The sequence below is a fragment of the Salvelinus sp. IW2-2015 genome, linkage group LG14 (genome assembly GCF_002910315.2).
Source record: "Salvelinus sp. IW2-2015 linkage group LG14, ASM291031v2, whole genome shotgun sequence".
Taxonomy (NCBI): Eukaryota; Metazoa; Chordata; class Actinopteri; order Salmoniformes; family Salmonidae; genus Salvelinus; species Salvelinus sp. IW2-2015.
The window spans coordinates 22,700,141-22,772,229 of record NC_036854.1 but is presented as its reverse complement, the minus strand read 5'-3'; the positions used below and the strand labels follow the sequence as shown (position 1 = coordinate 22,772,229).

The 72,089-nt window shown below is 40.4% G+C and overlaps 2 protein-coding genes across 4 annotated transcripts; both read right to left on the bottom strand.

Annotated features, from left to right (window-relative positions):
* Positions 1–23,575: 23,575 nt before the first annotated feature.
* On the bottom strand, positions 23,576–26,814 carry LOC111973395 (H2.0-like homeobox protein). 3 transcript variants are annotated; one of them, XM_024000743.2, is made up of 4 exons: positions 26,244–26,814; positions 25,444–25,620; positions 24,971–25,155; positions 23,576–24,134 (listed from the first exon to the last, which is right to left on the bottom strand). In XM_024000743.2, the coding sequence occupies exons 1-4, from the start codon at positions 26,677–26,679 to the stop codon at positions 23,826–23,828; spliced, it is 1,107 nt and encodes a 368-aa protein (XP_023856511.1). In that variant the 5' UTR covers positions 26,680–26,814; the 3' UTR covers positions 23,576–23,825. The 3 variants fall into 3 exon arrangements, with proteins under 3 accessions (XP_023856511.1, XP_023856512.1, XP_023856513.1); XM_024000744.2 differs by lacking the exon at positions 25,444–25,620 and having other exon boundaries at positions 24,971–25,173; positions 26,244–26,808; XM_024000745.2 differs by lacking the exon at positions 25,444–25,620 and having other exon boundaries at positions 26,244–26,808.
* Positions 26,815–46,727: 19,913 nt separating this feature from the next.
* On the bottom strand, positions 46,728–65,276 carry LOC111972505 (solute carrier family 35 member F6). Its single transcript, XM_023999503.2, has 6 exons — positions 65,090–65,276; positions 59,076–59,148; positions 58,246–58,417; positions 57,328–57,543; positions 48,831–48,941; positions 46,728–47,761 (listed from the first exon to the last, which is right to left on the bottom strand). The coding sequence occupies exons 1-6, from the start codon at positions 65,164–65,166 to the stop codon at positions 47,286–47,288; spliced, it is 1,125 nt and encodes a 374-aa protein (XP_023855271.1). The 5' UTR covers positions 65,167–65,276; the 3' UTR covers positions 46,728–47,285.
* Between the last annotated feature and the right edge of the window lie 6,813 nt (positions 65,277–72,089).

Genomic DNA, 72,089 nt, shown 5'->3' with positions numbered 1-72,089 from the left:
CTCAAATTTAGGACAGAACATCCTAGCCCAATGTCATAAATCACACCACACACACACACACACACACACACACACACACACACACACACCACCACACACACACCCACACACCACCCCAACACACACACCACACACACACCACACACACACACACACACACACACACACACACACACACACACACACACACACACACACACACACACACACACACACACACACACACACACACACACACACACACACGCACAGCACACACACAGACAAATTCACACATACATGCACAGTCGCGCCCGCACACCACACGCACACACACACACACAAACATACCCAAACACACACATTCATTTATCAAGGCTTTGATGGATCAAACATACCTCTGGTGCAGAGACCCATACCTCCAGAGCGTAGACACTTCCCACTGGAGCAACTGAATAAAATGCACCATTGAGATGAACAAATTCAATGCATCTAAAATGTAACTCTCCCGAAAACTTCCTAGCTCAAAGTAGCTGTCTGACTTGCTTGAAACACTGCAGAAATGATTTCTTCTTGAGCCAGTATGACTTGCTTTTTCCCTTTTTCCTTTAAGGAACAGTTTGTATTGTTTTGAGACACTGTATTCAGTACAGTCTCAGACACTGTATTCAGTACAGTATAGATGGAACAAATTTAACATGATTAGAAAAAGAACTCCGACCTGTTACACCTCAAAATCAAATATGATATCTACATTATTGATGAAATTAGGTAATAAAAAAATAGCGAAGTGTCTGTCCTCCCTAGGATGCTGCACTTAGATCAACTTTGAATCCTGCCAGGTATGTAAATGACAAGGTAAACTAATTTCAAACAAATGCTGTATGTCAAAACACAACTCAAATACAACTCAGTCTTTGGCTTTGGCCATTTCTGTCTTCGACCGTCTCCAGTTTTCCAGGCACTTGGTGAATCATGATGTTGCTTTTTGTCTTTCAATGGCGAACCTCTGGCTGCTAATACTGAGACGTGGAGTTATAGGAGACGTCAGCCTATCCACCAACCTCACAGATAATGCCTCAAAGAGCTCGAGCCTTCACCGTTTTTAAGTCATCATACTAATCCCTCAACCAATGTGTTTGAAGGCAGAAACTCCACGCTTTTTCCCAAAGGCAATTTGTTTTACACAGTTACTTTTTCAAAAAGGTTAAATATGAGGAAATCTGTGTGGTTGATTTGTTTTATGGGCTAGTCCCGTTCTGGATTGCCAGAAAGAACTTACAGGACAGGTTTTAAGGGAGGGCGGGAGGCTGACATTACACATGGGCCAGATGGACTTTCTCCTATACTGGTAATAAAAGTTCTTAGGACAGATCACAAATCAAGGCCTTGCAGTATTATGGGATTGTTATTGTTATTTTATGTTTGCAAATACTTGTGTAATTTACAACTTTTCAAGGATCATTCGAGAATCAACCCACCCTGACGTTTTATATGTGTGTGCTTAACAGGTAATACTTGGCTGATAAACTGTCCAGAGCTGTGAGGATATATTCAGAGCTGTGAGGATATATTCCATGGAAACATGGTCAACCAGAAGACAAACCAACTTTCTACAGTTTTGAATTAAGACCTAGGATTATAAAACTGCACCTACTTTATAAATATAGGCTCTTTGTTTTATGGGAAAGGGCATTTTATTTATTTAGTCGAACTGTTCTGGTGTAAAATATCCTCCTATATGGAAAGAAACAAAAGGCAGCAGGTAGCAGGCGAGGATAGGGGAAAATGAAAAGTGAAATTCAAGATGGTGCTGGGCTTAAACGGAAAAACAGTTGATCTCCAGGGGTCAGTCGTCTTTCTGGAGAAGGAAAGTGGACCCCGTGGTGGAGAGAGCTTCTGGTGTTCTGAGCCGGCTGCCGGGGTCACTGTCTATGAAGTTGTATCCCTGACACAAGCCTCAGATAAAGGGCATTCAATGGTCACAATGTTCTCAACCTCCTTGACGTAATGTTATTAATGTCATGACGCCATCCCACTGGGCACACACTGGTTGAATTAACATTGCTTCCACGTCATTTCAATGAAATTCCATTGAACCAACGAGGAATAGACGTTGAATTGACGTCTGTGACCAGTGGGATGAGCGGACAATTGAAAATGAAAACAACAGATGATATCATGAAGTTGTTTCGATATCTGAATTTTGGAGTAAGCTCTAGAATCAGAAATTGGTGTTGATTTACGCACACATTTTTCTCCGTAGCTGCTGCTCACATTCCCTGACCCTTCACGTTTCACTCTTTACTCACCCTCTTCTGAACCATGATGTTGTATGTCCACTGCCTCATATTTCTGAACAGCTGAAATAAAGACCCTGCTGCGATTTGAACAAACATTCCCAAAATTAGATATCCTGTTATGAAGGCTACAACATTCTTTGTTGTAATGAATTTTGCAGTTGCACAAGCAGGACCAACCTGGACTCAGATTTAAAGGTATAGTATAGAAATCTGCCTGTCACAATTTAGTATATGTTACATTTCGTATGGTAGGTATTAATTTGTGGATGTCCATCATCCATTTCGTATGATATGTTACAAATTACAATTCGTATGATATGAACAGTTATTTGTACAATATGTTACAAATTTGTAATACGAATGATACATTACGAATTCCAATTTGTTGTAGCTAATGCTAGCAAGGTGGCTATATGACTAACGCTAATGTTATCTATGCTAGGGGTTAGGGGTTAAGGTTAAAGTTAGGCTTAAGGTTAAGAGTTAGGTTAAAGGGTTAAGGCTAGTGTTAGGGGAGGGTTAYCTAACATGCTAAGTAGTTTCAAAGTAGCTAAAGAGTACTAAGTAGTTGCAAATTTGCTAATAACCTAAAATGCTAAAGTTCATGATGAGATTCGAACACGCTACTTTTGGATTGCTAGATGTTTGTATTGTACACCCACCCACCTTTCGTTTTTGCCTGAAGTAGACTTCAGTCTTATTTAAAACCTGTTTGGGATAGGGGGCAGCATTTTCACTTTTCCATGAAATGCGTGCCCAGAGTAAACTGCCTGCTACTCTGTCCCAGATGCTAATATATGCATATTATTAGTAGCATTGGATAAAAAAACACTCTGAAGTTTCTAAAACTGTTTGAATGATGTCTGTGAGTATAACAGAACTCATATGGCAGGCGAAAACCTGAGAAAAATCCAACCAGGAAGTGGGAAATCTGAGGTTTGTAGTTTTTCAAAGCTTGGCCTACCGAATACACAGTGTCTATGGGGTTAAGTTGCACTTCCCAAGGCTTCCACTAGATGTCAACCATCTTTAGAAACTGGTTTCAGGCTTCTGCTATAAAGGAGAGGGGAATGGGAACTGAATGAGTCATGGGTCTGGCAGAGTGTCTCAGGCTCGTGACGCGCGCTCCAGACAGAGTTAGCTCTCGTTCCAGTGCTTTGCTACAGACAATGGAATTCTCCGGTTGGAACATTATTGATGATTTATGTTAAAAACATCCTAAAGATTGATTCCATACATCGTTTGATATGTTTCTACGACCTGTAACGGAACTTTTCGAGTTTTTGTCTGGACGTAGTGCTCATGAAGTTGGATTACTGGGCTGAACACACTAACAACTAGTGGCTATTTGGACATAAATTATTGACTTTATGGAACTTTATGGAACAAATCAGTCATTTATTGTCGAACTGCGATTCCTGGGAGTGCATTCTGATGAAGATCATCAAAGGTAAGTGAATATTTATCATGTTATTTCTAACTTCTGTTGACTCCAACATGGCGGATATTTCTTTGGCTGGATTGGGCTCTGAGCGCCGTACTCAGATTATGTTTTTTCCGTAAAGTTTTTTTGAAATCTGACACAGCGGTTGCATTAAGGAGAAGTCTATCTTTAATTCTGTGAACAACACTTGTATCTTTTATCAATGTTTATTATGAGTATTTCTGGGATTTCTGTGGCTCTCTGCAAAATCACCGGATGTTTTGGAATCAAAACATTACTGCATGTAACGCGCCAATGTAAACTGAGATTTTTAGATATAAATATGAACATTATCGAACAAAACATACATATATTGTGTAACATGATGTCTTATGAGTGTCATCTGATGAAGATCATCAAAGGTTAGTGATTCATTTTATCTATATTTCTGCTTTTTGTGACTCCTATCTGTGGCTGGAAAAATGGCTGTGTTTTTCTGTGACTAGGTACTGACCTAACAAAACTGTTTGGTGTGCTTTCGTCGTAAAGCCTTTTTGAAATTGGACACTGTGGCTGGATTTACAACAATGTTATCTTTAAAATGGTGTAAAATACTTGTATGTTTGAGGAGTTTTAATTATGAGATTTCTGTTGTTTGAATTTGGCACCCTGCACTTTCACTGGCTGTTGTCAAGTCGATCCCGTTAACGGGATCTCAGCCATAAGAAGTTTTAAAGAAGGTGATGGAGGATGATGTAAAGAATTGGCACCAGCTGCTACCCTACCTGATGTTCTTGATCCGAGAAGTGCCCCAAGCTTCAACATGATTCTCTCCCTTCGAACTCCTGTACGGGAGACGACCCCAAGGACTGCTGGATGTGGCTAAAGAATCCTGGGAACAGCAACCATCGCCCCACGAACCTTGGTGGAACACGTGGGAGACATGAGAGATAGGATGGTAACCCTGTGGCCCCTGGTACGGGAACACATGTTGTAGGCCCAGGAGGCCCAAGCGAGGGTGTACAACAGAGGGGGACAACGAAGGGACTTTCAGCCCGGAGACAAAGTGTTGGCGTTGGTCCCGACCTCAGAATGGTAGTTTTTGGCCCGATGGAACAGTCCATACAAAGTCATTGAGAAGGTGGGTGACGATAACTATAGGGTAAGACTGCCGGGACGTAGGCATCTGACCCAGATTTACCATGTGAATCTGGTAAAGAAATGGAATGCACGTGATGTACTCTACTCTATTTGCCCGAAGCAGGCTACCGAACCGGCGGAGGTGCCAATGGGGGAGCAGCTGAGCCAAGCCCAGAAGCAGGAGCTGATGGAGTTGGTCGGCCGAAACCAGGATGTGTTCTCCAGTGAACCAGGACACAGTGATCTGGTACAGCACCGCATCATCACCAAACCCGGGAAAAGGTAAAGTTGAAACCCTACCAGAAGCAAGGAGAGAGGCTGTCAGTACCGAGGTAAAAACGATGTTGGAAGCTGATATAATCGAAGCTGATATAATCGAGTTGAATAGTGAGTTGTGCAGCCCCATAGTGTTGGTGCCGAAACCAGACGGCACCAACCAATTCTGTAATGATTTTAGAAAGGTAAATGAAGTCTCAAGTTCGACGCCTACCCCATGCCCCAAATTGTTGAATTAATCGAACGGCTAGGGACCGCCCGATTTATCAGTACGCTCGACCTGACAAAGGGTTATTGGCAGGTGCCCTTAGCTCCCGAGGCATGGGAGAAAACTGCTTTCGCCAACCCGGATGGTCTGTACCGTTACAAGAAACTGCCCTTTGTACTGCACGGGGCCCCGTCCACCTTCCAGAGGTTGATGGACCGGGTTCTCCGACCCCATCGGTTGTACGCATCGGCATACATCGACGATATTGTGATCCATGGGAATGAGTGGGAAACCCATCTAAACCAGGTGAACACGGTAGTGCAGGCCTTACGGGAGGCGGGGCTAACAGCAAACCACAAAAAATGTCGGCTTGGCCTGCGGGAGGCTGAGTACCTGGTGTACATGATCGGAAGGGGATGTGTCAAACCCCAGTTGAAGAAAGTGGAAGATTGGCCCCGCCCCCTCAGCAAGAAGCAGGTACGCACGTTTGTGGGGTTGACTAGTTTCAACCGGAGAGTTATTCCCCACTTTGCCTCCCTAGCCAGTCCCCTGACAGATCTGACCAGGAGCCATCTGCCCGACCAGGTGAAGTGGACCGAGGAGACAGACAAAGCGTTCCAGGACCCAAAGGGAGCACTGTGTTCTGGACCCATGCTGGTGATACCAGACTTCTCCACAGCTCAAGAAGGTGGGGAACACCCAGGCATGTACATTAGCCGGAAGCTGTTGCCGCGAGAACAAAGATATTCCACGGTGGAGAAAGAATGTCTAGCGATCAAGTGGGCGATAGAAATGCTGAAGTATTACTTGTTGGGACGGCACTTTACCATCGTAACGAACCATGCACCACTGGTTTGGATGTAACGGAATAAGGACAGTAATGCCCGGGTCACCCACTGGTTCCTGTCCTTACAGCCCTTTGCTTTCTCTGTCATCCGCAGATCAGGTGCAGCCCATGGAAATGCTGATGCACTCTCCAGGAGGGATGCTCTAGGGAGCTGGGGATCGCCCCTCTCTCCCGGTCGGAGCGAGCGCGCGCGCGGGGGGTGGTTTGTGGCAGACGGCAGGGAGAGGTGAGGGGAGTGATTATTGAGGGGAGATGTCTGGCAGCTCGTTGGCTCCAGCCCTGGGCCTTATATGGACTTCCTACCCCAACGAGGCAAGGCTGTCGTTTGTTAAGCCTGGGAGTGCTTGGGGATAAAGGAGGAAGCAGCTTGCACAAAGGGGCTGAGTAGGAGAGAGCCAAGTGCGTGTGATGGAGAGTGGAAGAAGAGAGAGCAATACCTGTGAGATTAACCGTTGTGACCTGGACTGTTGGACTACCTCCCTTGTGTACCGGACCGGATTGGCTGAGGACCCGAGTGTGAGGATTACCCCCGGAAAATGTAACGTACAAAGAGAACGGCTTGTGGACTGTGAGGTGATTGGTGACTTCCCCCTTCTTTCCCTGTATACCAAATCCCGAATAAACTCCCCATTTGCATTCTATTTGTGCTACTGGTGCATGTTTTGTTATTGAAATTGGTGACATGGAAGACCCACATCCTTGAGCCTGCTAAAATATGAGATTCATCAAAGTAGCCACCCTTTGCCTTGATGACAGCTTTGCACACTCTTGGCATTCTCTCAGCCAGCTTCATGATGTAGTCACTTGGATTGCATTTCAATTAACAGGTGTGCCTTGTTAAAAGTACATTTTGGGAATTTCTTTCCTTCTTAATGCATTTGAGCCAGTCAGTTGTGTTGTGACACGGTAGGGGTGGTATACAGAAGATAGCCCTTTTGGTAAAAGACCAAGTCCATATTATGGCAAGAACAGCTCAAATAAGCAAAGAGAAACAACAGTCCATCTTTACTTTTAGACATGAAGGTCAGTCCATCCAGGAAAATAGCAAGAACTTTTAAAGTTTCTACAAATGCAGTTGTAAAAACCAAGTGTRATGATGAAATTGGCTCTCATGAGGACCGCCACAGGAAAGGAAGACCTAGAGTTACATCTGCTGTTGAGGATAAAGTTCATTAAAGTTAACTTTTACTTGGTACTCATCCCGGATCCGGGAGCACCCCCCACAGTAAAAAAGCTGACTAGCATAGCCTAGCATAGCGTCACAAGTAAATACTAGCATCTAAATATCATTAAATCACAAGTCCAAGACACCAGATGAAAGATACAGATCTTGTGAATCCAGCCATCATTTCTGATTTTTAAAATGTTTTACAGGGAAGACACAATATGTAAATATATTAGCTAACCACGATAGCAAAAGACACAACTTTTTTTTCTCCACCATTTTTTTCCTGCATGGGCAGCTATCACAATTTCGACTAAATAAAGATATATATAGCCACTAACCAAGAAACAACTTCATAAGATGACAGTCTGATAACATATTTATGGTATAGCATATGTTTTTTTAGAATAAATGTGCATTTTTCAGGTATAAATCATAGTTTACCATTGCAGCCATTATCACAAAACTCACCAAAGCGACTAAAATAACTACAGAGAGCAACGTGTATTACCTAATTAATCATCATAAAACATTTCTGAAAAATACACAGCATACAGCAAATGAAAGACCAACATCTTGTGAATCCAGCCATCATTTCTGATTTTTAAAATGTTTTACAGGGAAGACACAATATGTAAATCTATTAGCTAACCACGTTAGCAAAAGACACCACTTTTTTTACTCCACCAGTTTTTTACTCCATCAGTAGCTATCACTAATTCAACTAAATAAAGATATATATAGCCACTAACCAAGAAACAACTTCATAAGATGACAGTCTGATAACATATTTATGGTATAGCATATGTTTTTTTAGAAAAATGTGCATTTTTCAGGTATAAATCGAAGTTTACCATTGCAGCCATTATCACAAAACTCACCAAAGCGACTAAAATAACTACAGAGAGCAACGTGTATTACCTAATTAATCATCATAAAACATTTCTTAAAAATACACAGCGTACAGCAATTGAAATACACAGATCTTGTGAATCCAGACAATATTTCAGATTTTCTAAGTGTTTTACAGCGAAAACACAATATATCGTTATATTAGCATACCACATGAGCTAACATCACCCCAGCATTGATTCAAGGCAAAAAGCGCGATAACGTTATCACCACCAAAATATATTAATTTTTTCACTAACCTTCTCAGAATTCTTCAGATGACAGTCCTGTAACATCATATTACACAATGCATATAGAGTTTGTTCGAAAATGTGCATATTTAGCGGCACAAATCGTACTTATACAATGAAAATAGTGTCCAACTACTCAAGCAATCGGTCCMGCGCCATCTTGGAAAGACTCCTATTTTTATATAAAACTATTCATAAACTTGACTAAAAAAATACAGGTTGGACAGAAATTGAAAGACAAATTAGTTCTTAATGCAATCGCTGAATTACATTTTTWAAATTAACTTTACTGCGCAATACAGCGTGCGCTGAAGCAAGGCTACACTGAAATTAATGGCAGCTTATGCATTTAACATTTTTCAACAGAACAACGATTTATCAGCATAAATAGTMCTTACTTTTAGATGAACTCGCATCAGAATCTTGGGAAAGGTGTCTTTTGTCCAGAACCATCGTCTTTTGGTCGAAAGATGTACTCTTGTCCTGTCGAAATCGCTGCTGACGTTCGGCATGTACCGGAAAGGTGTCCAAATCTTGAGAGCGCGTCACAAAGGAATGCCAGAAAATCGCAATAAACTGATATGAATTGCTATAAGTCGGTTTAAATTAACTACCTTATGATGTCTTTAACAACTATAACGAATAAAAACATGACCGGAGATATAGAACTGGCTAAACCAAAGCTTGGAAGGAGGCCAGTCCGACGTCCATCCTGCGTCAGGCGCACGGTCGAAAAGAAAGGTACTTCCGCCCCAAGGTCTTATATAAGGTCCCAGATTGCGCAATCGACTCCATTCAAATTGTCACCACTTACTGACATCTAGAGGAAGGCGTATGCAGTGTTTGTAGCCCCACAGCGTACACAGGGACTTATAAACTGACCTCAGAACAGGGAGGGAGATTTCTGAATTCTCACTCCCTGGCAGGAAATGTGCTGCAGAAGGAGTTCTGTTTCACTCAGAGACATAATTCAAACGGTTTTAGAAACTAGAGAGTGTTTTCTATCCAATAGTAATAATAATATGCATATTGTACGAGCAAGAATTGAGTACGAGGCAGTTTAATTTGGAAACGTCAAGAAAAATATTGTGCTAACAGCTCCCCCTATTGATTAACTGCACCTCAGAATTTGCATGCCAAATAAATGCTTCACAGAGTTCAAGTAACAGACACATCTCAACATCAACTGTTCAGAGGAGACTGCGTGAATCAGGCCTTCATGATCAAATTGCTGCAAAGAACGACTATTAAAGGACACCAATAAGAAGAAGTGACTTGCTTGTGCCAAGAAACACGAGTAATGGACATTAGACCGGTGGAAATCTGTGCTTTGTTCTGATGAGTCCAAATTTGAGATTTTTGATTCCAACCACCGTGTTTTGTGAGACGCAGAGCAGGTGAATGGATGATCTCCGCATGTGTAGTTCCTACCGTGAAGCATGGATGAGGAGGTGTGATGGAGCTTTGCTGGTGACACTGTTGGAGATTTCTTTAGAATTCAAGGCACAATTAACCAGCATGGCTACCACAGCATTCTGCAGTGATACTCTATCCCATCTCGTTTGCACTTAGTGGGACTATCATTTGTTTTGCAACAGGACAATGACCCAAAACACACCTCCAGGCTGTATAAGGGTTATTTGACTTACGAGATTGTGGAAACTCCTTCAAGACTGTTGGAAAAGCATTCCTCATGAAGCTGGTTGAGAGAATGCCAAGAGTGTGCAAAGCTGTCATCAAGGCAAAGTCTGGCTACTTTGAAGAATCTAAAATGTAAAATATATTTTGATTAGTTTAACACTTTTTGGTTACTACATGATTCCATATAAAAAATAAAGAAAAACCCTTGAACGAGTAGGTGTGTCCAAACTTTTGACTGGTACTGTATGTATTATATATGTATGTATGATGTATGTTCTCCCTACTTGAGTTTTGCATTGGGGCAAAAATCTATCTGCGTTTTAACCACACACAGACCCTACTAACAGCTATTTCACTTCTCAAAGACCACGCAAGTACCGCAGGATTAGGCTACCTAGCTTTTCCACTTTTGGGCAGATGAAAATTATATTAAATCGCTATCTTGACTGACTGTTTGTGTCGTGCTTATGTTTGGCGACACTGTTACAACAGACAGCAAAGTTTGTACAAACATGTTGATCATGTCTTTTGTGTACAACATGGTAATCATCTGCATGTAGCCTAACTCCCCTCATAAAAAAAATACCATGAAATCACGCTTAGCCTATGCGTACCCCTTTCCTGTAGTCAAATGACCAAATCACCCTCTATTGGCCTCATGAGTGGAATTGTTTTAATATTTTTCATAATTTTATAATTAATAAATATACAAATAAAATAAAAGCAGAAAATCTGATGTTTCTATGTCAAATGGTTTTGTTATATTTCAATCTTCTGTGATGTATATAAAGTGTAATATTGAGATGCAAACTAAAAATTGAATATATTTCAACTCTATATCTCACAGGGTACATGTCTTCTTCTTTTTAAGCCCATAACCATGTGTGTGAGGTGTATAGTTTTGTTTCAAAGTAGATATGTTTAAGACTACCAAGAAACACTTTGCACAGTTCATAAAAATGAGACACTTTAGTTCATATTCAATATTCAATTTCATAAACACCTTTGCTTTACAATACACATTTTAGATGTGTGGAACATGTTGTATGATATTGATATTTGCAATATATTTCCCTTATACATTTGCAAAATTATGAAGATGAACACTATTTCATTACTTGACGTTGTCCGTTCCTTTATTTTCATGGATAATGAGAGATTTGTGTTTATATAAATGATATATTGTCATTCAGACTCCTTTACAAATGGTGCATAGTTTGGCCAACTTTATAGGCCTACACCTAAACAGAATGCCGACTTAGGCTACATTTGATTCATTTGCATTCCATGTACCATGAAGGCCAAGCTGATATAGAACATACACTTGTCTTATAGGAATGTGTGGAGAAACAGACATTATATGCAACATTTATATATGTGAAATGTATTGCCTTATTGCTGTAATCAATTAAATATATCTGTAATCAAAACAAGGCAATTATCTACCAACTTTATTGTCTGTCGGACAGCTTAAAAGAGAAGCATTAGAGGTCCATAAATGGAGTAGAGCTTGATTCTTAAATCTGAGCCCGGATACATAAAATATACTCATCCGTTTCGTCGCTGATATCTGGAGCCAGCAAATGTATAGAAACTATACCTTTCCCTTCTTCTCTGCAGAAACTATACCTTTCCCTTGTTCTCTGCAGAAACTATACATTTCCCTTCTTCTCTGCACTTTCTTTGGAGCGACAGATTTCTTCTGACTAACATTCTTTAGAGGAAAGGGCTTAGCGGAATTACGTGAACATGCTCAGGGAAAGGTCTTATAAGCCAAGAGATGTACAAATTCTCATTTATCAAGAGCTTATGATTCTGATATGCAACAAACGGTCTTTGTGAAGTACTGAGGCTTGACAGGTTGGCATCGTTATTCTGTCTCGGTGATGCATGCTATTAGTGTTGCGCTTAGGACATAGCATGTTTTCACTTTTAATCACCATAGCCAACTCTTGACTCTGCTTTAGAAACTGTTTATGGATAGAAAAGGTCTCACTAAGAGAAAGACAAATAGGCCTCGAAATTATACAAATTGGAAGACAAAGCATATCATACAAAAACGTAAGCCACAAATTTGTAACATTTCATACAAAATGGAGGGATATAAAAAAAAATGACCAAATTATATGAACTGAGTCTAGTTTGCAATATTATACAACTATTGCAGATACATACAGTGCCTTAATAAAGTTTCCTTACCCCTTGACACCATATTTTGTTATGTTACAGCCTGAATTCAAAATTCATTACATTAAAGAAAAATCTCAGCCATCTACACACAATAGCCCATAATGACAAAGTGAAAACACATTTTTGGTAATGTTTGCAAATGTATTAAAAATGAAAATGAAATATCTCATTCACACGCCTGAGTCAATACTTTGGAGAAGCACCTTTGGAATCAATTGTAGCTGTGAGTCTTTCTGGGTAAGTTTCAGCAGGCCATTCAGGAACATTCACTGTCTTCTTCACTGTCTTCTTGGTAAGCAACTCCTGCTTATTATGAAGAAAAAATACATCTGTTTAACTTTGTAAACTAAAGGTGTGTTTAGAATTATTTTTGTTGTATTAATGCTATTTAATCTCTCCTCAGACTAATATTATTCTGTTTGTCCTGTGGGTACCTTTGCCACTGTTCCACCCCTTGTGTATTGCGCTGTCATCGTGTATATCTATTTGAACTTGTGTTTTAGGTTATTGTCCTGCTGAAAGGTCAATTCATCAACCAATGTCTGGTGGAAAGCAGACAACCAGATTTTCCTCTAGAATGTTGCCCATGCTTAGCTCTATTACGTTTATTTTTTATCCTGAAAAACTCCCCAGTGCTTAACAATTACAATCATGCCCATAACATGATGCAGCCACCACTATGCTTGGAAATATGGAGAGTGGTACTCAGTGATGCGTTGTGTTGGTTTGCCCCAAGCATAATGTTTTGTAAAAGTTCCTTTCTTTGCAATATTTGTAGCAGTTATTGCAAACAGGATGGATGTTTTTGATTTTTTTTTCTGTGCAGGTTTCCTTTTCACTCTGTCAACTAGGTTACTATTGTGGAGTAACTACAATGCTGTTGATCCATACTCAGTTTTCTTCTATCACAGTACACAACARTTCCTGTTGAACGCGGAACGCGGGAGAGCTCGGACTGTTGTTTTGGAAAGTTTATTGTTTTGGAATATTCTGAAAGTTTCTTGAAAGTTACTTAGTAGCTACAGTAGCTACCTTTTGAGTTTGGATCCCGCGACGCGGTTGGCATCAGTTGATGGGACTGCTACTATCTCTCCAGGGATCCTGCCCACCAAGGCCAGGTCTGAGGAGCTGTTTGGCGTAGCAAATAGCCTAGCTGTTAGCTAGCTGCCTTTCAAGCTAGCAGGGTTTTCCTGAGGGCTTGAACACAGTCTGTGATGCGGTTAGCCATTGTGGCTGGGACTGTGGATTGTCCCAGGCTTGTGGCTGTCTAGATCCCTGCTGTTTGTTGTTGTTTTCAATCTTCCCTGCGACCTGCCCTGTCTGGAACTGCGAGGAGTAACATGTTGCTACCATGACAAAGACCAAAGCTGGTGGGAGTACCGTTGAGTACAGTGGTGTCTATCTATCACAGGTGAAGGATGTTGTTACAAGAACAAGAAAATAGCTTCAAGTTTTTTGTTGAAATACTGGTGGAGTCAACTAATAAAAGAATGGACGACCTGAAGAGAGGTCCAGGACCAGAAGAACAGTTTGCAGTTCTCCCAGGGTCAGCTCGATGAGTTTAAACAGGAGAACGGCAAGATGATAGCAATCTGTAAGTCATTGAGAGAGGACATCAGTTCTGTATGTGAATCCATGATAAGAATGATAAAGATATCAGATTATCACGAGGGACAATCAAGGCGGAACAACATGGTTGTGGTCGGAATTGCAGAATCTCCAAAAGAGACCTGAATGGAGTCTGAGGACAAAGTGAGGGAAATTATCTCGGAGAAACTGAAGATGGACCACAGGAGTATTTTTCCATAGAACTGGAAAACCCACCACCGGCACAGATGACAGGCCCAGGCCAATAGTGGTCAAGTTCCTGAGGTTCAAGGACAGGGTAGCTGTTCTGGAAAGAGCCAAGAACTTGAAAGGAACATCAACTCAGCAAAAAAAGAAACGTCCTCTCACTGTCAACTGCGTTTCTTTTCAGCAAACTTAACATGTGTAAAAGTTTGTATGAATATAACAAGATTCAACAACTGAGACATAAAATGAACAAGTTCCACAGACATGTGACTAACAGAAATTGAATAATGTGTCCCTGAACAAAGGGGGGGCTGCATTAAGTACTGCAGTGCATCTCCTCCTCATGGACTGCACCAGATTTGCCAGTTCTTGCTGTGAGATGTTACCCAACTCTTCCACCAAGGCACCTGCAAGTTGCCAGACATTTCTGGGGGGAATGGCCCTAGCCCTCACCCTCCCGATCCAACAGGTCCCAGACGTGCTCAATGGGATTGAGATCCGGGCTCTTCGCTGGCCATGGCAGAAGACTGACATTCCTGTCTTGCAGGAAATCACACACAGAACGAGCAGGTTGGCTGGTGGAATTGTCATGCTGGGAGGATGAACCTGCAGGAAGGGTACCACATGAGGGAGGAGGATGTCTTCCCTGTAACGCACAGCATTGAGATTGCCTGCAATGACAACAAGCTCATTCCGATGATGCTGTGACACACCGCCCCAGACCATGACGGACCCTCCACCTTCAAATCGATCCCGCTCCAGAGTACAGGCCTCAGTGTAACGCTCATTCCTTCAACGATAAATGCGAATCCGAACATCACCCCTGGTGAGACAAAACCACGTCTCGTCAGTGAAGAGCACTTTTTGCCAGTCCTGTCTGGTCCAGCGACGGTGGGTTTGTGCCCATAGGCGACGTTGTTGCCGGTGATATCTGGTGAGGACCTGGCTTACAACAGGCCTACAAGCCCTTAGTCCAGCCTCTCTCAGCCTATTGCGGACAGTCTGAGCACTGATGGAGGGATTGTGCGTTCCTGGTTTTATTCGGGCAGTTGTTGTTGCCATCCTGTACCTGTCCCGCAGGTGTGATGTTCAGATGCACCGATCCTGTGCAGGTGTTATTACACATGGTCTGCCACTGCGAGGACGATCAGCTGTCCGTCCTGTCTCCCTGTAGCGCTGTCTTAGGCATCTCACAGTACGGACATTGCAATTTATTGCCCTGGGCACATCTGCAGTCGTCATGCCTCCTTGCAGCATGCCTCAGGCACATTCACACAGATGAGCAGGGACCCTGGGCATCTTTCTTTTGGTGTTTTTCATATTCAGTAGAAAGTCCTCTTTAGTGTCCTAAGTTTTCTTAACTGTGACKTTCATTGCCTACCGTCTGTAAGCTGTTAGTGTCTTAACGACCGTTCCACAGGTGCATGTTCATTAATTATTTATGGTTCATTGAACAAACATGGGGAACAGTGTTTAACTCTTTACAATGAAGATCTGAGAAGTCATTTGGATTTTTACGAATTATCTTTGAAAGACAGGGTCCTGAAAAAAGGACGTTTCTTTTTTTGCTGAGTTGATATGTTCCTCAATGAGGACTATCCTGAAGATGTGTGCCAGAAGAGGAAAGAACTTATTCCAGCCATGAAAGCTGCCAGAGCGCATGGGGGCATTGTTTACATCCACTATGACAGGCTCATTGTCCACCCTCCCTCCCAAATGCCTGGAAGGGATGAGAGAGCCAAGCCTATGAGTTGGTAGCTTCAACCCTGCAGCACACACAAATACTTACATACACCAACAGATTAATGTATATTTTTTCTCTTCCTTTATTTTCTCTTTTCCATATTATGTCTATCTCTGTTAAGCTACCCAGGAAGGGCTGAAAAAAGCCCATTTTAATATATGTAGCCTGAGAAATGAGGTTAATGAAATCAATAACTTGCTAACATCAGATAACAGTAATATATAATACATTTCTGAGAATCACTTAGATAATTAATTTGATGATACAGCAGTAGCAATACAAGGATATAACATCTTTAGAAGAAACAGGAATGCTTATGGGGGAGGTGTTGCTGTATAAATTCAGAGCCATATCCCTGTTATGCTTAGAAAATATCTTATGTGAAGTGTTATTGAAGTGTTGTGTTTGCAGGTTCACCTGGCACATTTAAAGCCTTTTATTTTGGGGTGTTGCTATAGGCCACCAAGTTCTAACAGTCAGTATCTAAATAATATGTGTGAAATGCTTGATAATGTGTGTTATGTAAACAGAGAAGTCTACATTCTTGGAGACCTGAATATTGACAGGTTTTCAACAGGCTGTCCACTCAAGAGGAAGCTTCTCACTGTAACCAGTGCCTGTAATCTGGTTCAGGTTATTAATCAACCTACCAGGGTGTTTACAAATGATACAGGAACAAGATCATCCACATGTACTGATCACATTTCCACTTATACTGTTGAACTTCGCTCTAAAGCTATATTCATACCCAGTGGATGTGGTGATCACAATATAATGGCTATATCAAGGAAAGCCAAAGTTCCAAAATGGTGTATAAGAGTGCATATTATTTTGCTGTGGATGGTGTTAAAAATATGTGTTGGTCTGATGTGATTAATAAGGAGCAGACGCTGCACTTGATACATTTATAAAAMTTCTTCTTCCAATTATTGATAAACATGTACCTGTTAACCTCACTAGGGTATGTGAGCCAACATCCAGTGAAATTGCAGAGCGCCAAATTCAAATACAGAAATACTCATTATAAAAATTCTGAAAACATACAAGTATTTTACATAGGTTAAAAGATTAACATCTTGTTAATCCAACCACGGTGTCAGATTTCAAAAAGGCTTTAAGGCGATAGCATACCTTACGATTATTTGAGAACCTCGCCCAGCAGACAAATCATTACAAACAGTAACCAGCCAAGTAGAAGAGTTACACAAGTCAGAAATAGAGATAGAATTAATCACTTACCTTCGATGATCTTCATATGGTTGCACTCAGAAGACATTCATTTACTCAATAAATGTTCCTTTTGTTCGATAAAGTCTCTCTTTATATCCAAAAACCTCTGTTTTGTTCGCGCGTTTTCTTCAGTAATCCACAGGCTCAAACGCAGTCACAACAGGCAGACAAAAAATCCTAATTGTATCCGTAAAGTTCATAGAAACATGTCAAACGATGTTTATATTCAATCCTCAGGTTGTTTTTAGCCTAAKTAATTGATAATATTTCAACCGGACAATAACGTCAATATAAAAAGTTAACAAGAAAGGCACTCTCTCGGTCGCGAGCATGAAAAAGCTCTGTGACACTGCAGGGTCCACTCATTCAGACTGCTCTTACTCCCTCATTTTTCAGAATACAAGCCTGAAACTATTTCTAGACTGTTGACATCTAGTGGAAGGCATAGGAACTGCAACTTGAGTCCTAAGTCAATGGAGATACTGTAATGGAATTGAATAGAAACTACAACAACAAAAGATATCCTACTTCTTGGATGGATTTTTCTCAGGTTTTCTCCTGCCAAATCAGTTCTGTTATACTCACAGACACAATTTTAACAGTTTTGGAAACTTTAGAGTGTTTTTTCTCCGGATCTATCAGTTATATGCATATCCAATCTTCTGGGCCTGAGTAGCAGGCAGTTTAATTTGGGCACGCTTTTCATCCAAAATTCCATATGCTGCCTCCTACCCTAGAGAGGTTAAGAAACTGACTGTTAGAACTGTGAAGGCTCCATGGATTGATGAGGAATTGAAAAACTGTATAGTTGAAAGAGATGGGGCAAAAGGAGTGGCTAATAAGTCTGGCTGCACATCTGACTGGCAGACTTACTGCAAATTGAGAAATGATGTGACCAAACTTATCAAAAAGAAGAATAAACTGTTTTATTAAGCCAAGAATTATATAAAGAATGATGGAAAAAAACTTTGGAGTACTTTCAATTAAATTATGGGCAGAAAGAAAAATTCAACTCCATCTTTCATTGAATAAGATGACTTATTCATCACAAAACCATTTGATGTTGCCAAATATTTGAATGATTACTTCATTGGGAAAATGGGCAAACTAAGGTAGGAAATGCCAACAACAAACAGTGAGCCATCATAGTCTTGCATAAAAAAACAAATAATGAAAGAAAAGCATTGCAAGTTTGAATTTTGTTAAGTTAGTGTAGGAGAGTTGGAAAAATTATTGTCAATAATGACAATCATCCTGGCATTGACAACTGAGATGGAAAGCTACTGAGGATTGTAGCTGACTCAATAGCCACTCCTAACTGTCATATCTTTAATCTGAGCCTACTGTAGAGGAAAGTCTTGGTCCCTCAGGCCTGGAGGGAATCCAAAGTCAATCTGCTACCCAAGAGTGGTAAGGCGGCCTTTACTGGTTCTAACAGCAGACCTGTCAGATTGCTGCCAACTCTTAGCAAACTATTGAAAAAGATTGTGTTCAACCAAATACAATGTTATTTCTCTGTAAACTAATTAACAACTGACTTTCAGCGTGCTTATAGAGAAGGGCACTCAACATGTACTGCACTGACACAAATGACTGATGATTGGTTGAAATAAATTGATAATAAGAAGATTAGATTTCAGTGCAGCCTTTGACATTATTGACCATAACCTGTTGTTGAGAAAATGTTATGGCTTTGCAACATCTGCCATATCGTGGATTCAGAGCTATCTATCTAATAGAACTCAAAGGGTTTTCTTTAATGGAAGCTTCTATAATGTCAAACATGTAAAGTGTGGTGTACCGCAGGGCGATTCTTTAGCCCCTCTACTCTTTTTCTATTTTTACCAATGACCTGCCACTGGCATCAAACAAAGCATGTGTCCATGTACACTGATGATTCAACCATATACACATCAGCAACCACAGCTAATTAAGTCAATGAAACCCTTAAAGAGTTGCAGTCTGTTTTGGAATGGGTGACCAGTAACAAACTGGTCTTGAACATCTTTTAACCTGTCTAGGACTGGGGTTCCGCTAGCGGAAATTGCAGGGCGCCAAATAAAAAACAACAGAAATCTCATAAATCAAATTTCTCAAACATACAAGTATTAGGCACCATTTTAAAGATAATATTCTCGTTAATCCAGCCACAGTATCTGATTTCAAAAATGTTTTACAGTGAAAGCTCCACAAACGATTATGTTAGGTCACCACCAAGTCACAGATAAACCCAGCCATTTTTCCCGCCAAAGAGAGGAGTCACAAAAAGCACAAATAGAGATCAAATGAATCACTAACCTTTGATGATCTTCATCGGATGACACTCATAGGACTTCATGTTACACAATACATGTATGTTTTGTTCGGTAAAGTTCATATTTATATCCAAAAATCTTATTTTACATTGGCGTGTTAGATTCAGTAGTTCCAAAACATGCAGTGATATTGCAGAGAGCCACATGAATTCACAGAAATACTCATAATAAATGTTGATGAAAATAGAGCTTTTATACATGAAACTTTAGATACACTTCTCCTTATTGCAACCGCTGTGTGAGATTTTTTTTTAAACGTTACGGAAAAAGCATAATCTGAGAACGGCACTCAGAGCACAAACCAGCCAGAGAAATATCCGCAATGTTGGGTAGTCAACATTATTCATATTATTCATATATAAATATTCACTTACCTTTGATGATCTTCATCAGAATGCACTCCCAGGAATCGCAGTTCCACAATAAATGTTTGTTTTGTTCGATAATGTCCATCATTTATGTCCATTTATGTCCAATAGCTTCTTTTGTTAGGGCGTTTGGTAAACAATCCAAAAGCTCGATCTGGTCTATTCAGACGAAACGTTCAAAAAGTTATATTACAGGTCGAAGAAACTTGTCAAACTAAGTATAGAATCAATCTTTAGGATGTTTTTATCATAAAAGTTCAATACTGTTACAACCGGAGAATTCTATTGTCTGTAGAATTGCACTGGAACGAGAGCAACCTCTCGAGTGAAAGCGCATGACTGAGAACGAGGCTGTAGGCAGACCCCTTAGTAAAACAGCTCCTATCCAGCCCCCCTTCACGGTAGAAGCCTGAAACCACGTTCTAAAGACAGTTGACATCTAGTGGAAGCCTTAGGAAGTGCAAAATAACCCATATCCCACTGTGTATTCGATAGGGGTGAGTTCAAAAACTACAAACCTCAGATTTCCCACTTCCTGTTTGGATTTTTTCTCAGGTTTTTGCCTGCCATATGAGTTCTGTTATACTCACAGACATCATTCAAACAGTTTTAGAAACTTCAGAGTGTTTTCTATCCAAATATACTAATTATATGCATATATTAGCATCTGGGACTGAGTAGGAGGCAGTTCACTCTGGACATGCTATTCATCCAAAAGTGAAAATGCTGCCCCCTATTTGGTACACATTATTCTCTAAGTTCTAGACCTGAGCTGCATCTGGCAATGATTTGTGTGGCCGTTGAACAAGTTGAGGAAAGTAAATTACTTGGTGTTACCTTAGATTGTAAACTGTCATGGTCAAAACATATAGATTAAATGGTTGTACAGATGGGGAGAGGTCTGTCCATAATAAAGAGATGCTCTGCTTTTTTGACACCACACTCGAAAAATCAGGCTCTACTTTTGTCAGGCTCTACTTTTGTCTCATCTTGATTATTGTCCAGTCATGTGGTTGAGTGCTGCAAAGAAAGACCCAGTTAAGCTGCATCTGGCCCAGAACAGAGAGGCACGTCTTTCTCTTCATCGTAATCAGAGGTCTAATATAAATACTACACATGCCATTCTCGATTGGCTAAGAGTTGAGGAGAGACAGGCTGCAATCTTTCTTCTTTTTATAAGAAACATTAATGTGTTGAAAATTCCAAATTGTTTGCATAGCCAACCTACACATAGCTCTGCAACACACACTTACACAACCAGACATGCCATAAGGGGTAATTTCACAGTCCCCAAATCCAGAACAAATTCAAAAAAGCGTACAGTATTATATAGGGCCATTATTGCATGGAACTCCCATCTCATATTGCTGAAATGAACAGCAAACCTGGTTTCAAAAAACAGATAAAGCAACACCTCACGGCACAACGCCTATCCCCTTATTTGACCTAGATAGTGTGTGTGTATGTATTGATATGTAGGCTACGTGTGCACTTTTTTAAATTAATGTAGTTCTGTCCTTGAGCTGTTATTGTTGATTAATGTTCTGTGTTATGTCATGTTTCATGTTTTGTGTGGACCCCAGGATGAGTAGCTGCTGCTTTCGCAACAACTAATGGGAATCCTAATAACATACCAAAAATACCAATACAGCCATTAAACTCTATAACTGTTTTAAAGTCACCATTTGCCTCATGGTGAAATCCCTGAGCAGTTTCCTTCCTCTCCAGTAACTGAGTTAGGGAGGACACCTTTATCTTTGTAATGACTGGGTCTATTGATACCCCATCCAAAGTGCAATTAATAACTTTACCATGCTCAAAGGGATATTCAGTAGGTACCTTTCTTTTTGAGGCTTTGGAAAACCTTCTTGGTCTTTGAGGTTGGATCTGTGTTTGAAATGTACTGCGCGACTGAGGGACATTACAGATAATTGTATGTGTGGGGTACAGAGATGAGGTAGTCATTCAAAAATCATGTTAAACACTATTATTGCACACAGAGTCAGTCTATCCAACTTATTATGTGACTTGTTAAGCAAGTTTTTACTCCTGAACTTATTTAGGCTTGCCATAACAAAAGGGTTTCGATATTTATTGACTCAAGCCATTTCAGCTTTTTTTTTTTTTTTTGCAAAAAAATCTAAAAACATCATTCTACTTTGACATTGTGGGTTATTGTGTGTAGGCCAGTGACAAAAATATCTCAATTTAATCAATTTCAAATTCAGGCTGTTGACAACAAAAGGTGAAAAAACTCAAGAGGTGTGAATACTTCCTGAAGGCACTGCATGCTTCTGTTCACACTTTCATTGGGACTGGACAAAGTGAGGTAATAAGCCCTATACCAACTTTGTATGGTCCATAATACGGTCTACAATATTGGCTGTCAGTAAGGGTATAGACTACAGGCCTACTTTACTACATGGAGTTTAACATAACCTGCTATAAATAATATAGGCATGTTTTTAAATGTAATTAAAAGTTGTTATTATGCCATTACTGTGTGGATTACAACGAACTCAGCAAGTAGTGACTGCTAAATAAGGCGTATCTAATTCTTCATTAGTTCAGCTGACTAACTTCAATGGTCTGTTACTCACTGGCTGCGTTTACACAGGTAGCTTATATATTCTATATGTTTCACTAATTGGACTTTTGACCAATCATATCAGCTCTGAAAAAGATCTGATGTGGAGAGGTCTGATGTGATTGGTCAAAATACCAATTAGTGGGAAAATTATTAGAATTGGGCTGTCTGTGTAAACCATTTTTTTTGCCATCAGCTTATTTTAGACGCTTTCATTTACCTCAGAATGATTTAATCAATGTAACAGGACATGGTAACCTACTGAAAATAAAATTAACTAAGGCAAACTGCTCCTTGAAAACGCATCGATAGGCTACCATTTTTTTTAAACGATTTGCGTAACTTGCATTCGTAAATGCAAACGGTTAGATGGTGTTGGAATTGTGAGACAGTATGACTAACTTATTTGAAAACCCTTGATAAGTTTTATCTATTTACACCAAATTGTTGAGATAAGTTATTACAGGCTCCACCATGTTTTCACATTCCATTTCGGCTTGAGTGTACCCATAATTAGCTTGTATGCTTATTCCCAAAAATATAAATATTACTTTATGAATTACATAATTGCAATATATAATGATAGACTAGGTAGGCTTTATGGATTATTTTAAGCATGAAACATAAACATATATTCCACCCCTCTGATCACTTAACACGGTGAAATAAGGCCTACGTGGCAGCGAAGTCCAAGACTTCAAATATTATTTTATTGGCATGTAAGATGTGAGGAATTAAATAGTAAACCTATATCATCATCATGACCATCATCTTACTTTGTACATACTGTAGGAAAGAAATGTACAATCCTAAATGTATAGCCTATGACGAAAATAAAATTGTATTATCCACTTCAGATAACTGTTTAGGGGGTGAATATTAGCCTATAGGCTAGTCAAGACCATGTCAGTTGTGAAGTTCTCTCTCCTTCAGTGATGTTTTCAGTATTCGATTAGACCCGAAAGAGGAAGTAATAATGGGCCCAATAATGCAATTAAAAGATAATAATAATATTATTAATAATAATATATATAACATATGACATTTAATCGAAAATCAAAAGAAATAAATGTTTTATTTACAATATTTTCAGTGCAAATAATTATTGAAAAATATAAAATACAACAATATTTATTAACGCTTCCAGAGTAAATTACATTAACATTGTGTCATTTTCTGGGATTTCAGAACGCGGAACACCTGTTTCAGATTAAAATTCACAACAGAATATTTCCTTAATTTGAGGAAAAAGTCATGCACATGGCCTAATACTGACTGACAGAGCTGAAAGATGGAAGGAGTCGAAAGTAAAAATAATAATAACCCATAGCCTCTGCAGTAAGGCATCCTACTGGCCCTCCACTTTAAAACAAACTTCACTCTGTATATCAATTTATCAAAATAATATTTATATTAAATTATTAATGTTACATTTTTTTCAAAATACGTTTGACTTTGCACTCATATTTACATTTATGATGATGCCACAGTTTCTGTGAGTGCACCGACTGAAGTTGCCTCTTCCGTACTCACAGGGGTGGCCCCGGTCATGATCACACTAGTCTTGTTATGCTCAGAAATGTCCACGTCACTCTTGTCCTCCTGTCCTTCCTCGAATTCGGACTCGCAGCTCGCTTCACTCTCACACTCGGACACTTCCGGCTCTTTGGGCTCGGCCTCTGTCAGTGACTTGTCCAGAGTCTCCTTCTCCTTGTCCTTCTGTGCCTGGGCTTCTTTCGAATGCCTCCACTTCATCCGCCTGTTCTGGAACCACACTTTGACCTGACGAGAAAGTGCAAAAGCTCGTTTAGATGTCGACAGCATGATCCTGATGCCTAGGCCACTCGCTAACAGGTTGACAATGAATTTTGCTCCATAGAAATATGACCCAGAGACCTAATTGATAGCATAAAAGGACAGTCTCTACATAACACAACAAAACCGTATTGATACGGAAATCATAGCCTACATTTCATAATGAATAACTTGACAGTAGCCTAGGTAGGCTACAATAAAGTTAATGCAGAATAAAACAACAGTGTGGGTAAAGGTGGGCATACTTTGCGTAAATGTGGGCCTATAGCCAACAAAAACAAATTGCTATTAACACATCAGCTGGGCTATAGGCTAGTATTATGTGTATTCCTTAACCCAATGGAGTTACGTAAGATTATGACCTTTCTCCATTTGCAATAATTCGTTGTAATCGACTTTCATTTCCCTAAAAGTTCTCGATTGCGCAATTCTACAGTTGCCTACTAGGATATATTACCGGGTGTGTCCTCTGAGTGGCGGCTTCCTGTCTTAACAACACCAGGGCTCTATTCAATCCGTATCGCGAAAGTTCAGCGTTACAGCATTCTTGAAATTTTAAGACAATTTAGCGGAGACTGCATTCACGGTAAACGCTCCATATGTCAGCTCAGTGCAAATTACTTTTAGGGTATATTTCTATCGCGCAATCTTTAACGCTTCAGCTAAACTTATTGAATATATATATTACACTATTAGGCATATGTCTTTCCATCTCAAGAAGAAAGGATTCTTAAAATATAGTCCATAATACAATGTCCATAAAATTGGGTCCTATAGGCTACAACATGATGCAAGTAACGTACCTGTGCATCTGTTAGGCCAAGCATTGCAGCCAGTTGTTTTCTGTCGGGTTTGGTGACGTATTTCTGTATTTCGAATCGTTTCTCAAGTCCTTTTCTTTGCAGGTTGGAGAAGACCGCTCGCGACCAGGACCTCTTCCTTTTGTATGTCTGTGGTATCGTGTCTTTTGTGAGGACAGCATACGGACCTGTATAAATAAAGGGACATAAAGGTTGAGCAATGTTATTTATTCGTTCAAATTTCAAAGTGCACTGGTAAATTATAGTTGGATATCCTAGAAAATTGGTGTCACGTCATCAAACATGTCAAATTATATTCACTTGAAAAACACGATCAACAGAAGATAGGCCTATGGTTTAAAAACACTGAGCAAAGTCTGAATAATAACAGCTATGTACAAATATTGTTTGAGTCCTTAAATGCCATGTGTGCGGAAAAAGTCCCTATGTAGCCTATGTGCTGACGGCTACACTACCTGGGAAGGTGTCCTGAAACTGATGCTGCCCTGAATGCCTGGCGCCGTTTAGTGAGCTCATCATGGAGGACGTGTCGCTCATCGCTGGGTCTATGGATGCGAAGTACTGGTTCGCCGAGGGCTGCACGGGCATGTGGATCCCTGACTGACGATTCGAGCTAACAATGGACGTGAGATCTGTCACAGGGCGAGAGATAAATAAGTAAGAAATTACCGCAACGTATGATATACGAGCATTTGTCAATGGTAAAACTTTCCACCTAAAAATGACTTTGGTGTGCGAGTCTGAATGTTTAAACCTTTATTTAACTAGGCAAGTCATTTAAGAACAAATTCTTATTCACAATGACGGCTTAGGACCAGTGGATTAAATGCCCTGATCAGGGGCTGAACGACAGATGTTTACCTTGTCAGCGGGGGGATTCAATCTAGCAACCTTTCGGTTAGTGGACCAACACTCTAACCACTAGGCTATCTGCCGCCCCAAGCTAAATAATACCTAGTTTTATAGTGAGGCAACTGTGGCAGTTTGGATGTTCATATAGAGGTTTTGTGTGCGTAAATAATAAAATGCATGATGTAGCCACTGTGGTTTAGGTGTCTTCGAGGTCAGTAATTTATAAACGTAGCCTTTAATTAAGTCAATACAGCCGCATTATAAAAATAAAAAGTGCCTTTACAACATGATGGCATTCTTGAATGCTTTCTATGGCAGTAAGATAATCTTGATGTAGGCCTATAAATGGTTATTTTAGAAAATTCATTTTGACAACGTAATGAAAGTTCATTTAAAAGGTTACCTCTTAAAGACAATATGTCTTTTGTTTTTGGGTCGAAGTCTGTTGACAAAATCCGATCGATTCCGAACTTGAGGTCCTTGCTTGATGGTGGAGGAGCTTGTTGGGAATTAAAACTCGTTCTAGATACAGACGTTACGTGTATTCCGTGCCTGTGATATGGAGACCCGGGGTTCAGTCTCCCACCATAGACCGACTGTTCTGGCCCCACCGGGAAAGGACGCAACGGAGATCCAGAGGTGTGGACCTGAGAACGGTGTCCCATATGAGCCATGAGGGCCGAGGATTCCGGGATGTTCTCGGCATCCCCAACCTGCAAAATGTCAGCAATGCAAAATGAGGGCTTCTTCATTGTATCCACAGCGAAACCACCCGCGCAATACGCAGACCAAAGACTAAAATTTGATGCGTAAAACGGATTGAGTCCTGCCGTATACATCCTGAACTCGTAATGTTGCCCCTCGGTTGATCACAAACGATGATACAACAATAAATTCGGCATGTAACGTTGAGTTAACTGTAGTCAGAAAGGCTGCCGTCTTTGTGTAAGTGCAAGAAATCTCTCACACAACTCTGACATGTTAGTCTTTGGTCTAAGTACTTCAACGTTGAAGTTTTTCCTCTGACACGGATTGGTTGCTTTCTAGCCAATAGAAGTATGGTTTCGACACCCAAACACGCCCTTGTGATGGAAATGTGCAGAGTTAAGTGGAGCTAATGACCATATATTGAATATCTTCATAAACACTTTCAACGGCAGTCACAGACAACAACATCATCTCCGTCACTATCTTGTTCATCATGGATGGCATGCAGCAACGACAACAATAAATGCAAGGGCAAACGTCTTCTGCAAGATGAACATGTAAACATGTCGAATAATGTAATTACGTCTATCCTTGCACTCGGCTTGCATTCAGCTTTATTTGTTTCTAAATACTTTTTTTTTTAATGTTGATACAAAAATTATTAGGCTGTACAAGTGGAATCACATTTTCATATTTTCTGTTTGTCGCTCAAATGGCAAAACAACTGCCAATTAAACGATTTAGGCTACAAAAGGTAAAGACGGACAATGTTGAAGATTGCATTTGACAAAGATTTCATATTTTTGTGCCATGTTTAATTTCTGACAATATCATCAATCGAACATCATACATTTAGGTTACAAGCTAATACAAGTGAAGTACCACGATCTACATGGTATATGCAGCGCCGAGTGCAGGAAACTATAGTTTCTATTAGATTCAGATGACTCTGTTTTTTATGGGCTGAGATTCGTGCGAAATGAGCAGATATGCCTGTTAGATTTGTCTCAAAATAGAACTTGTTTAACTATTTTAGGATACAGCAGCAATCCTTATTTCTTCCTTAGTAGAGGGGGAAACTTTATAATTACTGTTAGAACTTCCTTTTTTCAATATTTGTGCAACTTTATCTCGACCTGCAAGTTGCATGGTGACGCAAATCCGTCCCTATGCTCATAATAAACAGAGGAAATCTATTCCCCTCTTAAACGAAAACAAAATTAACTTCAGAGGCAATACTTCACCGGGTAACGAACATAATGGGGGGCTGATTATTATAACAATGACAAATATGTAAGGGTAAATTGTATTTTTTAAGTATTATTGTAAGCAGGATTACTATACTTTTTTGTCATTTTATATGGATAATAATATAAAAATAATCATAATCACAATCATAATCAGCATAATTATAATAATACAAGTACAATCATATCCATATTGATAATAATGAATAAAGACATGCTTTACTTTTTATAATAATATCAAATCGTTTACTCATGGAATATTGTTGTTGTTTTTTAATCAAACCGAATCTCTAACATGCTTACATTCTCATACACTCCTCTAAAATTGAGAAAGTAGTGTGCGTGTGTGTGTTTGTTTGCCTGCGTGCCTGCATGCGTGCATGTCTGACATGGAGACGAGTTTGTATCGTGCAGGTACACGTTCCCAAATTCCCACGCCACGGATATAGGCCCATGCACTGTTTAACATTGTCATTACTGCATTCATTAGACTTGATTCATTGCCGGCAGGGTCTATGACCCTGACTGCCTGCTATCGTGGTGTTTTCGGATGACACTTTTCCGGGTTCAAATTAGAAGTTAAATGTAGGCTAACGTTTGCCCCCGATCATGCAGTCAAAACAATCCAGGGAAAAGGATGTAGCAGAGGCACAAAGGGTTAGCACGCCTAAGTTATTTCAGGTGCCGATGAGCCTTCAGAGGGAAGCATTAAAACATGCACACTAAAACATGTCAAGGCACTGGAGTCTTGACACTCAAGAACGTCAGTACGTCAGTAAAATAGTGCCATTTAATTTAGGAAATTATTTAATAGTGAGTGAATGTCAGGTTTGTCCAGTTGAAAATGAAAGTATGACCCATGTGACAAAGGTCTACAGTTATTGTTTCAGCTCTGATAAAATTGTTTATTTGCCTTTAGTTTTCAATTATATCAATGCAGGTTGGTGTTTAAACACCAATACCATTGTAATAGCTACACATAGTCCATTTAAAAGTGCTTTGTATTATACTTTATCCTGGAAATGTTGATTGAGGCTATCAGAACTTCCTAAGGCAACTGTATAAGCACGTTGAAAAAGAAAATGTCAAACCAATGTCAAACCAACAGTGGCAGATAAAAAAAWATATATATAAGTTTGACAGCTACAGCTGACTTCAAGCCCATTGTTGTCAGTTGATTTCTCAGTGTGTATTTCTCAGGAAGCCTTATCCTAGCTCAGGAAGGCTGATTGAGCGCCTCATCTAACAACTCTCTCGGATCAGATTTTGGGAGTCAATTAAATCATTTCCATTACGACACTGAGAATTATTACTCTACTCTGGTAAAACATCGACCCAGGCCAAGATGACTATTTCTGGCAATGTTTGTCTCAGGAAGGAACTGTTGTAGATTTAATGGGACCTGGGCCATTGTACACGGCCTTCTGTTTGGCATAGTGCCATTATTTTCAAAGCAAAAAATAAATAAATGTTAAGGGAGTTATCCAACTTCAATTGAAAACAGGATTGTCCCGTTTGTAACCCCAAATGTGGCTTTTATTATATGTATTCATATTTTAATCAGTTCTGTTTAATAGGCCCCCATGTTATGAGGGAAATGGGCTCTCCATCACGTGAAAAGGTCTAGATGTTTTTGAGGATTGTTTCAGGGTGTCTGTCCGCCCACTGGTTCAACAAACATCAATTGTCTGTGTTATGTCTGTGTTGGTCCATATGAGTATTCCCATGACCTCTTTGACAGAGGGTTGGGACACCAGGCTAGCACATAAAATATATCCCTATAGGCCTCAGTAGGCCACATTAGGACACGGACCATATTATCCAGGTTTTGAATCTTAGGAGAGAGCTCTTAATGTATTCCTTTATTTGTGATTGAAACATCACCTAAATGCATCAGGACCCTTTCGGAGACTTAGGCTGTTTGTTTTTGTTGCCGGATATTTGGAGGCCTATTAGTGTTGGTCTGTTGCTAGGGCCAGCCAAGAGGAGAGGAGCTATAGCCCAGCTGCCAATCAGTGGAGACAGGACTCATAACGCAGGAAACATAAAAATCTAAATCTAAATATCCTTATCTTCCACCACTGATCATGGGAAAATATGGAAACCTCATGGATTTTCCCCTACCCTTCAGGCCAGCAATCACCATCCGGAGAGTTTCACTCATATGGCCATTCAATTTAACTCCACAAACTTCATCACAGGCTATAACAGTGATTGTCTCTGAATATGTCCACCCCAGACAAGTGACTCATAAATGCCCCCTTGTTCCAATCCAAATGGGGAAGTGATCTATATCCCTAGTATATTTAGCTAATGAGTAAGTCACAAACACATTTGATTAAATCCATATATAATGACTTTTCAAAGTTAGTAGGGCTAGTTGTATTTCAACTTACTCCTCCCAATTAAATATAATTGTCTAATGTTTTTCTTTCCCCATCTCTTTGAGAAAAAAGAGAGCAAAACCCTATACTTACCACTCCAACAGAAACATACAGATTTATAATGCCAACAACCAAACATGAATGTAGCCTAGTCTCCAGTTATTGTGGTTTTAGGCCATATTAAACTCAAATAAAAATAATTAACCAAAATTAAAATCATCATTAAAATCACATCATTGAAAAGGAAGATCCTGAAAGGCTATAGTGTGGGCGATTTTTTTTTCTTATTTTCTCCATTTGTGGTCATATAATTATACTGCTCTCGTACCTTTGCCCCACAGAAGAGTATAGAGAAAACATTACGTGGTCATTAGATGGACATTAGGAGTGGTAGACTAACTACACTCGCCTCAGTCTGCCCTGTCGTTTAAACAATCGAAGGGCTTATTTAATGGAAGCTTTTAAATATGATGGTGTCCCAGTGTCTGTACATTATCAACCTCTGTGTTTACATAAAAACAGCCCCGTTGCAGATTAAAGTCGCTCCCCTCTTCGCCTCTTGTGACTGGTGCATTTAGGGCCTTCTGATTACTCGCTGGGTCAATGTACACAGGGTTAAATCACATTTGCTGAGTACTCCGGGGTTACAGCGCTAAATAAGAGAGGAGACTAATGGAAACGTAAAAGGTCATCATAACAAACCATTACTTATTTTTCTCTCCCAGTGTCCTGGCAGGCATCCCATGAGGCCGAGAAGATTCGAGGAACAGTGCGCACTCTGTGTAATGACGCCCATGTGACCGATGGCCCAGGTCACTTGGCAACCCCGTGGGCCAAAAAAAACTAAAGTTATAGGCTCTCTTTAAGTATTGTCTGCGACTGTGTGCTAGAGTGATCAATTTTGCATGTATTTAGCGCAACCCTTCAGCATTGAGGTAAAGCAGAGCCTCTCTAAGGGCCGAGYCGATAGACCTGTAACAATGTCACACACTGTAAAATTGTTGTAATAACAAGCCGCTGTGGAAACAATTGCGAGGGGGTGCTGCAGCACCCTTAGCACCTCTACTTCCCAGAGTTGGCCTACTAGAGCTGAATAACGTTCAATAGGCCTAGAATATTACACAGCCTTATTTTAACTTCTGAAAAGTATTGTTATAGTCCACATCAGCCATAATGTTCTCTACCTGATTTATGGCCGTTAACAAAACAATTAAATCAAGGTTATGATCGGGCGTGTTCTTGCAGAGCGACATTTCACACCCCAAGTATCATCTTGATGGATTCCAGTTTTGTCAACGCTCCAGAGCTGTCCAAACAGACCGTGTTTTATTACCTCTCCCTGAAAGTACAGCTGTCAAAATTACGAATGTATAGGACTTGTCATTAAACCAGAAACATCGTCTTAGCAATGCCAAAATGAGACAATAACATACATTGAACAGTCATAATAGTTATTATATTTAATTTCCCGAGTCTTCATCGCGAATCTGGGTAGTATGTGGGAATACTATGCGTCAAGATCTATTTCAATGCCTTGTCATTGAATTGATTTGACATAAATCAAAATGTACACCATCGAATATATAAAGTAGCCTAACAAAAATATGAATAGTCTTATTCATTTTGAGAGCAAGACAAGTTCACATTTMTGTTATAGGCCACAGGCCTATATATTATCCTAACGTTTTGTAAATATCATATCCATCTTTGGGTGGCAATAATATTTTCTCTAATAAATCCGTATTCCTTGTCTTTGTGCAGTTTTCATTATGGACACCTGGACAGCCACAATTAGCCTACAGCACTTCCTCCCCCAGGACAACAATGCACTTTCACTTATAAAGATCACACCCCAAGGAGCACAGGTCCCGAGGCATCCATATACATGTGGTTAAAAAATACACCAATAATAGCTTTTCCACACTATCCCAAGCGCCCTATTTCATGTACAGTTTTAATGTAGGCTAATGCATTTAAAAATATATATTTCATCATGTCAGCCTAAAGGTCATCAGATAATAGACAATACAGATACAGTAGCCTCATCTTTTTTAATGAGGAAATTAAGTTACTTTGGAAGCACGTGAAGCTATTTGGCTATTTGGCTGTCATGTCAACTATAGTTGCTTGTGAATATCAGTAGCCTAATTGTATTTATTCCTGCTAAATCATTAATTAATAACTGAAGGTGATTATATTGTTATTACGTTTGTCTATTGCTTATCTCGACAGACTACTGTTAATAAAGAAGGCTTATTAAATGTAGCCTTATCAAGTTGTAGGCTACCCAGGGCTTTTGGGTGCAATTTACCTATCAAGCGATTTCAGGCACACACACACATTTACAAAATGATATTAGCTAACAAACCCTTTGTTGTAGACATTGCCTTTATTAAAATGTATAAGGTGCAGTGTTGCTGTGTAGGACTAGCTTACCTGGTCATGATAGGATACCCTATTTCTACATTTTTCAGGCTGGCCTACATTACCAGTTAAGCTGCTCATTTCATCACAGCTCCTCTCCTTAATCAAACACCATACTATTGATTCACCAATCAGGTTACAGTTGGCCTAGTCTGGGTACCAGTCTTTTTTAGGTAACATTCCACTGAAATATTTGGCATATAACAGGAGTGATAAGGAGTGGAATGCAATAACTGAAAAGAGACGGCAACCGGGCTACAGTTGGCCTTTAAATGATAGCCTATATTCTAACTTCATTCTTAAAATCGGATACATTTTTTCGACTGTTGTTTTATGTGATCAGAGATTCTAGTCCTCGTGCAGGTCCTTATTTGGGGTCCTTATTATAGCCAAATAAACTCTCAATACACAGGTCAACTTTAACAAAATGCTGTCATCTAGTGGTGGTTCTTAGAAACAACCTGCCATTTTAAACAAATGGAAATGATAATTTGAGCTAAATAGACTGTGTTTACACAGGCAGACCAATTCTGATGTATTTTTCAGATCAGCTCTGAAAAGTATCTGATGTGAAAAGATCTGATGTGATTGGTCAAAAGACCAGTTTGTGGAAAAAAATATCAGAATTTGGGCTGCAGGTTAGAGCATTGGGTCAGTAACTGTCGTTCTGGCCCTGAACAAGGCAGTTAACCCACTGTTCCTAGGCTGTCATTGTAAATAAGACTTTGTTCTTAACTGACTTGCCTAGTAAAATAAAAATTGGGCTGCCTGTGTAGACAGAGACATACAGTCTCGGCATTATGGTAAGCCTATGCTATGAGCGACTAGAATATTGCAGATAAAAAACAGACAACATGAAAAAATGTCTGTCAGATGCTCATGGCGATGTATTAACATCTGTTGACCTCGGATCAGTTATGTGCAGGGYCGCAACTTTGGTTTTAGAAGTGTGGGGGACACACTTTTTGATTGATAGATTTTTTTGTCAGATAAACACTCCAAACAGCCTACCCGACCACTCGGAGGTGCCCGCATGATCCTAAAGCACACCGTTAGTTTGTATCACATTCCACTGATAAAACTGGGGGGGATAAAAATGCCATTTCAGAATGTGGGAGGGACATGTCCACCCAGTCCCCAGTGAAGGTTGCACCCCTGGTTATGTGCAGAAAAACATTCTCTTTTTGTCTTAACCATCAATGCGCTTCCCAACAATGTCTCAATTCGGATTACACTTTGGTCCGCAATCCTTTGGACTTCTCAACTCTGACGTTTAATTTAAAATGGTTTAATGTAAGGGTTATGGTTAGGGTAGTGGATAAGGTTAGGATTTAGGGTAGGGACGTCCCAAGGATCCCACATAGCACTAACCATTAAGGTTGGATCCCGGTTAGCACTAACTATTACTACACATTGGGCTATATTTAGTGCATTGAGTGTGAGACAGCTTCGGGGAGGTGACCCGGGTTTTTCTCCTAAAATGTCGATGTAGATCATCAAATCCAGGCACGTTGAGCATATTGTGGACAAAGCGCTTCTCCACTGAAACCAGCGCTGTTCAATTCTGGTCCTGGATGGCCGAAACACTTCTGAGTTTTGTTTCTACTTGGTAGTTAATTGCACTCACCTGAATCAGTCGCTGATTAGAAGGAGAGGATGAAAACCAGAAGTGTTTTGGCCCTCCAGGACCAATATTGAACAGCCCTGGCCTAAASTAATGCACAACAGGCTTGTCAAGTGTGAATAATTTACAGCAGGTGGGATTTATCCCATTTCTTATCCCAATAAGCAATCTATTTGTCTTTCCTCATAGCACAAGTTCAGCTGTGGAAAGAATGTTAAAGATCCAGCTGTCCACTTGACAGTCTGCTAAGGAAAGAAACTGGCCCGTAGAGACTCACTTTGGATTCAGTTTCAATGTTTCATTTAAATGGCAAGGTTTAAAGAGGTAGCCCATGCTATTTCTTTTGTAAGGCATGCATGTATGTATAGCTTTTTGCATGTATAGGCGTATTTCACTTTTCAGAATCGCCCATCATAATAACATTAGTCTTCAATTCTTAAGATTAAAACTTTGAGCTTGAATGACCAGACACACAGTGGAGGACATGGTTTCCAGAACTTACAGATCAAACTTATCTTGGATTGTGTTGAAACCATATCCATTTTTACTAGACTGCCACATCGTATAATACAACTAAGCCATGACATTTGATGGAAATATTGTCTTTCAGTTTCATGTAGGGGAAATGTAATCTAACAGCATGAACAACAGGATCACTGATCTGTATTGGATGTTCCAGATGATCCAGCTGCAGTTGGTTGATTGCGGCTCCCTGTGGTTTGCATTGAGGATACGCTGGCGTTTAACCTCTGGCCTCAATTAGGTTCTAAACTATTAGGGAGGACGTTTTGCTGGTAGCAGACGGTGCCAGGTAGACAGGAACTCCAGCTGGTGGCCGGTGTTGGCATGACAGGAGACAGGTGAAACTGGACACCTGCACTGGCTTGGATATTCATTTTTTAAAGGGGAAATTCAAGGGGACATTAAATAGGAAGGACAAGTTATACATTTGGCAGATGTTTGTAACCTTTGTATCATAAATAACCATTATAGCAGAATCTTTATTATACTGATGAATTTTGGTCAAAATGCAGAAATCCTGGGTCATTTCACCAAATCAGCAACCAACTAAAACTTTTGATTTCCCCTAATTTTAACATTCTGGCATAAAGAGKATATGTTCAACTTCATAAAAAAACGTTTTCCCATCTCAAGAGGTTAAATAAATAAATTACTGTAGTAAGAGACTGCACATTTTTTGTAATGTGGGAAACCTAGAGAAAATTGGATCGCTGAAATATATATTTTTCCCCTGACCCTCATGAACGCTTGAAAAACATGTGACCCTCCCCTATACCCAAAATAATACTTAAAACATAAAGTGGATAGCAGAGAACATGCCTACCGTTTACCCTCACTCCTAGGACAGACCATAGCCGTAGATATGCAGTTTTAGAACCTGTTATTCGTTTTGTAAGCATTACATGGCAAAGTAGCCAGAAGATTGTGGATTTGCAGGTCACCGCGGACAAAGGATAAAGGGTCAAAATATACCCATTATAATAAAAGCACTGCATGAATTTCTCATCTTATTTGCGGTCCGAGAAAAAAAGAGCTTTTAATAAACGCATTTCATGGAAGTCTACGTGATTTTATATGACTGGAGACAAGCAGAATGTTTTTTCATACCACAATAGAGCATGACAATGAATGAGCGCATGCTGCAGCACCGGAGATGTTTGGATTTTTGTTTAAAAAAAAAGAATAGTCTAAGTTTGGAACAGTGCTAAAGTTGAGCCCAACAGAACCAGTTACAACTGAAGTATCTGACCGTTAATGAATTCGTGAAAAAGCCATTAGTTGTTTATTAACATTGCATCCGCATATCATCAGGTAGACCTATATGCACTTGTAAAATAAAATCATTTGGGAAACTATCATTTTCTAATTGATTCTATTTTATTCCATGATATTGTTGTTACAAAATAGATGTGTTGACTGTGATTAGGGCATGGGAATATAAGAGGCTAAATTAACTAGGCATGCACAGCTCACCACATAATCCTCAAACCAAAGACTGGCCAAACACATTCAAAGGCACTGTATAGCCTAATAAGGCATTTTTCGTTTCATGATTATTTAATTCTAAGTAATTTTTTACAATTTAATTTTATACTACCTAAATGCTCAATTTATAGTCATGTTGTTGAAGTACTGTTGTTGATGTGTTATTGAAAAGCTGAGCGCTCCTGCCAGCCTTTACTGTGTAACAAAGGCTCAGACCCGGCGGCAGAACGAATCAGTTCGACTGGCCTTTCATTTCCATAGGGTGGCACGTTTTTTCACAYGACCTCCTAAGTGTGATCGCACTCCTATGCGCATTTTCTTCAAACAGTTGCACATCAAAAATAACGTTTTCGTTTTTCAAAATCATTGTCACATGGTTAATCATAAAAATCTGAAGTAAAATGATACAAATCAAAAAGTTAAAATTCAACAATGACCGAAAGCACTAGCCTCTGCCATGTGATCCATTGGCGGCTAAAGAAATGAGAGCATATAACTCAGAGACACAGCAGTAGGCCTATAACTTCCCTCGTCAACTAAGTAAAATACATAAGCCTAAAGCCGACAAATACAAACAGTAGAAAATATCCTGAGGAAAAGTCCGGTTCTTTCAATCACGTCCATCTATCTACTCAAACTGTCTGCCTCCTTTTCTATCCGACTTGACTGTAGCTAGTGCTACAGAAGTGCAACATCGTATCAAATCGTCACTTGATCCGCCTGGACGCTGTAGCTAGCAAACGTGCAGCATTGTATCAACTAGCCTATTGAAGGCCCTCAGTTTCCTGCGCCAGTGAGCTCCGGACAGAAAGCTGTTTTTCATGACGTTTCCACGGCATATATATGGTATAATAAGGTCCTTATATTTTGCTCTTTTACATGGCTTGGTGATTATCGAGGCCAGGGGTGTTGTAAAGATTTTTCAAATACTGAGGAACTACAGTATCTTTCGCAATGGATGTTTAAAAAATAGACTTCGTTGGTGAAGAAAAAATGTGTGGTGTACATGGTGAGATAAGACAATCAGAAATCAGACATTCCAAAATGGGCACATTCCTACATTCTGGACAGAGACGCACCATATTTTCAGCACACCCCCCACCTCTTCTTCTTGATGCAATATTTTAAATAAGACACATTATCTTCACACATATTTTAGACGCTTTTTACTGACAGCCGCAACTCAATCAGCTAGACCTAATGCCACGCGCAGACTGGTGATTTGAAACAATCCACAGGATTTCAAAAAAAATCCTCTGTGGCTAAATCCTGCTCTCTTGTGAAGTATTTTGAATGATTTCATTTAAACAGGAGTAATTATATATATATATATATATATATAATTTTGGCGAAACATCCATTTACTTTAGAGCAATGCAGCATTCTAACAGTGCACTGTGCACCTGCAAACTTTCCTTTCTAATTCGCAAGAGGCTGAGACCAGAGATCTGTAGCCTATAATGACGAGATGCTTATGTCTCCGTCTTTGTCCCAAAGGCGGGAAAACAGGCGACAAGCTTAAGTCTGCATATTATTCCTATAGATACGCATTGGGTTTATACTGGACATAATTTGGCGAGAGTTTTTTTTTTTACCTTGATTTAACTAGCAAAGTCAGTTAAGAATAAATTCTTATTTTCAATTACGGTGGGTTAACTGCCTTGTTCAGGGGCAGAACGATAGATTTTTACCTTGTCAGTTTGGGGATTCGATTTTACAAGTCCAACGCTCTAACCACTAGGCTACCTGCCGCCCCAGGTAGCGGCAAATAGAGTAATCCCTCTCGTTTCGCCTCTTCCTCTCTGCCGAAACGATATCGCCGGAGAAAGCAGCCGAGCGAGCGAAACGGCGCCTCTCTATTTGTAGCCCATGTACTGTCTGTATCAGATGCTGTCTGGCCAGAAATAGTATTGTCATGCCATACTCATTTGGTCCAGACAGCATCAGATACATGCTCTACACATACTGAAACAGAGGGGCGCTGTMTCGCTCACTCGGATGCGTTCATTGATGCTTCTTTCTGTTGGCGCCATCTCGGTCAAATAAATGATAAATATTTCAATATTTTATTTGGACGGGCYAGGAGGTACGGTAGGGCGGGCCAGACCCCAAAGTCCTGCCCATAACGCTGGCCCTTCATTTTCCTTCCTTCTTGGCTACCTGGCTTGCTGCTGACTGATTTAGAGTTACTATGTTGTTTAATATCCATGCTAAATATTTTTGTTGTCTCCTATGGGTTGTAGTGCAGCCTCTGAATATCATAGAGACAAATTAAAGATATGCCATATGCATCGGTCACTTCTTTCCACTGCATTTTATAGATTGTTTCTAGCATAAAGCAGTGCGGACTAAAGTTTAGTTATATACTGAATACAAATATAAATGCAACATGTAAAGTGTTGGTCCCATGTTTCATGASCTGAATTAAAAGATACATACAAAAAGCTTATTTCTCTAAAAACGTTGTGCACAAATTTGTTTACATCCCTGTTAGTGAACATTTCTCCTTTGCCAAGATAATTCATCCACCTGACAGATGTGGCATATCAAGAAGCTGATTAAAGAACATGATCATTACACAGGTGCCAGAAACAAGCTATAAAATGCCACATTAAAATGTGAAGTTTTGTCACACAATACAATGCCACAAGCGGGCTGTCATGTGCCTTTTATTGAGGAGTGGCTTCCATGTGGCCACTCTACCATAAAGGCCTGAGTGCTGCAGAGATGGTTGTCCTTCTGGAAGGTTCTCCCATCTCCACAAAGGAACTCTTGAGCTCTGTCAGAATGACCATCGGGTTCATGGTCACCTCCCTGACCAAGGCCCTTCTCCCCCGATTGCTCAGTTTGGCCGGGCAGCCAGCTCTAGGAAGAGTCTTAGTGGTTCCAAACTTCTTCCATTTAAGAATGATGGAGGCCACTGTATTCTTGGGGATATTCAATGCTGCAGACATTTTTTGGTACAATTCCCCAGATTTGTGCCTTGCTTTGTCATTGTGGGGTATTGTGTGTAGATTGCTGAGAATTGTTTTTAAAAATAAATACATTTCAGAACAAGGCTGTAACGTAATTTTTTGGGGAAAAAGTCAAGGGGTCTGAATACTTTCAGAAGTCACTGATACAATTTCAAATCCCCCATATATGTTTTTGTAAATATATATATATTTACAAAAACATATATGGGGGATTTGAAATTATGCAGACAATTGCATTGATGGAAGCCACAATCTTTCTGCAATATTAAAGCTGATCTACCCCCTCCTTTTTTTTTTTAACACCTTGTAGCCTAAAGTCAAATTAAAATGAAGACTGTTTAAATGAAATAGGCCTTCTTAAATAACCCTACTTTCAGCACCAATACGCTGTCCATCTCCACGGCTGCCACTTCATAGTCAGGGATGGGTAGGTTACTTTCTAAATGTAATCCGTTACAGTTACTAGTTACCTGTCCAACATTGTAATCGATATCGTAATGTTTGGATTACCCCAAACTCAGTAACATAATCTGATTACATTCAGTTAATTTTATATTACTTTCCCCTTAAGAGGCATTAGAAGAAGACAAAAATGTACAGTAAAAGTCCAAATTTGGACACACCTACTCATTCAAGGGTGTTTCTTTATTTTTACTATTTTCTACATTGTAGAATAATAGTGAAGACATCAAAACTATGAAATAACACATATGACCAAGGAGCTATTGAAATTTCAAAGTTTGAAAAATTCATGTAAAATGTGTGAGATGGAAATGGACAAACTAAAAGATGTGCAATGTGTAGGTCCACTGAGGGCACATTCGGAACCTTGTTTGAAGACAGTAGGTAACATGACCAAGGAGCTATTGAAACTTTGAAAAATACATGTAAAATCGAGTGAGATGAAAATGGACAAACTAAAAGATGTACAATATGTAGGCCCACTGAGTGTACATTCTGAACCTTGTTTGAAGTCAGTCGGTCACATGACCAAGGAGCTATTGAAATTTGAAAGTTTGAAAAATTAATGTAAAATCGATTGAGATTAACATGGACAAACTAAAGGGTGTGCAATGTGTAGGCCCACTGAGTGTACATTCTGAACCTTGTTTGAAGTCAGTCGGTCACATGACCAAGGAGTTGTTGAAATTTGAACGTTTGAAAAATTCATGTAAAAACGTGTGAGATGAAAATGAACAAACCAAAGGGTGTGCAATATAGAAGGGTAGTCAGTGGACATTCTGAACCTTGTTTGAGTCAAGTAGGTCATATGACCAAGGAGCTATTKAAATTTGAATGTTAAAAAAGTTTGTGCTTTTTTTACGCTCCCTGACTTATTCAACTTGGAATACAAAATGCTGCTCACATTTCCACATGTTTATTAGTTTTGGAAAGCGAATTAATGTCCACATCGTGAAAATAAGACCTGTGCAATGTTGAGCGCAATTTTTCCAACATCATGAGACTTATTTGGAGTCTGTGGCTCAAGTGGTTTGAAAGCTATTGAGGTTTGAAAGTGCAAATATCCATTAAATATCCAACTTGAAACAGTCCTCGGTGTCTCTGACTTGTGGTTAGACTCGCTCAGGTGGAACAAACTTAACAAAACAGCCACACGACAATATTGGTTTTCGTGGTAAATGTGAAAGAAAAAAACTGTTTTGATAATAGTTTTCATACACATACCTTGTCCATAATGTAGAGGCCTATGGGATTGCCATTGAAGAGGTAAAGAAGGAGGGTGGTACATGTGATTTGCATAACATACCATTACCAATTGACATACCGTTGTATGCCTCCTTGTCTGTATACCTACAGACACAGGAACAAAAGTGAGCAGTTCAGTCATCTGCACCCAATATAGCTAGCCTTCAACATATTCTTATAGCATACATATTCTCACCTCTTTGTTGATTGATATCCATTGAATTGTGTCCATTTTCTGTTTTAGAAAGATTTGCACAAATATGAAAAGATAGATGGTATCATCATAAAACAATATAAATTTAGGTCATATAAGGGACAAACCATACCTTAAATTGAGGAAAGCGTTTACATTTGTCAGTTAAGTGCCTGCACCTGCTATCCTTTCAAATTGAAATCCAAATGTTTCAGTTGGGCAGTTAGGTTCCTGCAAGAACCCCCACCAACTAAGGAGGTTTCTTGATGAACCCCACTTCCTATGGGGTTCTTGGAATAACCTTTTGCGGGCAATTTTCAGTGCCAAGAACCCTGAGGTTCTTCGAACCCTTGTTGAACCCCTATTTTGTTTTAGAGAATATAGGCTACCTGGCCTGCGTGCAAATGTAGGCATATAAATATGCCCATTTGGGGATATGATAGTATTTCTGATTGGCTTAATGCACCACCACTAATGACCTGTGGAGCTTCTCAAAGTAGTTTTATTCACCTCAAACAGCAAGCAAACAAACTGTTTTTACATCCATTGAGAATTACAATAGTTCCTCAATGTATTTGAAAAATCTTTCCAGCTCTCTCCCTTTCGATGACCACTCAAAGGGAAAGGGAAAAATGTCATGCCCTGATCCAACTGAAACGTCATAAAATCGGCCTACCTGATTACTTTGTATCAGTGCTTGACTGACTGAAATAGGTACCAGTACTCATTTTGGGTGCTGATACTGTTTATATTTAGTAGCAGGAGCTCCACAATACTTTTGAGCTAATATTATATAAGAGGCACAGGAGCTCACGCAGTAGAACATTTGAGGTAATGGTACTCAGCTCTGGTGAGCTCCTGCAAAAGTCAAGCGCTACCTCTTATCCATTGAGCAAATAGCCAACAGCTCTGTCCTGAGCTCACTGGCGCGGGAAACTCTAAGGGCCCAGAATATTTTATACAATGATACAATGAAGTTCGCTACCACAAGCTTTAGGGCCGGACCCAAGTTAAAACCTCTTCGGGCTAGAGGGCAGCGTGCCCAAAGTAAACTGCCTGCTACTCAGGCCCATAAGCAAGGATATACATATAATTGGTAGATGTAGATGGAAAACACTCTAAAGTTTCTAAAACTGTTTGAATAATGTCTGTGAGTATAACAGAACTGATATGGCAGGCGAAAACCTGAGAAAAATCCATCCAGGAAAAAAATAATTGAGGTCACTCTCTTTTCAATGGGTTTTCTAAGGGGATCTAGATTTCTGTGGCACTTGCTTGCAGTTCCTATCGCTTCCACTGGATGTGAACAGTCTTTAGAAATTGGTTGATGTTTTTCCTTTGAGAAATTAAGAAGTAGGGCAGTTCAGAATGAGGGTCGAGTGAAGTGTACTGTTTGTTAGAGGCGCGTGACCTGAAAGCACGCTCCACTTTGTTTTTATCCGCTATTGAAAGCAGTTTATCCCGTCTTAAATTTGATCGATTATTTACGTTAAAAAATACCTAAAGTTGTATTAGGAAAGTTGTTTGAAATGTTTGGAACAAGTTTACAGGTAACTTATTAGATATTTTGTAGTCATGTTGCGCAAGTTGGAACCAGTGTTTTTCTGGATCAAACGCGCCAAATAAATGGACATTTTGGAGATATAACGACGGAATTAATCGAACAAAATAACCATTTGCGATATTTATGGGACATATTGGAGTGCCAACAAAAGAAGATCTTCAAAGGTAAGGAATTAATTATATTGTTATTTCTGCGTTTTGTGGCGCCTGGCGGATTGAAATATGAATGTCATGTGTTTGTTTGGTGGGGTGCTATCCTCAGATAATCGCATGGTTTGCTTTCGCCGTGAAATCTGACACGTTGGCTGGATTAACAACAAGTGTAGCTTTAATTTGGTGTATTGCATGTGTGATTTCATGAAAGTTTAATATTTATAGTGAAAGTTTTTAATATTTCACCGGATGTTGTCGAGTGGTTCCGCTAGCGGAACGTCTAGCCGTAACAAGTTAGTTGATTCAACGTTTCAAGTTCATGCAGACATGCCATGTGTAACCAATGTTATTTATAGTATACTTATTTTTATCAATATATTTTCTACCTGCTAACTGCAATGTTTTTATTTGTTGGCTTTATGTAAGCTATTGCAATGGCAATAGAAGTTACTTTTTAAGTTTGTATCATTTTCATTTAGATAGAATTTTGATTAACCACATGACAAAGACTTTATTATAAATTAAATAAAACTTTCACAAAAATGTGCATATGAAAACCACAACTGGCACGCAGATCAGTAGAAAAGGTAAGATAAATTGGCATTACACATGAGGAAGGTTGCCAACTCCTCGTGTAGCCTATTAACGGCAACTTCAGGAGAGTAATGGAAGAATCTGCGACAGCCAGCAGCAGCGGGAGGAGAATAGTTTGGTCAGGTTATGCCTTTTTTCTTTCTGGTTATCTAGATCTGGCACCTTCTTGAGTCTTATTTCATCAAACCCCAAACTTTAAGCATCAGACAAGCTCAATGCATATAGTTGATTTTATTAAAACACATCTATATGTCTATATATGAAAAAATACACATTTAAAAATGTAGACCAATCGAATAGACTGCTTTCGGTCGACCAAGATTTTTTTTGGTCAGGGACAGCCCTAATCCAAACTCAACCCAAATTTACCACAGGCATTATGATCGGGTTGCGAGCAGCTGCACTCCCAATTGATGATCACTTGTGTGCTCTGCCAGCTGAGGGCAGGATTGAAACAAACCTAACCAACCTTTATTTACATTGTGATGCAGTCACACCCACAAGTCTCACAAAACTGTTTTGGACGAGACTGACTTTACGACTGAAATTATCCTATTTACACTTTGTAGTTATTTTGACAGTAGAATAAATGTGTTTAACTTATATTGATGCCAAGTTCGTTTTGAGGGGTAGTTGCTCCTAAAAACATTTCTAGCCTGTCCATCTATTGGTAACAGGGTAGACGTGTTACTGTATGCTGGACCGCTCAGTTTTCTGCCACAAAACACCAGAAAATTGTCAAAAAGAGTAGAACCAGCGCACCTGCTTTTACTCGATGATTACTAAATGTTGAATGTTTCTTTTGAAGAAAATATATAAAAAGGAATCATTTCACCATATTGAAATGAGTTCAGTTCAGGTAACAGAGTTGACCTTAAAATGAGGGACAGATGTAAATGTCACTAATCACATGAAATAAATACATCTTCAGAAATGACTGTCAAAGCAACAAAATAACTAACGCTTTAAAATGATGGAACTTGGATACAGTATGGGATACAATCTTCCTAGAAGTGATCCTGGGTTGATGGAGGGACATGTCAAAATGCTACATTTTGGCACAATTTACTTAAAACAAAGGGACACAAAAAAAGGCATTATTTCCATGGAACGACCCTCCTATTTCATCTCTAAGTATAATACAGCACAGAACTCAAGTGCTAATAACATTTGCACATTTTTTTTTCATTATTATTTATTTATAAAAACATTTAACTGGAGCCAAGTTCAATACATCCAGTCAACATTGTTCACATGGCACTTTAAAATCCCAAGCAAATGTACATCCTAATCAAAAGGTGCAACATAAGTCTTACAAAAACCTACATAGGAATCTTGGTCCTGAGAACAGTTTCCATTCACTTACTGAGAGCTTGGTAGGCTGTTCAACTAACAAACTTAATCTATGGCTTAGCCTTAGGGGTAGCGCCAGCAATATTCACCCACGCTATCCATTGATAGAAAACTATGTACCAAGAAGCATGGGCTAGTAATAGACTTTATAACCCTTTTTTTTTTTTTTTTTACATTTGATAATGTGTCAGTCAATGAATATATCCAGAACAATTGCAATTGTTTGATAATAAAACAGGGGAAAATGTCACAGGTAAAATCATGCAGGAAATATTGAATCACAGATCCCAAAGCACACTTATGGTAGTGCAATGGACTTGACACTCACACAATATCAGTCATTATGCAACAAGTGTTCAGTGGGGAACATTTCAGCTAACTTTTAATTTGTGGTTTAAATTCAAAGCCCTAAAAATGTACTAAAAGTCCAATGGCTGACATAGTATTTATGTTATGTCACTAGTGACACATTAGTAAAATGTACAGTGCAACAATGAAAAACATTTGAAAAAGCATGGAACCAACAGCCCACTGGTGTCATATGCAATATATTGTCCAAGTTACTACATGTCCATGATTTCACACCAGGGGAAATCAGAAATAAGAGGTCAGTACAAATGGCTGAACACAAGCCCATCCAGGGCTGAACACAAGCCCATTTTCCCAGTTGAAAAACAGCGGTGAGAGCCACGAAACCAAATGACACTGGCCAAGACCAAAACATTGAAATTAAATCAACTCAAAAACGAGTGTATTACCATATCCCAGAATCCAATATTAGTTAAGTGTAAGAAACCACAGTAAACCCATATATACAGTGCCTTGCAAAAGTATTCATCCCCCTTGGCGTTGTCCCTATTTTGTTTTATTACAACCAGTAATTTAAATGGATTTTTATTTGGATTTCATGTAATGGACATACAAAATATTCCAAATTAGTGAAGTAAAAAAAAGAAAAGAAAACTTGTTTCAAAAAATGATATATATTAAAAATAAATTTAAAAAAAGTGGTGCGTGCATATGTATTCACCCCCTTTGCTATGAAGCCCCTAAATAAGATCTGGTGCAACCAATTACCTTCAGAAGTCACATAATTAGTTAAATAAAGTCCACCTGTGTGCAATCTAAGTGTCACATGATCTCAGTGTATATATACACCTGTTCTGAAAGGCCCCAGAGTCTGCAACACCACTAAGCAAGGGGCACCACCGCTAAGCAAGGGGCACCACCAAGCAAGCGGCACCATGAAGACCAAGGAGCTCTTCAAACAGGTCAGGGACAAAGTTGTGGAAAGTACAGATCAGGGTTGTGTTATAAAAAAGTATCTGAAACTTTGGACATCCCACGGAGCACCATTAAATCCATTATTAAAAATGGAAAGAATATAGCACCACAACAGACCTGCCAAGAGAGGGCCGCCCACCAAAACTCACAGACCAGGCAAGGAGGGTATTAATCAGAGAGGCAACAAAGAGACCAAAGATAACCCTGAAGGAGCTGCAAAGCTCCACAGCGAAGATTGGAGTATCTGTCCATAGGACCACTTTAAGCCGTACACTCCACAGAACTGGGCTTTACGGAAGAGTGGCCAGAAAAAAAGCCATTGCTTAGAGAAAAAAAAAACTGTTTCAGTCTTCCAGAGATTTGAGACTGGGACGGAGGTTCACCTTCCAGCAGGACAATGACCCTAAGCATACTGCTAAAGCAACACTTGAGTGGTTTAAGGGGAAACATTTAAATGTCTTGGAATGGCCTAGTCATAGCACAGACATCAATACAATTGAGAATCTGTGGTATCACTTAAAGATTGCTGTACACCAGTGGAACCCATCCAACTTGAAGGAGCTGGAGCAGTTTTACCTTGAAGAATGGGCAAAAATCCCAGTGGCTAGATGTGCCAAGCTTATAGAGACATACCCCAAAAGACTTGCTGCAAAAAGTGGCTCTACAAAGTATTGACTTTGGGGGGGGGGGGGTGAATAGTTATGTACGCTCAAGTTCTGTTTTTTGTCTTATTTCTTGTTTGTTTCCCCAAAAATATTTAGCATCTTCAAAGGGGTAGGCATGTTGTGTAATTCAAATGATACAACCCCTCCCCCAAATCTATTTTAATTCCAGGTTGTAAGGCAACAAAATAGGAAAAATGCCAAGGGGGGATGAATACTTTTGCAAGCCACTGTATCAATGACCACAGTAGCGCACTCTATCAAACGATGTTATGTTATGGTTAACCTTTTGGGGATTTATAAAATGCCTGCCACCACTGACACATTTAACCGATGCTGCAACAAGCCTTGAGGAGGGCTAGTCCAAGATCCTATCAATATATGTCACCTGGAATTTACAACCAGGAATTTACAACAGTTTTAAAGATATTGTCATGTGCAGTTATCTGAGAAATGTGTTGTCTTTATGTCACACACGCATGGTGTGGAGTACGACAGGGTTATGTTATCTACATGTCATACACACACACACTTTCAGCATGTTGCGAGGTCATCATATCAGGTCAGTTAGCCCTCTTCCTGCACCCTTCCCTCGTCCAGCAATCTCGTCCTCTCCACTGGGTTGACTTCCTCCTCCTCCACGCTGGCGCAGCACAGAATCCTTGCTAGCAGGGGGCGGTGAAGCCCGTTATACAGTGCCGCACCCACCAACAGCACAATGAAACCCAGCACCTGTAACCCATGGAACTGCTCCCAGCCCAGAGCCAGACTGACCACCCAGATGACCACAGTGCGCAGGCTGTCCAGCACCATGCGCGTGGTGGCACTGATCTCCTTGGTGACAGAGATGCCGGCAAAGTTGAAGAAGGCGATGGACACCGTATTACCGAGCAACGCCAGGATGATCATGGGATTGTGGCTGATCTGGCAGAAGGCGTCCAGCGCGTCCTCAAGGACATGGCGGGGGTTGTTGCTGAAGCTGCCCACCGGGATGTAGAAGAAGGGGACGAGGAGGAGCGAGAGGATGAAGAAGCCAAAGAACCCTGGAGAATGGAGAAGAAGGGTGGAAATTAATGGAGGCAGGGTGAATTACTAAGGGAGCGGTCGGAATGTACACAATTGTTACCTGGAGGAAAATGGAGGGTCGTGCTTTTTCAATTTCAGTTAGGGTGAGGGTTTAGTATTGTTTTATTTCATCCCTTGGGAGGGTCATGTAATTTATAATCGATTAAATGTCATATTGCTCAGTGTTTGAGAATGTGTTGGTTATTATATCTCGATGTGTGACCAATGCTGCCCCTCATCCCTGATTCTCTGCTGGGCGCGCAATATCAAGTGCGCCTAGTGTTGCCTCAATCAAATGATCAATAGCCTATACTATAAACTTTAGGCCTAGGCTATATGAAGAGCATGCTCAGAGAAGGACAGGGCAATATTATATTTCTAGGAAAATGTACTTCCTCATTTTTTGCACTGCTGGGATGGTGTATATGAAACTAGGCTACACTGATTACACACTGCAATGGATAGACATTCCCAATCATGAGCCCTGGCCTGCCCTGCTCTTGCTAATGTAAAGCCTTTTTTGCTGCCTAACCAATGGCTGTGCTGTGTACAGTGGCTCTTCGCCATGTAATGCTTACAAAATGAGTTTCTGCATATCTAAGCTTCTGGTCTGTCCATTATGTTGTAATTATTATTTTGGGTATAGGAGATGGGGACTTGTTTTTTTCCCCAAGAGTTCAGGGAGAGCCAATATATTTTACTGAATGGAGGGCCATAAAAAAAAAAAATTCTCCAAAAGTCTGATTTTCTCCAGGTATCTCGCATTATAAATAATGTACAGTACGTAATGATCTACAAACATTAGCACCATCTCAAGTACGAAATGGTGACAGACATTCTTTTCCTGTTGAAATAAATTAACAGAAATGGTTAAATAGGTCATTAAGTACTACCTACACATCTGATTAGTATGCTTGTGTTTCTTAAGAGTGTACAGCTTTGGGAGTGAAGCTTACAAACACCATTGTTACATTCTGTATATGGAGTTATACATTAACCAAATGCACACAGCCGTCCTATGTATATAGTACGTTCACTGTACCGTACCTTCAGTGCCCACTGCCCGTAAAGGATGAACATCGTGCTTGTAGACAAACTTCTCCTCCAGAACCATCTGGACAGCAGCAATGACCTGGGCCATGATGATCAGAAGGTCACCTTAGGGTTAGAAGAGATGGGTAAGGCCTTTGCACGGCAGTTCCTCATTGGACATTTATTTTAGTAAGATGTTGCTGGTGTGGGAAAACCAGTCTCTGTAGAAGCAAAATCTAAATAATGAAAAGTCAATAGCCCTGTTTGAATACCATTCAAATGTATCCTTCCCATTTTCCTTCAGGTAATCACTGATCAGATGTGACTGGACTGGTGAAATAACTGCTCTGTTAAGCTTGCCTTCAACTATCCAATCATAAGTTAGATCCGTAATTAATTCAAGTGAGGAAGGAGGGAAAGATACAGTGGGGAGAACAAGTATTTGATACACTGCCGATTTTGCAGGTTTTCCTACTTACAAAGCATGTAGAGGTCTGTAATTTTTATCATAGGTACACTTCAACTGTGAGAGACGGAATCTAAAACAAAAATCCAGAAAATCACATTGTATGATTTTTAAGTAATTCATTTGCATTTTATTGCATGACATAAGTATTTGATCACCTACCAACCAGTAAGAATTCCGGCTCTCACAGACCTGTTAGTTTTTCTTTAAGAAGCCCTCCTGTTCTCCACTCATTACCTGTATTAACTGCACCTGTTTGAACTCGTTACCTGTATAAAAGACACCTGTCCACACACTCAATCAAACAGACTCCAACCTCTCCACAATGGCCAAGACCAGAGAGCTGTGTAAGGACATCAGGGATAAAATTGTAGACCTGCACAAGGCTGGGATGGCTACAGGACAATAGGCAAGCAGCTTGGTGAGAAGGCAACAACTGTTGGCGCAATTATTAGAAAATAGAAGAAGTTCAAGATGATGGTCAATCACCCTCGGTCTGGGGCTCCATGCAAGATCTCACCTCGTGGGGCATCAATGATCATGAGGAAGGTGAGGGATCAGCCCAGAACTACACGGCAGGACCTGGTCAATGACCTGAAGAGAGCTGGGACCACAGTCTCAAAGAAAACCATTAGTAACACACTACGCCGTCATGGATTAAAATCCTGCAGCGCACACAAGGTCCCCCTGCTCAAGCAGGCGCATGTCCAGGCCCGTCTGAAGTTTGCCAATGACCATCTGGATGATCCAGAGGAGGAATGGGAGAAGGTCATGTGGTCTGATGATTCAAAAATAGAGCTTTTTGGTTCTAAACTCCACTCGCCGTGTTTGGAGGAAGAAGAAGGATGAGTACAACCCCAAGAACACCATCCCAACCGTGAAGCATGGAGGTGGAAACATCATTCTTTGGGATGCTTTTCTGCAAAGGGGACAGGACGACTGCACCGTATTGAGGGGAGGATGGATGGGGCCATGTATTGCGAGATCTTAGCCAACAACCTCCTTCCCTCAGTAAGAGCATTGATGATGGGTCGTGGCTGGGTCTTCCAGTATGACAACGACCCGAAACACACAGCCAGGGCAACTAAGGAGTGGCTCCGTAAGAAGTATCTCAAGGTCCTGGAGTGGGCTAGCCAGTCTCCAGACATGAACCCAATAGAAAATCTTTGGAGGGAGCTGAAAGTCCGTATTGCCCAGCGACAGCCCCGAAACCTGAAGGATCTGGAGAAGGTCTGTATGGAGGAGTGGCCAAAATCCCTGCTGCAGTGTGTGCAAACCTGGTCAAGAAACTACAGGAAACGTATATTCTCTGTAATTGCAAACAAACGATTCTGTACCAAATATTAAGTTCTGCTTTTCTGATGTATCAAATACTTATGTCATGCAATAAAATGCCTAATTAATTACTTAAAAATCATACAATGTGATTTTCGGGATTTTTGTTTTAGATTCCGTCTCTCACAGTTGAAGTGTACCTATGATAAAAATTACAGACCTCTACATGCTTTTTAAGTAGGAAAATCTGCAAAATCGGCAGTGTATCAAATACTTGTTCTCCCCACTGTATATTCTAAGACAGTGGTTGGTAAACACTGTTCTAAGAGTATTCGAACAGGGCCTTACCTTTGTCACTAAGTGCCCACTCATTATCCTCTTAACAATGAGTATGTTTACATGCACAGTAATAATTTAAGATTAAACTGATTATGGCAGTAGGCAGAGTAGGGCTGACACCATTTAGTTGACTGGTCGATTGTTTGATCAAGATTTGTTTTTAGTCGAGCAGCGGCAAATATATATATATATATAAAAAAAAACGTTACGGCACACGAGACGCCTGTCTAAGTGGACCAATCTATTGCGGAGGCCACACCGGTATCACCATTAGTACATTTACCATAATTTCAAATCTACAATGTTTGTTTGGTTATGGTAATTTCTGTTAATGCATTCAATATATTATTAGTCTTACCGTTGTCATTGTAGGAGTGGACACGTTGTTTGCGGAGCGCACAACCAAGGCTACACTTGTGAGGAAAAAGTTTTGGTTTATTTTATTCCATTTATGAGTTGTCAAATTATTTATTGTCTTTTGTTTGGAGCGCTCCTGTCAATCTTGAGTAAGGACACGCACCTGATTACGCATGGACTTGGGCCTAGACTACCTGGCCTGCACACAAATGTAGGCTTATAAAATGTGCCCATTTGGCAATCTGATACTATTTCTGATTGTCTTAACTCACCATCACCGCGGAGGCATTTTTTCTTCGCTTCAAAAAGCAAGTCAACTAAGTCTATTTTTACATTCATTGAGAATGACAATAGTTCCTCAACGTAGCCTATTTGAAAAGACTTTCCAGCTCTCCCTTTTGATAACCACTCAGCATGAAAGGGGGAAAAAATGTTATGTTCTGATCCGGTAGAAATGTCATAAAAAAATGTCTACCTGATTACTTCTTATATCTTGTGCAAATAGCCTACAGCTGTGTCTGTCTGTCCGGAGCTCACGGGAGCAGGAAACTCTAAGGGCCCATAATACTTCATACAATGTTGCAAGTTTGCTAGCATGAGCTTCAGACCGGACCCTTCTTCTTAATAGGGGGCGCCATTTCCACTTTGGTGAAAAATAGTGCCCAAATTAAAAGGCCTCGTATTCTGTTCTAGATCATATGATATGCATATTAATATTACTATTGGATAGAAAACACTCTGAAGTTTCTAAAACTGTTTGAATTATATCTGTGAGTAAAACAGAACTCATTTGGCAGGCAAACTTCCAAATAGGAAGTGAAAATTCTGAAATGGGTCTCTGAAGGGCTGCTCCTGTTCAATTGCTGTAACGGCTGTCTATCTCTTCCTTCTCATCTGACGAGGAGAGGCGAGAAGGATCGGAGGACCAATACGCAGAGTGGTAAGTGTCCATGTTTTAATAATATAAACTGAACACTACACAAATAACAAAATAACAAATGTGAACGAACCGAAACAGTCCTGTGTGGCACAAACACTGACACAGGAAAGAAACACCCACAAACCAACAGTGCAAACAGGCAACCTAAATATGGCTCCCAATCAGAGACAATGCAAAACACCTGCCTCTGATTGAGAACCATATCAGGCTAAATGAACAAACCTGAACATAGAAACAAATAACATAGACTGCCCACCCCAACTCACGCCCTGACCATACTAAATAAAGACAAAACAAAGGAAAATAAGTCAGAACGTGATATGGATATGTATGCACTTCATACGCCTTCCACTAGATGTCAACAGGCAGTAGAACGTTGAATGAGGTGTCTAGCCTGATGTGGGACCGAATGAGAGCTTTTGGAGTGACAGGTCAGCCATATTGGCAGTATTTTGCTGCGCACCTGGGAGCACCATATAGTTTTCTACAATGCAATAGGTAGACACGAATAAATTCTCTGGGACGTTATTGGATATATACGAGAAAAACATCCTAAAGATGGATTTTCAACTGAGTTTGACCAGTTTATTCGACATTTATTATGACTTTTGGAATTTTTCGTTCCATGCGCCAAACTTTCATGGACACGTGAGCACCACTATGCTAGCCAAAGTTGCTAATTCGACAGAAGAAATGGACATTCTAAAACAAAACAACAATTTATTGTGGAACTAGGACTCCTGGCACTGCATTCTGATGAAAGTTCATCAAAGGTAAGAGAATATTTATGATGTTATTTCGTATTTTTGTTGAATATGTTGACTCCAACATGGCGGAGAATGGCTGAGCGCTGTCTCAGATTATTGTATGCTGTGCTTTTTACTAAAGTAATTTTTTTTTTAATCTAACACAGCGGTTGCATTAAGAACCAGTGTATCTTTAATTATATGTCCAACATGTATTTTTCAGCAAAGTTTATGATTACATTTACATTACATTTAAGTCATTTAGCAGACGCTCTTATCCAGAGCGACTTACAAATTGGTGCATTCACCTTATGATATCCAGTGGAACAACCACTTTACAATAGTGCATCTAACTCTTTTAAGGGGGGGGGTTAGAAGGATTACTTTATCCTATCCTAGGTATTCCTTAAAGAGGTGGGGCGTTTCAGGTGTCTCCGAAGGTGGTGATTGACTCCGCTGACCTGGCGTCGTGAGGGAGTTTGTTCCACCATTGGGTTGCCAGAGCAGCGAACAGTTTTGGACCTGGGCTGAGCGGAACTGTACTTCCTCAGAGTAGGGAGGCGAGCAGGCCAGAGGTGGATGAACGCAGTGCCCTTGTTTGGGTGTAGGGCCTGATCAGAGCCTGAAGTACGGAGGTGCCGTTCCCCTCACAGCTCCGTAGGCAAGCACCATGGTCTTGTAGCGGATGCGAGCTTCAACTGGAAGCCAGCAGGGAGAGAGCGGAGGAGCGGGGTGACGTGAGAGAACTTGGGAAAGTTGAACACCAGACGGGCTGCGGCGTTCTGGATGAGTTGTAGGGTTTAATGGCACAGGCAGGGAGCCCAGCCAACAGCGAGTTGCAGTAATCCAGACGGGAGATGGACAAGTGCCTGGATTAGGACCGCCGCGCTTCCTGCGTGAGGCAGGGTCGTACTCTGGCGAATGTTTGTAGAGCAGGGGTGTCAAAGTCAAATGGACGGAGGGCCAAATAAAAAATTTAGCTACAAGCCGAGGGCCGGACTGTTCGAATGTTCATTGAAAAAATTTAAATGACCGATATAGTCTAGTGAACCTAATTGAAAACTACTGAAACCTAACAAATATATTCCAATATGATCAGATAAATAAAGCAATATTTTCTTATGGCTCTGTCAGTAATCTTTAATTTTCAACAGACACAAAAGACAAATTCCTTTATATAAAAATCCCCATAACATGAACATTAAATGAAAGAAACCGGTATTCAAGGCACCATCAGTAGCCTATATTTTCTATTTTAGCAAAAGTGGGCTAAATTTACTTCAAAGAAAAAACAATAATAGCAATTTTCTATCATCCACTCAAACTGAAATATTTTTAAAATATAATTGGATTGAAATACAATAAAATAAAGTGCAAAAATCTATTAATCAAAAACAACACTTTGTTTAAGGAGAAGTAACATGCAGTGAAAAACAAATATTAAACTTTAATTTTAAACTTGAAACTTGAGTAAAAACTCTAAATATGTGATTGCACCAGTAATGTTCACTTGTTTGACGTTGAGGTGATACTTGGTTGGTGTTCCCATCTTTTCCACAAGTTCATCAATGTTCGGGTAAGGCTCTGAGCTGAGGAAATCCTCAGAATTGAGTGGAGGTGTTCAGCCAGTAAGTCACTTCTGTGTGATGTTTTGTTCAGGTTCATCAAAGAAAACAGTTGTTCACACAGGGTATGTGCTGCCAAACATAGACAACCGTTTGAGCAGCCTGGGATGCGCAGCTGGGGCATTGTGTCGGGGAGGAAACGGGCGAACTCCGCAGCACACCCACTGCCGCATATTTTGCCCTCAGTGCATCACTTGCATTGGAGGTCAATCACTCCATTTGGAGGTTTGGTGGTGAGCTTTCCACGTCAACAGCAAATGGGTTACGAGCAGTTCCAACCTGCTTTTTGTGCTTCAAAGTCAGCAAAATCGGCGTCGAAAGTCTCACCTGTCGCGTTTTCCTCTTTCATCTTTCCCGTATCTTCGCCACCAGTCCGCTCCTGTGTCCACACATCGCAGGTGCGCTCCGTCGGTTGTCAAACCCACGAGTTTTCCCAAGGCAGCTCCATCTCATTTACACATCTTGACACCTCTTCATACCAAATCATGCCCCGTAGTCTGCTGCCACTGCATTAGGACGTAAAGCCAAAAACTCCTCTGTCACGCTTAGGCTGGAGTCCACTCCGCGGAATGAAAATTTGACAACTGGGCAATGTCAGAAATGTCGGTGCTCTCATCCACACCAAGGAATATGCAATGAAATCTTTTCCCTTTTTCACAAGCTGCTCTTTTAGATTGATGAGGACAACTGGTCTTACTCTCTCGGCAATGGTGTTTCTGCTCAGACTCACATTTAAAAAGAGTTGCCTTTTTTTCTGGGCAAACTTCGGCACAAACTTAATCATGCAGTTTTTATGAAATCCCCCTCCGTAAATGGCCGGGCTGATTTAGCGATCTCTTCTGCCAAAAAAAACTGGCCTTGACAGCAGCCTGGCCTTGTGATTTGGCTTTTTTTGAACAAGCCTGTCGAGATTTGAGGCCTCGTTTAATTCCTCCTGCCTTTTGTAGCCTTTGTTCCATGTCCATATTCTTGTTTTGTCCGCGTGTTTCGTTTACATAATGTCGTCTCAGATTATAACTCTTTCAGTACCGCCACACTTTCTCCACACAGAAGACACACAGGTTTTCCAGCTACCTCCGTGAACATATAACTCCGACTCCCACCTTGTTTTTAAACCCCCGGTTCTCAGTGTCACCTTCCGTTTTGCCATTTTGATGGGTATCTGAAAGTTAATTTTACTGTGTGCTGACGACTGCTGTGCCAATAAAATTGAAATGAAGCAGCCACTGCTCGGTGCGTCACCGTTGCATTGTGGGAAATGTAGTATTGGTGCGTGTAAAAGATCTGCGGGTGCCGGCTTGCTGCGGTCTGCGGGCCGCGTTCTAATAATAAATCAAGATCATCCCAGGGCCGTAAAAAACCTTCCGCGGGCCGGATGGGCCCGCGGGCCTTGACTCTGACATATATGTTGTAGAGCATGAACCTACAGGAACGGGTCACCGCCTTGATGTTAGTTAGGAACGACAGGGTGTTGTCCAGGATCACGCCAAGGTTCTTAGCACTCTGGGAGGAGGACACAATGGAGTTGCAACCGTGATGGCGAGATCATGGAACGGGCAGTCCTCCCCGGAGAGAAAGAGCCAGCTTCCGTCCTGCGCGAGGATTCCAGCTGAGGTGGTGATCCGTCATCCACACTGATATGTCTGCCAGACATGCAGAGATGCGATTCACCACCTGGTTATCAGAGGGGGGAAAGGAGAAGATTAATTGTGTGTCGTCTGCAAATGAAATGATGAGTTTTTCTGTTAGATTACGTGACTCTCCAAAATTTCTCCGGACAATTTGGAGCATTTTTGCGCCATGTTCACAATGTAAAACCAGGATTTGTAGCTATAAATATGCACATTTTCAAACAAAACATAAATGTATTGTATAACATGATGTTATAAGACTGTCATCTGATGAAGTTGTTCAAAGGTTAGTGATTATTTTTATCTCTATTTGTGGGTTTCGTGAAAGCTATCTTTGCGGTGAAAAAATGGCGTTGTGTTTTGGGCTATTGTGGTGAGCTAACATAAATATATGTTGTGTTTTCGCTGTAAAACATTTTAAAAATCGGACAAGTTGGCTGGATTCACAAGATGTTTATCTTTCATTTGCTGTATTGGACTTGTGATTTCATTAAATTATATTATATTCCCTGTGGCGCTAGGCTAGGCTATCCTAGTCAGCGTTTCTGATGAGGAGGATCCCGGATCCGGGAGGGTGATTAAGTACAATGTTCAAGTTCCTTACAGACAGGCCATGCATAGCCAATGTGATTTATAGGATATTTTATACCTGTGGGCTGCAATGTTTTTATTTGTTGGCTTGATGTAGGCAATCTTTTACATGTATTTGATCTGCGTACAACCCACGCAAGCTTCCTTCTTTTGCAGAAGTATATTGAGTTTGGAAAAACTGGATGTATTCATCTTAGAAATAGTTTTCACATACAAACTTCATATGTCCGAACTCAGACTCAAATAGGCTTCACAAAAATAACACGTTCGCTGTGGTAGAATGTTTATTTTGATTGGTGATTTTCTGCATTTATCGAAGTCCCATCAGGTAGCCTGATTTCCGATGTGTCAATGTAAACAGGGTTAAGGAAATTGTTCTTCTTGCAAAGCATGTAAACATTTAAAATCAAACTATTATATTAATCTAACTATTCACAATAATTGTATTATTGTGTGAATGTAACCATACTCATTGTGTTCTAACAGTCCTACCCTTGCTCCTACAAGTATCCCCTTCCAACCCACCATTCTCTCTACCTTACCAGTGATGACCTCGCTAAGTTTGTGAGAGTCGTCCTTGTGTCCGCTCATGAAGTCCGCCAGGCCCACCACTATCAGGCCCAGGATGGTGATGAGGATGCCTGTCCACTGACTGGCTACCAGGCGGCGCCCTAGGAAGGCCACTGACAGCAGGCCTGTGAAGATGACCACTGCCCCGCGCAACATCTGGAAGCTGGAGGCGCTCGTCATGTTCAGAGCTGGGGAAGAGAGTCACAGAGGGTCACAGACAGAGCTTGGTTCAAATAGGGCGGCAGGTATCCTAGCGGTTAATAGTGCTGTGCCAGTAACCGAAACATTGCTGGTTCAAATCCCTGAGCCGACTAGGTGAAAGGCACTTAACACTAATTGCTCCTGTAAGTCGCTCTGGACAAGAGTGTCTGCTAAATGACTAAAATGTAAATAGGATTTCTTGTTTCAATATGTCTGCCCGGAGTGGCAAATGGGCAGCAGTTGCACTTTGGGACTATTCAATTGGTTCAACTGGCAATTAGTTCCAGGCAAAAGAAAGCAAATACTATTTGAACCCAGGTCTGCAGGCAGTCAGCACAAACTTTCACTATGACAATCTAGAGTTCTCAGATATTGTGTTACAGTTCCTTAATAAGATGGAAGATACATCACAGGAACTTCAAGTTCAATGGAAAAACGTGTTTGTAATTGTGTCTCTGACCATAATGTTACAGATAATTTTGAATTCCTTGCAGTTTTTGAAAAATACTTTTGAAGAATATAACTTTTTGATGTAGCCCTTTTTGATGTGAATTGTCACATTCAAATATTTTATGTAAGGTGCGAGGGAGTTAAATGGCGGCTCAAGCAACGAGCAACATGCCCAGAAACTCTGGAGCCCACTGCAATACCAAATGAAGATAAATATCCCAGATGTCGGGGTCACGTACCAACATACATGATGGAGGTAGCGGTCATGTCACAAAGGGCAGGGAAAAGGAAGAGGAGGGGGTTGAAGCTCTGGCCCGTGTTCATCTTGGGCTCTGGTTTCCGTCTATCGTGACAAAGCAGCATGTGGAAGACAGCCAGACAACTGAGCTCCCCCAGGAACATCCCTACGGCCTAGAGAGCGGAGGCAGAGGGGTAGAAGGAGAGAGAGAGCGGAGGCAGAGGGGTAGAAGGAGAGGAGGGGAACGAGAGGAAGCAGAGGGTAGAAGAGGAGAGAGAGAGGAAGCAGAGGGGTAGAAGAGAGAGAGAGAGGCAGATGGGTAGAAGGAGAGAGAGAGAAGGGCGAGAGAGGCGAGGTAGAGAGCAGAGAGAAGAGGCAGAGAGCAGAGGGTAGAAGGAGAGAGAGAGGGCAGAGGGGGTAGAAGGAGAGAGAGAGGCAGAGGGGGTAGAAGGAGAGAGAGAGGCAGAGGGGGTAGAAGGAGAGAGAGAGGCAGAGGGGGTAGAAGGAGAGAGAGAGGCAGAGGGGGTAGAAGGAGAGAGAGAGGCAGAGGGTAGAAGGAGAAGAGAGCAGAGGGGTAGAAGAGAGAGGAGAGCAGAGGGGGTTAGAAGGAGAGAGAGAGCAGAGCGGTAGAAGAGAGAGAGAGGAGAGGGGGTAGAAGGAGAGAGAGAGGCAGAGGGGTAGAAGGAGAGAGAGAGGGGAGGCAGGAGTGACAGACACTGAGCAAGAAAAAATAACAATGACACATTTAATCCATTCAAAATGTTGATAAAGACAAGTGACTGATTTAGGTCTTAGCTTACACACTATGTATTTTTATTTGAAAGACTGTACCTGTACAAATGGGTGGGCGAATGCGTGTTCAGGGGAGTCTTTACAACCCTTTGCGGAGAACATGTCAGCCCATCTGGGGGAGAAGAGAATGTTGATTAAGTTTGCTCAAGAATGTCACACCAGGTCTCCCGAGTGGCGCAGCAGTCTAAGGCACTGCATTGCAGTGCTTGAGGTGTCACTACAGCCCCAGGTTCGATCCCAGGCTGTATCACAGCCGACCTTGACTGGGAGACCCATGAGGCGGCGCACAATTGGCCCAGCATCGTTCGGGTTAGGGGAGGGTTTAACCGGCCGGGATTTCCTTGTCCCATCGTGCTCTAGCGACTCCTTGCGGCGGGCCGGGTGCCTGCAAACTGACCTGGCCAGTTGGACAGTGTTTCCTCCAACACATTGGTGTGGCTGGCTTTCGGGTTATGTGAGCAATGTGTCAAGAAACCTTGGAAGGGTTGTGTTTCAGAGGACGCAAGGCTCTCGACCTTCGCCTCTCCCGAGTCCATATGGGAGTTGCAGCGATGGAACAAGACAGTAACTACCAATGAATTTGCTGTTTGTTTTGGTTGTATCTCAGATTAATTTCAATTGGGGACAAAATAATGGTAAATAATGTAGCGTCATTTTGGAGTCACTTTTATTGTTAATGAAAATAGAATATGTTTATAAATACTTCTACATTAATGTGGATGCTCCCATGATTACGGATAGTCCTGAATGAATCGGCAATAATGATGAGTGAAAAAGCTACGGACACACAAATATCATACATACATACAGTGCATTCGGAAAGTATTCAGACCCCTTGACTTTTTCCACATTTTGTTACGTTACAGAAGTATTCTAAAATTGATTAAATTATAATTTTTCCTCATCAATCTAAACACAATACCCCATAATGACAAAGCGAAAACAGGTTTTAATATTTTTTTTCAAATGTATAACAAAAATGTACAAAAATTATTTACATAGGTATTCAGACCCTTTGCTATGAGACTCGAAATTGAGCTCAGGTGCATCCTGTTTCCATTGATCATCCTTGAGATGTTTCTATAACTTGATTGGAGTCCACCTGTGGTAAATTCAATTGATAGGACATGATTTGGAAAGGCACACACCTGTCTATATAAGGTCCCACAGTTGACAGTGCATGGCAGAGCAAAAACCAAGCCATGAGGTTGAAAGAAAGAGCTCAGAGACGGGATTGGATCATGGCACAGATCTGGGGAAGGGTACCAAAACATATCTGCAGCATTGAAGGACCCAAAGAACACAGTTGCCATCATTCTTAAATGGAAGAAGTTTGGAACCACCAAGACTCTTCCTAGAGCTGGCCGCCTGGCCAAACTGAGCAATCGGGGGAGAAGGGCCTTGGTGAGGGAGGTGACCAAGTACCCAATGGTCACTGACAGAGCTCCAGAGTTCCTCTATGGAGATGGGAGAACCTTCCAGAATGACAACCATCTCTGGAGCACTCCACCAAATCAGGCCTTTATGGTAGAATGGCCAGACGAAAGCCACTCCTCAGTAAAAGGCACATGACAGCCCACTTGGAGTTTGCCTAAAGCCCTCTCAGACCATGAGAAACAAGATTCTCTGGTCTGATGAAACCAAGATTGAACTCTTTGGCATGAATGCCAAGCGTCACGTCTGGAGGAAACCTGGCACCATCTCTACGGTGAAGCATGGTGATGGCAGCATCATGCTGTGGGGATGTTTTTCAGCGGCAGGGACTGGGAGACTAATCAGGATTGAGAGAAAGATGAACGGAGCGAAGTACAGAGAGATCCTTGATGAAAACTTGCTCCAGAGTGCTCAGGACCTCAGCGAAGGTTCACCTTCCAACAGGACAACGACCCTAAGCACACAGCCAAGACCTGAAAATAGCTGTGCAGCGACGCTCCCCTTCCAACCTGACAGAGCTTGAGAGGATCTGCAGAGAAGTGCAGAAGTGCAGGAAATACAGGTGTGCCAAGCTTGTAGCGTCATACCCAAGAAGACTCAAATCAGTAATTGCTGTCAAAGGTGCTTCAACAAAGTACTGAGTAAAGGGTCTGAATACTTGTGTAATTATTTCTAATAAATTTGCAAAAATGTCTAAAATCCTGTTTTTGCTTTGTCATTATTGTCACCCCCTGATCTGTTTCACCTGTCCTTGTGCTTGTCTCCACCCCCTCCAGGTGCCGTTTTCTGTCTGTCTGTGCCAGTTTGTCTTGTTAGGTCAAGCCTACCAGTGTTTTGTGTCTCAGCTCCTGCTTTTTCCAGTTTCTCTTTTCTCGCCCGCCTGGTTTTGACCCTTGCCTGTCCTGACTCCGAACCCGTCTGCCTGACCACTCTGCCTGACCCTGACTGCTGTCCTGTACCTTTGCTCCTACTCTGGACTACTGAACTCTGCCTGCCCCTGCCTGCCTTCCTGTACCTTTGCTCCTACTCTGGACTACTGAACTCTGCCTGCCCCTGCCTGCCTTCCTGTACCTTTGCTCCTACTCTGGATTATCGACCCCTGCCTGCCTTGACCTGTCGTTTGCCTGCCCCTGTGGTTACAATAAACATTGTTACTTCACACAGTCTGCACTTGGGTCTTACCTTGATCCCTGATAATTATGGGGTATTGTGTGTAGATTGATGAGGAAAAAACATAATTTAATCAATTTTAGAATAAGGCTGTAATTTAAGAAAATGTGGAAAAAGTCAAGGGATCTGAATGCACTGTACATACAGAAATCTTGACTTTTCACATTTTGTTTCGTTTCAGCCTTATTCTAAAATGGATCAAATTGTTTTCCTCCCCTCATCAATCTACACACAATACCTCAATGATGAAGCAAAAACAGTTGGATTTTTTTATAGCTATTTTTTTTTTTTTTACTGACACAAGTATGCAGACCTTTTACTCAGTACTTTGTTGAAGCACAGGGTAGGCTGTCATTGTAAATAATAATTTGTTCTTAACTGACTTGCCTAGTTAAGTAAAAAGGTATGAAAAAAATGGAAATAACATTTAGAAAAATTGCACTTGATATGCGTTTAAAGGCTATGGATGAGAAAGTTAACTTAACATTTCCAAATGTGTGTCAGTTGCATGCTGCTTTGTGATCTATTAACAGCAAGGGTTGCATTAAATAGGCTAAATATTTTTTACTGATGCATTTAGCAATATTCAATTCATACGCACAAAAGCATTCACTGTGAAAGTTGATGAGCTATATATGAATGGCCTACATGCAGCCTATGTGCAGCACTTAGCTCAATTGATCAAATCAGTTATTGCTTTCTTGTGCCAACCGCGAGCAACACCTGTCTAACTCAGACATTCCTCTCGAAACACAGGGATGTCGAATTCACATGGGACTAGCAGAGGACCATGGAGTTCGCCAAAAAACAGTAGGTTATTCTGTCTGTAATTGTTACTCTCCTGCCACGTAGAAATGACTGACATAGCAGATTTGGACGCGACTAAAAATACAGATGTGGTGTTTTGTGCTCGTGCACATAATTACATTACCCGACCTCCCCCAGTAAAACTAATCCCATCCGAATAGGGCACAATTGGGKATATCATATCAGACAGCAAAATTGATGCAGAAGACAAGACAAATAAACTTGAAACGGGGGAATGTTTACTCGTTGCTCAGGAGGTAAAGGGAAAGTCAGATGTGTGGAATACATTTGTCTTGCTGTGGAAAATACTGGAGATCAATAAAAAGGTTAGGAGCAAGCTCTACGTGCATATTATGTGCACCAAACAGGCGCTGTATAGATTACAACAATTTTCCTGACCATTTGGAACAATGTAAAGACTAAATAAATTCTAAGCATACTAGAGAGTTAGTTTTTTAAGCCTTTATTACAGCAAAGACTAAAAACAGTCGCATTCATTTGCGAATGCAATTTCCAAATTGAACGGTTTATTTATTGATTGAAGCAAATTATTCAAGGCTCGCTTTGTTTTATTTTAAAACTAAAATGCTTGATTGCATTTCAAATCATGAATGACTCGAATGCTGTATGATGACATTAACAAATTAATGATTGATTCAGTAGCCTATATAAGTATTGAAATATAGGCCTAAGTAAGTTACAGTATTAAGACTAAACAGGATGTGCTTTTAGGCCTAAAGCTCAGTGGTGGTTATACGAGGCTGCTATACTAAGCCTACTAATGATAATTACATTATTTATAATAATAATAGTAATAATAACAATAAGATCAAGAAAAAGGAGCGTGTTAATAAATATAATTTTTCGGACAATTTGGAACAGCCTAATAAACAAATCATTGTGTTTTGCCAGATGTCTAGCCTGCATTTTCCGTACTTGACGGCCATGTGCTTAGCTTTCAAATAGCTAAAAGCGAGCTCGTTGGAGAGTGTGTGTGTGTACTTCCGTTTGTACCACCGCATGGTAAAACAACGCACGAGTTGAAAATACTGAACGCATGCGGTACACAGAATGCACCACAGCCTAGTGCGGTACCCCCAACATTGCGTTACTGACTGCTCCATTGACAATGAATGACTTCCGCCGGAATGCAATGAGTTTGATGCATCGGGTGGACATGAGGCGTCAGTCTCGTCTCTGCTCCACACACACTGAACAGATTCCGATACGCTGTTTTGAGTTTTTATGCAACTTGATGAATTTATTTATTGTTATTATTAATTAATTAATATATATATATATATAAAACTATATAATTATTATGTCCCCCCACTTCTAAAAGCAAAGTTGCGCCCCTGCAGGAACTGAACATATAGCTCACAGAAAAATGGAATTCAAATGATTTTATAGATGTTGTTTAAAAAATAAAAAAAATACCCAACATTTCAGTTAATCGGTCAGCACTAGCACCTATTGGCTTTTATAGTCCAATAGGCCTAACCAGTAGAGGCATGACTGGCATGTGAGTGTTCTCCTTGCTGATTCAATAGAAGGGATGTAGTAGTCACAGTGCCACACAACGTGATGATGCCGCCTTTTCCCTCACACATCAGCAGATTGAGCTCCATATCACAAATATGCCCGATTGAGTCACCGGTTTATTGACAAAATGTAGCTCTTGATCTGAAGACATTTGACATTCACACACTGCCAAGTTTTAACACAGTTGGTCAAATCCACTCAAAGGGTCTTCGCAAATTACCCCTAAAAGAAATGTAAAAAATTCTACACAAGAAGCAACTGTTCTCAGTTCAAGATAACATTCTCCTCAGTGATATGCAGACAGTGAAGGGTTTGGTTTCAGGTGACTGCTCTGGTAAGAAGTCCCAAAAAGTGGATGAAACTTGATCTCTCTATTTGCTACATTGACTCATTTCACTGAGCAAGAGCAACCATGTGTAACATACAGTATCCATACGGAGGGACTTTTGCCAGACTAGACCACATCTTTGACAAAATGTTAAAAGTTGATCAGGTGTCATTTCCACATGACATAAAAAAGCAGAGTATCAGAACTACGACCTGTAACCCCAATCCACATCCTATTTTGCATGACATCAAAATAAGTTAAACTGCTGTAATTTACAGAAGTCAATTTAGAGTCTTGTCTGTTTTGTGGCACAAAGCCAGTGATTTGCTGAGGCAACAGTGTCCTGCATTTCATGACATGACAAGACATGAATCAACAGTGACGCAAGGCAAACGTGAAAGGTTTCCTTGTGTCTGGCATTTTGTCTAATGTCTAGCAATTTCACAATTTCAAATGTAATCATACATTACATTGACACCTGTAATTAAACTTACAGAATATCATTATCAACCATGCTTGATTGTATGAAAATGTATTTATTTACAAAGACGGTGGAAATATATACCTTTCCCAAATGTAAGCTACCATGAATCGCCAATTTAGACAACAGTTGATACAAATATATTGAGGAACAACTCTGTTTACCAGGAACAGTGCAATAAACATGAAAAACAGCCCGAATCGTGATGGTCTAACACGCATTACATTAGACGTTGGCTACATTGTAAACACGGTGACATCAATGGACAACATATCTGAAGCGTTCACTTACTTTGCCGATAGCGTGTTGATAGAGCCGGTTGTGAGCATAAGACCCGCAAGAAAGAGTTGATACTTTGTCCAAGCCATGTTGGACGTGCGAGGATATAATATACAATTACTAAAAACTTTGTTTCAAACCCAGCAAGATGTTTACCAGCAACCGTGTGCACTCTATCTGCCTACAGAAATTCAATCACATGACTTTGAGTGTGTCAGCTGACTGAGTGCGCACAAGCAGTGAAAGGATGGTTTCTGGCTCGTGGGGCATTTTTCCCTGAATGATGCCTGAAAGGCAACCCTGTCTCCTACGGAGTAGGTTACTTTTTGAAGACACGGACTGCTTCTGTATGTGTATACTGTTTAATACAACGTAATAAAAGGACATTCAAGCCCCTCCTATGTCACTGCTCAACATTAACATTACACCACATCTCCCTTTCTGAAGAACAAAGGGTATGTTACCTTTGTCTCAGCAGGTCAAAGGGGGATTTATTCTGCCCTTGTAAACCAGACCTGTTCCTAACTTTGAGCCTGTTTCTTATACTGAGGTATATAAAGCACTAAAGGCTATAGACAGTAAAAAGTCTGCAGGTCCAGACAACCTGGATCCCTCTCTCTTAAAGATAGCAGCTGGTATTATTACTCAACCTGTGGCTCACATTTTCAACTTGAGTCTCTTGACCAATTCCATACCCAGTATTTGGAAATCAGCTTATGTCCTCCCACTGCTAAAGGGTGGAGATCACTCAGATGCTAATAACTCTCTAAACTCCCTATCCTGGCCAAGGTCTACGAATCCTTAGTGAACTCACAGTTAAAAAACTTCTTACTTGAAAATAACATACTGAGCGGGGTTCAGTCTGGCTTTAGATCGGGGCACAGCAACGTAACTGCAGCTATGACAGTGGCAAACAACATCATTAATGCACTTGATAAAAAGCAACATTGTGCTGCTCTGTTTGTGGATTTATCAAATGCCTTTGATTCAGTTGACCATGAATTGTTGCTAGCTAGACTCAGAAACATTGGTCTCAGTGAAGGGGCAGTAAATTGGTTTAGGAACTATCTTTCTGACAGAACACAATGTGTATATACTGACAATCACAAGTCTAGCTTTCTTGAGATTAACAGAGGTGTGCCCCAGGGTTCCATTTTAGCTCCTGTGTTGTTCTCAATTTTTATTAATGATTTGGGAAATGGGATGCAACCAGCAAAGTTACATCTATATGCAGATGATACAGTTATATATTCATGTGCTCCTTCTCTGGTTCAGGCTGTTGAAGAGCTCCAGACTGCTTTTCAGTCACTGCAGGCCTCCCTTTATGGTCTCAAACTGGTCTTGAATGTACAAAAAACTAAATTCATGACCTTTACCAGAGCTAGAACTCTGCCAGAGAACGTTAGCATTGTCACATCTGGTGGCTTATCCATTGAAAAAGTGTCATTCTACAAATACTTAGGTATTTGGTTGGATGACAAGTTGTCTTTTAAAGTTAATGTGGATAATCTTGTGACAAAGCTTAAATTGAAATTGGGTTTTTATTTTCATAATAAGGCTTGCTTCCCGCTTATGGCTAGAAAGAAGCTTGCTCAGTCCACTTTCCTCTCTGTAATTGATTATGGTGACTTGTTGTACAGTATATGCATGCAGCCTCCTCCGTCTTACAAAGACTGGACTCTGTTTATCATGCATCCTACCGCTTTATTACAAATGTCAAGTCACTCACCCACCATTGCACATTGTACCAAATGGTAGGTTGGACCTCACTTTATATGCGCAGAAAGATACATTTGTATGTGTTCATCTACAAAGCCCTTTTGGGTAAACTCCCTCTTTACCTCTGTAGTCTGGTCTCCTTCACCACCAGCAGTTACCATACCTGCTCTGCTAGGTGGTTGCTACTTAAAGTCCCAAGGACATTCACAGTATTAGGCAAGACTGCCTTCTCTTCTTGTACACCAGACGCATGGAATAATCTACAATCCATGCTTCATCTAGATATGTTAGTGCCACTGAACTAATTTAAAATATTGATGGGAAACTGTTACAGAGGAGTGTAAATGATTTTTTTTAGGCTGGATCATGTTGTTGTATTGTTGTATGTTTTAATTATGTAATGCATTGATTGTTGCTGCCTTCTTGGCCAGGTCTCCCTTGAAAAAGAGACTCTGTGTCTCAATGGGCTTTTCCTGGTTAAATAAAGGTTAAATAAAATAAAATAAATTCCACAAGTTACCACTGGCTAAATCTATGACATTAAAATGCCTATTTACTCCGTTCCATCCAACTGTGCAATCCACTGTCTCATCAACACAGGCAGGGAAATTATAAACTTGATCTCCGCTATAAAAAGCATCTAGACATTTGACATTTATTTTAGACTAACTTTTAGTTTTCAACAGCGGAGATTTGTATAAACGTTGCTGTCTGTCTCTCCGACATTTGCAACATTGTTTCAATATTCAAATTTGATCTCCAACTTTCCCATAGTAATGAACGTGTAGGGGTCGGTAGTCGGGATGAGAGAGAGAGGCATGCAGTGTTTCTCAGCCAGTCAAAATAATGAATCAGCTGGCATTATTTTATGGATATATACAAATAAATGTCACTTGAAAAAAGGTCAAACGAAACAAAGAGCAGCTAGTTTGCAGTCTTTCCAGCTTTCGTTTGAAGTTATTGTGTTAGCTGTGTTGTTGGCTAGCTCCTCTGTCACAAGAGGGCACATGTTCTATGCCAGGCAAAACCGTGACTCATTAGCTCATTGTTATGGATGTATCCAAATAAATGTCACTAGATAACAGCTTAAACAAATGCAGCTACTGTTGTTATTCTGTCTGCACTGTTTGTCGTGACTGTAAATTAGCCGTAGTTGGCCAGCTAAGAACATTGCCAACCAGTATGCCAATAGAACATTTAGAACAAACGACTGGGTCGCATCCATAGATTCAGAACAAAAAGACTGAAAGACTGGGTCACGGCTCTGGCAACCGAACCAATAGAACGAACGAACGACCAGCCGGCTTGTGTAGCAACCCTAGATTTGTTTTGGGACTATATCTTGTGGAAGTCCTTAAGTCATTTTGCCACAACTTTGGAAGTATGGTTGGGGTCATTGTCCATTTGAAAGACCCAAGCTTTAACTTCCTGACTGATGGCTTGAGATGTTGCTTCAATATATCCACATAATTTGCCTTCCTCATGATGCCATCTATTTTGTGAAGTGCACCAGTCCCTCCTGCAGCAAAGCACCCCCACAAAATGATGCTGCTACCCCCGTGCTTAACGGTTGGGATGATGTTCTTCGGCTTGCAAGCCTTCCCCTTTTTCCTCCAAACATAACAATGGTCATTATGGCCAACAGTTCCATTTTTGTTTCATCAGACCAGAGGACATTTCTCCAAAAAGTACGATCTTTGTACCCATGTGCAGTTGCAAACCGTAGTCTGTCTTTTTTTATGGCGGTTTTGGAGTAGTGGCTTCTTCCTTGCTGAGCGGCCTTTCAGGTTATGTCGGTATAAGACTCATTTTACTGTGCCTGGTTCCCCAGTAGGTGGCCTGGAAATGTTTGCAAACTTTTGGCAACATTTTGTGAAATACTATTTAGTATGCAGCAAAATGTCCTCTTGTTTTTTTTTTTGTCAATGTGCAGTGGGCAGAACCTTCTCTTCATTCAGTTGGAAGGACTAGCATTTGTTTACTTGCAGAAAAAAAACATTTAGACAGTTTTTTGCATAGAGTATCTTATTGACAAGATCAGAATTTCTTGTTACCAAGGAACATAACTGGGGATATCAGCCTAGTAGTGATTCTCAACCTAAGGACCAATGGGGGCTCAGTGAGTTTTGGGGTCACTAAGTAGCTCACATTGTATAGAACATTGCAATAAATATACTGTACGTTAACAAATATTTATATTTTGTTCTAAAAATGTTGTCACCACTATAACCTTTATCTGAATCATGAGACAAAATATGGGGCTGATTCTTTTGGAAAAAGTCTCAGACAGTAGACCTAGAAAAGAGCCACTGGCCTATATACCAAAATCCACAGATCTAGATTCTTAGAAAGTATCTCTATTCAATCAAATATATTTATAAAGTCCTAAAACCCCAAACAGCAAGCAATACAGATGTAGAAGCACAGTGGCTAAGAAAAACTCCCTAGAAAGGCAGGAACCTAGGAAGAAACCTAGAGAGGAACCAGGCTCTGAGGGGTGCCGGTCCTCTTCTGGCTTTTCCAGGTGGAGATGATAAGAGTACATGGCCATTTTGTTCTTCAAGATGTTCAAACGTTCATAGATGACCAGCAGGGTCAAATATTGGTTACATTTACAACAAGCTTCATCAACTGTTTGCTTGTCGTTTTCTATTTGTTTTCTAATGTTTACTAGACGTGCAATGTACATCACAGTTGGGATAACTTCCACAGATTGACAGAATTAGGCTAAATGTTCAGCTCATGATAGAGCTTACATCATTTGAAGTGAGGGATAAGTGAATAGGCTTGAATAGGTTTAATTAAACTAAAACATTAAGCATTCAATTATTTTATTCATGAGCTACATTACACAACATGTTTGCAATGAACCAATAACAATTAAGCTTTGTATTAAATTAAATTATTAATGGGCTATGCAATGTCTCAGAGAACAGAGACTACAGAATCCACACTAACATCCAGGCATAAAGGTCACTACACATTTATGCATTAATTGATCCATAGGTGATTCTACCATGCATTCATGACATGGAGGGTTAATGTTGTTTCTGTTATTATAATCAATAACCTTAGAAAGATTATGTTACATAGGCTAACAAGGATAATTAAATGTCTGTGGTAAGGTATCAATATTGACTTGTAAATCTACCATGATTTTGGTTCATTGAGGTCACATGAATCATTGGCCTCAGCCTCCAGGTTGGTTACTGTATTCAAATACATGGGAATCATTGAAAGGTTAAAATATGGACAGCAGATGGCAGACAAGTCCAAAGTGGTTTGGCTGGCTCTGCCTTGTTCTGCAAGAACCTCTGAGTTGCTCAGAGCTAGTGTAGAGGATGTCAATCAAGCCAGGTCGATGAGCAGAGCAGTTTGTCAAGGACAGCTGTCATCCTTAAAGAAAGGCTCCCAGACCTCACATAATACGCACCAACCTGGCTTGATTGACATGACGATACGCACACATCTCTTTTTTTTCAGACACATTGTTTCATCCAATTATGTCCACTGACTTAAAGCTGCAATATGTAGAAATGTGGGTTATAAGCAAGTCCAAGAATAGGTAGATATGTTCTATGTGCACTATTTCTATGCTTCCCATTCTTAAGTTTTGTTTTTGTGTCTTTTACTTCTGGCTTTCAACTTACACTTGAAAGTTGTAATAGTAGAATACACATGGTAAAATGTCGAAACTAGGTAGTGCATCATCAGTTTTCCTCTTGTCATGTCAATCATTGCATACCGTAGAGAGCTATTTATAACTTGTTAGAAATGTCCAGATCAACTAACTAGCCCATGTCAGCTAACATTTTTAACGCGATTTTTTAGCCCATAGATTTTGTTGTAATGTTCGAGTCACTCAAATATGACATGAATACACATTAGACATGAGAAAATGTATAAAATTGCAAGAACATTTGCTTTAAACCTGCCAGATTGTCTCTGCACCCCATGAAAAAATGTGGAGAATTGTAGGAAATATACTGTAAACCTGCCACATTGTCTCTGCACCCCATGAAAAAAATGTGGANAAAAAATGTGGAGAATTGTAGGAAATATACTGTAGACCTGCAACATTTTCTCTCCGCCAACAAGAGGGATGTGAAAAGTTTGTGTCTTGAACATTGCTTGTGTCCGTAGAAATAGCGTGCGGAATGTTCCCCTAATGCTGGAAGGGGGACCTGAGTGAAAAGTTTGGGAACCCCTGCTCTACAATATACATTGCTTGTTTTGTCACATAACTGAAATTAGGCAAGCTATTAGAATTTTTGCAACAAGGAAATTGAGTGATTTCTACATATTGAGGGGTGAAAGAAAAGCATAATATATACAGGTATGTTACTAAAGATAAGAGTCTAGGGTTTATATGTAAGATTTATTTAACTTGTTATGGCTGCAGGGGGCATATTGAGTAACTGGAAAGAGGTGCCCATTTTCAAACGGCCTCGTACTCAATTCTTGCTCGTACAATATGCATATTATTATTACTATTGGATAGAAAACACTCTCTAGTTTCTAAAACCGTTTGAATTATTTCTCTAAGTGAAACAGAACTCTTTTTACAGCCCATTTCCTATCCGGAAGTGAGATTTCCAAAAGCGAGGTCTCTCTTCAAGAGCTTGTCTATAAAAGGGCATGTCACTTGGGACTATAGAAACACGTCATACACCTTCCCCTGGGTGTCAAGCGGAAGTGAGAGCAGAAATGACTTGATTATCTTGTTCTGGGATTGAATACACCCTCTTGGAGTGAGAGGTCCGCCATTATTTCTTTTTCGAAGGCGCGAAGTTGGACCTGGAATCGCCTCCTGGAAAACCGTCGTTATAGGTGAATATGATCTCCGGCTTCGATTTTATTTGATACATGTCACAATATCATCCTTAAGGTATGTTTTTTCAATATAGTTTAATTATATTATTGAAATTTATTCGGGACTTTAGACGTGATGCGTTGCAAGAATTTGTTCAAGAAGGAGAGGTTAGCGCCGCACGGCCAGTGTGCTTGCTAATTCAAGAGGGAAATAGTTRGTTCTGGATCCAAACAAAGACGGTTCTGAACAAAGGACCCCTTGTACAACATTCTGATGGAAGATCAACAAAGATAAGGACCCAATTTGGGATGCTATTTCATATATCTGTCGAACTGTGCTATCGCTACCGTTGGTCTTGAATCAATGCTGCTGTGTGTTAGCTATTGTAGTAAGCTAATATAACGATATATTGTGTTTTCGCTGTAAAACACTTAAAAAATCYGAAATATTGGCTGTATTCACAAGATCTTTGTCTTTCAT

Bases quoted from the DNA above. Each gene is read 5' to 3' on its own strand.
- LOC111972505 (XM_023999503.2), bottom strand. From the start codon at position 65,166: ATGGCTTGGACAAAGTATCAACTCTTTCTTGCGGGTCTTATGCTCACA. The intron at 59,149-65,089 runs GTAAGTGAACGC...CTTCTCCCCCAG, and splicing joins ATCAACACGCTATCGGCAAA to ATGGGCTGACATGTTCTCCG. The intron at 57,544-58,245 runs GTACGTGACCCC...TCTCTTCCCCAG, and splicing joins TACCTCCATCATGTATGTTG to CTCTGAACATGACGAGCGCC.
- LOC111973395 (XM_024000743.2), bottom strand. From the start codon at position 26,679: ATGTATACGGCAGGACTCAATCCGTTTTACGCATCAAATTTTAGTCTT. The intron at 25,156-25,443 runs GTAGTGTAGCCG...TTATTTATACAG, and splicing joins GTTTCAGGACACCTTCCCAG to GTCCGTATGCTGTCCTCACA. The intron at 24,135-24,970 runs GTACGTTACTTG...CTTTCTCGTCAG, and splicing joins TTGGCCTAACAGATGCACAG to GTCAAAGTGTGGTTCCAGAA.